This window comes from Sinohyriopsis cumingii, chromosome 2 (genome assembly GCF_028554795.1).
Source record: "Sinohyriopsis cumingii isolate HCF-2022 chromosome 2, ASM2855479v2, whole genome shotgun sequence".
Lineage (NCBI taxonomy): Eukaryota > Metazoa > Mollusca > Bivalvia > Unionida > Unionidae > Sinohyriopsis > Sinohyriopsis cumingii.
The window spans coordinates 155,287,147-155,359,235 of record NC_142962.1 but is presented as its reverse complement, the minus strand read 5'-3'; the positions used below and the strand labels follow the sequence as shown (position 1 = coordinate 155,359,235).

The 72,089-nt window shown below is 35.6% G+C and overlaps 1 protein-coding gene and 1 long non-coding RNA gene across 4 annotated transcripts; one reads left to right on the top strand and one right to left on the bottom strand.

Moving 5' to 3' along the window:
• Positions 1-16,521: 16,521 nt before the first annotated feature.
• Positions 16,522-39,069, bottom strand: LOC149806158 (uncharacterized). 3 transcript variants are annotated; one of them, XR_016419863.1, is made up of 5 exons: positions 37,965-39,069; positions 37,328-37,449; positions 26,567-26,681; positions 17,085-17,191; positions 16,522-16,632 (listed from the first exon to the last, which is right to left on the bottom strand). It is a non-coding gene; the product is annotated as an uncharacterized LOC149806158 (long non-coding RNA). The 3 variants fall into 3 exon arrangements; XR_016419864.1 differs by lacking the exon at positions 17,085-17,191; XR_016419862.1 differs by lacking the exon at positions 16,522-16,632 and having other exon boundaries at positions 16,640-17,191.
• A 24,939-nt stretch (positions 39,070-64,008) lies between these two features.
• On the top strand, positions 64,009-69,920 carry LOC149806157 (plasma kallikrein-like). Its single transcript, XM_089937412.1, has 8 exons — positions 64,009-64,061; positions 65,318-65,411; positions 66,317-66,411; positions 66,852-66,955; positions 67,993-68,276; positions 68,736-68,875; positions 69,499-69,556; positions 69,728-69,920. The coding sequence occupies exons 2-8, from the start codon at positions 65,354-65,356 to the stop codon at positions 69,850-69,852; spliced, it is 864 nt and encodes a 287-aa protein (XP_089793538.1). The 5' UTR covers positions 64,009-64,061; positions 65,318-65,353; the 3' UTR covers positions 69,853-69,920.
• Positions 69,921-72,089: the final 2,169 nt, after the last annotated feature.

The window sequence follows — 72,089 nt, the reverse complement described above, 5'->3', positions numbered from 1 at the left end:
AATTAGTACCTGAGTCCTTCAGTACTACAAAGCGTAACAAATGGTGCATTTTGGTTGTATATGAGATTTAATTCATGCTCTTCGTAAAACCAAACATTAAATATAGAAGAAATAAGCAAGTGATTACAATGTATAACCATGCACAAGTGAAACATATGAAACACCAATACACCCCTTCTCCATAACGTTAGAACAGAAAACTGATACACAATATATAACACATACAAACATTTAGTTTTGTAATATCTGAATAAATACATGCATATATAGACCTTGTATACCTCTGGCATACTTTCTTTGCTTAAGGGAAAAAGTGTTCCAATGAAAACGGCTACACTTAGAAATGATCTCCATAAAGAAATTTAATAACAAGCAAGTTATTTACCTCCATGAATGTAACCCCATTACTTTAAATGAATAGGTTTAATATACGGTAATCATTCATTAGTCATAGTCAGTATTATTAAAAATAGAACGCTAGGGTCAGAATACAACATGAACTAGTAACGTGGGTAGCACACTTTTGTTCTATACTATTTTTGCTCCAGTGGTAGAATGGTTTGATAAATACCAAGAGCTACCACACAAGTTGATAACTATTTTGCCAGTGTTCGGTCATGTGCAATAATTATTCCGAATATTATAGGCCATTTCCATATTTAAAAAAAATACTATTTTCATTAGTACATGTTCAATCAATTTTATATTAACTGCGAAGACGCTTATTAGAACATTGATGTAAAAATTTGCAACTTTATTATTTATCACTATCAGAAGAAGGGTATAGAAAAAGTTCTCTGAGATTAATAAAATTCAAAATTCATGTCACTGAGAGCTCATTCCTTAAAAGTTCTTTGTAGCGAAATGTTTCTACTAGATTCTTCACCAGGTAGACAAATCACACAAATGTTTCTACTAGATTCTTCACCAGGTAGACAAATCACACAAATGTTTCTACTAGATTCTTCACCAGGTAGACAAATCACACAAATGTTTCTACTAGATTCTTCACCAGGTAGACAAATCACACAAATGTTTCTACTAGATCATTCACCAGGTAGACAAAATCACACAAATGTTTCTACTAGATTCTTCACCAGGTAGACAAATCACACAAATGTTTCTACTAGATTCTTCACCAGGTAAACAAATCACACAACAGCTAGCATATTTGTGACTTCCTATTGTGTATTTTGACTGTCGAACTTTCAATTCCACACAATATCACGCAAAAATTTACTATGAGTACTGAAGAATCAAGTCACCAGAAAGATTCTGTGAAATGATCTCAACTGACAGTATCAACAACAAGTATATAAAAAAATCTGAATCATCCATAAATGCTGACAGCCATCCAACAGTACAGTCATTTACAAACTTTTTATTTTATCCCCAAAGTGGGTAATACAAAGGGTATACCTATGGCCGTGTCCGTATGTAATCAATTTTTGTTTCAAGAGCAGATATCTATACACTTTCAAGTTATTCGAAACTTTGTACACGTCAAACAAGCTGAATAGAAGCACTTTCTCATACGTAAGGCATTCAATGTATTGTATGTTACGATGAAAACAAAATGTTGACAAGTAATGTGCAAATTGATTGCACTAGACCATAAAGTATTAGTAAATGTAGTATATAAATCGACAGCACTAGACCATGGGGTATTAGCAAATGTAATATGTAAATCGATATCACTAGACCATAGGGTGTTAGCAAATGTAGTATGCTAATTGATTGCACTAGACCATATGGTATTAGTAAATGTAATATGTAACTCGATATCACTAGACCATGGGGTATTAGCGAATGTAGTACGTAAATTGATAGCACTAGACCACAGGGTATTAGCATATGTAATATGTAAATCGATATCACTAGACCATGGGGTATTAGCGAATGTAGTACGTAAATTGATTGCACTAGACCACAGGGTATTAGCATATGTAATATGTAAATCGATATCACTAGACCATATGGTATTAGTAAATGTATTATGTACATCGATAGCACTAGACCATTGGGTATAAGCAAATGCAGTTATGTAAACTGACTGCACTAGATCATAGGGTATTAGTACATGTAATATGTTAATCGATAGCACTAGACCATAGGTTGTTAGCCAATGTAGTATGTAAATTGACAGCAAAGATCGTAGGGTGTTAGCTTAAGTAGTACGTAAATTTATAGCACTAGGCCAAAAGGTGTTAGTATAAATAGTAAGTAAACTGATAACGCTAGACAGTAGGTTGTTAGCATAAGTGTTATCAATCTGAATGTTCTGTACCATAGGGTGCTTGCAATACAAACCCTTACATAAGTGGAGGACCAGAGTGGATATGTCGCCTTTAGATGACTCTTGTTTCATTCTATTTCTTACACTCTCAACGCCAATGTTGATTCCTCACTAAACCTACCTCTATTTATTTTTTCTTCTCATTCTTCAAGTTCACAGGACGAACAATCATTGGGAACATAACATAACTCAAATACCCGGATATTTCCAATTGAAATGTTTCCATAATATTAAATACTAAATGCAGACTAATGCTAGCCTGCAATGATAGAATTTTCCCACTTACTCATTGGGTGTACATTTAGAATTTATTTTAGCAACTTTATTATATTTAATCATTACCGGGTATAGTGGTCTGTATGCAAACAAGTTTTGTTCCAATAAAAGTCAGCCAAATATGTCAATAGCCCATGGACTAGAATAGGTTCATAATAGACTAGTACCTGGAATCTTTTTTACTCTTCGGAGCGTTTTTACCTTTCAATTTGTGGCAAATTCGTCAGATTTTTTCCCACCAAGGGACTTTAATCTAACCCTCTGTTAAAATAGGAGTGTAGCTAAATATACCAGGATAAATGGCAACAGGTGTGGATATTTATCAGTGTCACTTTTAATTATAGTGCGATTTGAATTACATAACGTCAGGTTTTTGTGTGGGCAGACATTTGGAAATTTAGATCGCCAATCGGATTTCGTGTAATCTAGTTCTGGGACACGTAACCATGTCGTTTGTGCACAAAAGCCAAATGTTTTGATTGCCCAGAACATAATATATTTATATCCTGCGATGTGAGTAAGATCTTATTAATTTCATTTTATCTACAATTTCTTGATACAGCTGGCGAATCAGACTGTATCCATTTCTTTATTTATTAGAGTTTTACTTTGTCTTTATTGTTGCCTTTGCTTTAGTTTTGCTCATTGTTTCATATTCAGAAGGACTAGCTAAAAACCAAATCACACTAGAAGCCCAACCTTTTTTACTCACCACGGGCTACAGGACTGACATAAAGTCAAACCCTGATAACTAAAAGTCACTATTTATAAGAGTGATATTACAGATATAATTTAATAGCGTCTGGAAGACATTTTATTTTTTCATGCACAAAACACCTCACATTTAATTAAAATTCTCAGCTCATACTGAATGATGTAAACTACACTTATATGTAACTAAGTCAATTTTACCAGAGTGTCTACAGTAGTGATTGAAACTATGTTAAGTATAGAGATTAAAATGTCATAAATCTGCATTATCTTCTAATCCATCAACCTTCGCAGTTTTCACGCACACCCTATTTCATTACTTTTGTGTTAAGTGAGCCCTTGGCATCTGTACCTGAAGCTTAGTTTTTATCAAGACTCAAATGACAATATAGAACTAAACATATTAAGCCAAGGAACACAGAAGAAATAACGAATCTTCAACCCTACACCAATCACATTCAAATTCTTTTTAATAGCTTCCCACCCATTTTACTCTTTGTCTGCAGCAGACTTTAAAAATACGAAAAATGTTGTCAAACTACCAACTTTTGTGCGGGCTCATACAAAGCACGAAAGTCATAATCAAGACTTTTCAATCATGAACCAATTGCAGACAGATTCTTTATAATGTCTTCCAACTCCTCTGTTTCAGTCTGAAACGAAATGTAACAAGAATATAAAACGCATTGCCACATTACCAGCTTTACTGTTGGTTCATTCAAAACAAAAGAAAATCGTAAACGATTCTGCAATGTGTTTCTGTTCTGTCATTGAATGTTTGGAATCATAATGTGGGAAAATATGAACCCTTTCAATTGTAATTATCAAAATACCCTATGGAATATAATGTTCATTTAATTTTGAGTGCAGTAAGGAGGATGTAATTACACTTGGAATGTAGTCAAACTTACATTACGATTTCGAAATGTGTAATCAAGCTTTATAACCTATGATATAGCTTATGTAATTCGGATTAACAGAACAAAGAAAGTACATTTTGAGGAAATTCTGGATGTTGAACTGTAAATATAGTTTTGTCATTCTTTTTACCAGGTAAAGAAGACACCTTTATGCCTCGTCACTTGCATGCTCTTTGTAGGGATCCCGGCAATGTTATGACCTGTATGGTGTCTATCGCTAGCCTAAATCCGAAACATTGTATAAAAAAAGTTACTTGCAATATTGCAAAGCAGCTGGTACGTGGCAGTCCACGAAACAGCTGCTTTAGTTCATTCAGAATGAAATTCAATCAACCAAAATGTAAAGCGTATACTACACGAGTATACTTGATTTGTTTACAAAGTAGTTCCTAATACCTTATACTACTATTGGACACACGTGTCGTGTCGTGCTGTGCACGTGCGTGCAATTTGAAGGTGTTCAATATCGTGCAATACTGCACGATTATGACAATGTAAAGTTAACGGAAATGAAAATGAGCATAGAGTAATATATGCATACGAGACCTTGAGCTAAAGAATTAATACATGTGGAATACGAACAAAACCCGAGCATGAAATACTGACCCATTTTTGATACTGAATTTATATGTACATAAAGAGGTATAATACTCTCAGGCAGTGTACATGCCAGAAGAGCTATTGTTGCGATGGGTGCATCACAAAGGGCACAGCTCTCTAAATATTTCCTTGTCAGAGTTTTACAAAGACTAATTTCCCTTTGAAAGTCAAAGTTAAAGGAAAATGGATGTTCAGGGGCCATAACACTTCTAAATGGTGCCGCGGAATGCTGGAAATCCAATACATTTAAAGGTCTCGTCAGTATAAAGACTCATACAAACTGGCAGAATATTTCGCTTAGTAAAGTTATGCTATGACAATTAAGGCTAATAACACTAATAAAAGATAATGTTGATCATTTAAAATTTTACTCATTCAACGTATCATCAGATAAGGCCTTTCCGATTATCTAATTAACTCACTCTAAGTATGCACTCTTAATATTTTTGGATGATCTTCTGGAAACTATCGGTCGATCCATTTGTTTGGATCTCTGTAGGAATGTTAGTATGAAGAATTTATTTTTGATGCTAATTTTTAGGTGAAGATGCAAGTGACACTTTAACAATTTTACATATATATATTTATCGGCTTTAATTTTGTTTGGGACCAGGACTTTGGGTAGGGCATAGATACACCCCTCAGTGGTTCAAGTTCAAAGATACTCATTTTTCATCTGTTGCACTTTAGGGTCTGAATTCTTGTTTTTATTCCTGTCACCTATTCTGTTCCATGTTTCAGTATTAACATTCGCATTCAATCAGCTAATTATCATAAAAGTAAAATGAACAAAGATAAACTACTTTTAGCGTATATATTGTGATTAAGGAATGTCGATATCACACTTTGACACAAAGAAGTATGATTGTATTCAAATTTGGTTGAAATCTTTTGCATAATACAGCATAATAAATTAATTTGGATTCAAGTGTTGATCCTAATCAAGCAACTACACGATATCGACTATTGGACGGGTTTGTTATGTTATGTATATTTTATTTAATTTATATTTGATTTAATTTGTTTGTAAGTTTTTAAAAAAATTATCTTTAATTTCATTACATGTCAAAGTAATGTAATTTTGTTTACTAGAAATTTTATATTTTCCAGAAATTAGTTTGACCTGACTCTTTAGTCGTAAACACCGAACTTTGTATTTTTTGCTGACCTAGTTCCTGGCCTTGATTGAGAATCAAGTAAACAACATTTTTTTTAAAATTCATTTTTAATGTGTGAATGATAATAGTGAAATCGAGGCTGTGCTGGAATACTTGTTCTGGAATGTGATCACATGACCATCATATGGGAATCTCTTTTTCGTCTCAAGTTACTGTTTAACCGTTGTTTGTACAGAATAAGTCAGTCGGGCTTCAAAACACCGGGACGTAAAAGTGTTCCCTTTGTTTTTTACAAGCTTGGAGTGACATTTGAATTTTTGTTCAAATTATTTGGATTCTAAAATATTAATTCTGTTTCCTGAAAATATTTGAGTGCTAATACAGAATTCTTGGACAAAGTTATTCCTTAATTCAAGCACCAGAATATTATTGTCTGTGAAATAACAAAGAACTGTAGACACTACAGCACCATACTGACTACAGTATACGTCATCGCCTTCCATTTTGGATTTATCGTCGGGACAGGAACTCACATTTCATTAGAACATTTCATTACTAGGACTTCTAAAATTTAATTCGTGGATTATTCTTGGATTATATTTGGATTTGATTCTTTAAACCGGAACTTTTTTCTGTCTTTTTACAGTGTTTTCTTCCAGGGAAATAAATTATTTGTTAAATTTTTCAAAGCTTGTTGTTTTCACTCTTTCATTTGTTATCGTTTATTAGAGCCTAAACACGTAATATAAGAGTTAATTTATAACGAAACGAAGCAGTCGGTATTTGTTGCTGACATTTAGTGACGAATCAGATTTCACTGCTTGCTAATACATAACCGTTACTGTTTGAAAGGACGGCTAGTGCAGCCATTGTAAATTTGGCTTGAATATGTGTAACGTTTTCTGGACTAAATTTTCTTTGCAGTTAGATGATTACTAATATGCCCTGGAAACTCGTAAAATACAGGATCATCAGAAGGGTCCGTCCCCTGGTCCCCCCCCCCCGGGGTTTCGGGCCACGTACCTCGCCTACATGTTCAAACCCTCCACCCCCACCCCCGGCACAATTTTTTTGGGATCGGCCCATGCATAGTACTGGATCTGATCGTATTCAGTGCGTACCTGTATAACTATGAAAAATGGCTGCATCGATGTCCCGGATTGAAACAAATTAATGTCCTGCTGGCTACCTCAACAATTCATACATTTATATACGCATTATCATCGGGAGCTCGCTGCTTCCTGAAAAGTAAAAGGAATCTAGCTGGGTATATCGGTATATAGCTTTTGGCTTTGTACACATACACACACACAACTTTTTTATTTTTTATTTCAATATATGTCAAAATAATGTAGTTATATTACTAGGAACCGATACCTTTTCCAGAAAATAATTTGACTTTGACTGTTCATTTTTGTGAACATAATGCTGACCTGGTTCCCGACCTTAATTCAAAATTAGTAACAGCCACGTGAACAAGTTATTTTGAATTTATTTTTATTGTGGAAATAAGAAGGTTAAGATCGAGGCTGTGTTGGATACGTGACCCTCGACTTGTAAATAGTTTTAGTGAAGTAAGCAACTTTTATTCTCGGAGAAAAATGATTGGTTCTTATCAAGGATATACAGGTGCTGCGTGATTTTTTTAAATGTAAACATGATGACGTGATCCTCTATTTTGCAATTAGGCATTTCCAAAATTGCGCATTACTTAGTGGTCGCTCACCAGTTATTATGTACTTTTGAGAGAGTGACATATGTAAGGTGAAGTTGTTTTGCATTTAAAAACATGCACAATGGAGAGAATGTTGGCATACCTCCATGCCACATTAAGGTAATGTGTATAATATTTCTTTGGATATTGTACGTTTGGAAATTGTACATGATCTAAGCACAATGCTAACTAAAATGACTGCTCCCTTGTGCTAAACAATCAGCCTGAATTAGTCTAAAGTACACTATCCATAGCAGCTATTAAAATAGGGAAAATGATTTCGCCAGCTTCTGAAAGTGCAATGAATGATTCACCAAATATATAAAACGTAAAAAATGTTATCGGCTCATTTTTATACAATTTACCTCTGAAGTTCAGGAAGTGAAAATGACAAAGTGGAGCTAGCACTTTTTTGAAAGAGGCACATCTGGAGGAAGGCCAAGCTGTATACTCTATAACCCATATTACACGCATCAGTCATACACCAAAATAACGGGAATTAAAGGTTCTTTGAATTATACCTAAGATATACAAGGTCTTTTTTAAATAGTCAGTATAACCAGTGAGGAAAGCCGGGGAAAAACTTTATCTTAAAAATTAAAAATACGAAACTGTAGAGCGCCACCTTAGTTTTAAGCATCAGCTTAGAGAAAGATCTCATAGTCTTGGCTTAAAAACGCTTGATGTCAAGTCGGTTCGTTCTGTTGTAGCCAGTTTTCGAGTTATATGCTAATTTTTCTTCAGATTATTTGGACTTTAAAAGATCAATTCTTTTCTCTTGAAATATTTTTGTGCTCGTCTTCCATCTTGGATTCTTCGTCGGGACTCGAACTTGATTTCATTAGAACATGTCAATATTTGGACTTCTTAAATTTTATTCGTGGATTATTCATGGATTACGTTTTGATTTGATTCATAAAACCCTAAGTTCTTATTTGTTTCATTTGTATAGCATTTTTCCAAGAAAATAAATAATTTGTTACATTTTTCAAAGCTTGTTATTTTCACTCTTTCTTGCGTTTCTGTTTATTTGAGCCTAAACACGTAAATATATATATATATATATATATATATATATATATATATATATATATATATATATATATATATATATACACGTTTTAGGTGCGTTGTGGGCAGTCATCCCGAAAGTGGGTTTACGGGAAGGACATGATATAGTTTACATTTCAAATCAAAATACATATACATAGGTTGTATTTCTTACATAGTAATTATGTATATGTTGAAAATAAGTATATACACTTATGTTATAGTCCTATTCATGTTTTCGGTTCGTGGGCAGATATATATATTTCATGGGCAGTTTTGACCTTTAGGTTGAAGATGACAAAGTAACTGCCCAAAAATACGTTCACGAAGAACAAACATATAGCATTCTGCCCGTGAATACGGTCACGGGAACAATATATAGCGTACTGCCCACGAATACGTTCACAAGTAACAAATATATAGCATGACTTTCCGGTGTGCGCGCGCAAAATGGTTGTCAAGACACGACGATAAACATTAATCTATTAAAGCATCCTTTGCAATGGCCAGCGTACATATAGCGGACGTGAGGTTCGTTTTTCACAGCTTGTTTGAAATAAATGGATGATTATATATCCAGTGTAACAACTTGTCTTGACAGCTTATGGATGCTAATGTTTGACATTTATTGTGAAGATGATTGTTCACTGCTTGTTGATGAATTCGTAGCTTCTGTTAATCGATGCTATAGCTCAATTTAACTGTCATACACTGATATGTTTAAGTCTGCTTGCACAGTTAACTATGCAGAGTTATGGAAATATAACAAATTGGTTTTAATAACTTTCAGAGTTTGTTTTACTATTACTCAATATTTGTTTCAAGTACTATAAAGGCTGTGATAGGTTGGGTGGCTTAGATTACAAATCAGGCCCTTCTCACTTGGGGGTGGGGGTGGGGGGTGGGTACTGCCCATTATGAATATTACTGGTCCTAGATGTCCAACCTGATATTTATGACATATAGGTTCAACATCTTACTGCCAGCAGAAATGGTGTTCTGTAGTATTTTTCCCAGTCAATAGTTTATGGATATATTATGTCATGTACTATGCTTGTTTAATTCTCTCATCTCAGTTCTGACGTTACCATTGAATGCTATAATGTTCCCAGACATCCGGTATTCTTGGTTATTAAAATTATATATATACACAGATAACTGAAGGTGAGTTCTCATTATTCCCTAACAATTGTAATTAGTGGGGCTGTAGCAATTGATGGTCTGAGAATTCAAGTTAACTGGTTCAAAACTTGGGTAAACAACAAACTGTTTTCTTCCTTTGACAGGCATCATAAAGTTTTGCATCTTTGTCTCTCTGATGACTGTGGTACACAAGTTACAGACTTTGCCTTAGAATGAGCCTGATTTTTGATACTTGTTACTGAATGGGGTGGGGTAGGGAAGTAACAAAATTATTAAAGGTGGAATGTATGCAAACCATGCTGGAAATAGATATGTGCCAGCAACTGCAACATGTAAGCTTCAATCAATTTGGAAACTATAAGCTTTATCCTGTAAATATTAACAGTTCACACCCTGTATAAAAGGTGATTTTGTGTTTGATTAACTGGAACTGTTAATTTATTATGTTAAGGAATTTATTGTTTTAACCCTAGTAAATGTAATATAATTAGGTCAAAAGTTCCAGTTTGTTTATTGTTTCCAGAGTTGATTATTGTAACTGGAAGAACCTGTTTCTAAGTGTTAAATGAAACGAAAGAGATATTGTTTACTCAAGTGATATAAAATAAAAGTTTAAAATGAACTGAAAGAAATATTGTTTATTCAAGTGATACAAAATAAATGCAAAAGTGTATATTCATTAAGAAGTGTATTGTCAATTGCAAATAAATGAAGATTTATCTTATTTTGTTCTTTACTTGTGTAAAAAAATTATACCTGGATTGGGCAATAATTACTTGGACTCCATTTGGAAAAGAAAAATCTATATGTCCTAAATACCTAATGTTCATATCATAATGCTCTTTTAATGGATGATTATGCTTTTCAGCTGACGTTACCATATTGCCAAGTGAACTAATAGTATGGCCTTCGGTGTGGCCCACTAATCACATTTGTAAATGAATTATGCATACAATAGAGAAATAGCTCTTAAAATATCTTATGAGTTGAACAATGTGTGTACAGAAATAAACATGAAGCAAATCTTTGAACTTGTATGCCACACATGCAAGTGAATTGGTGGTTTTCATATGTAACTTGTGTACTCTTATGGCTTTTGTCTATATTACTTTTAGCCATTTCTATTCACACACCAGAACACAACCTTTTTTGTCTGATTCAGGTACTAATGCAAAACTTATTTCAGCTGTAACTGAAGTATACAGAATTTTTCCTGACGTTGAGGCCTACTGTGTAGACAGTATAGCTGTAAGTCATCAAATCAAATGGAAGACAACAGTGTGCAGTTGAAGAAAATGATATATACCCAGTACCATTTAGAGTTATCTTAAAGAAAAGTCACAATGCACACTGATACAAGTAGTTTTAGAAAATGCATTTGTTCCACATACATTTTAACTTAACCCAAAAGTTCAGTCTCTTGCCTAAAATTCAATCAGATGTATGCATTTATTCCATAAAACACAAAGATATAATGAACCAAATCATTTTCATTATTGAGTTAGGTAGTAGGCTATGTTAAAGAGTGCAATCACTTTATCGATTTTTTTTTCCATTACATTTTTATTTATTATAAAATGACATTTCTTAGTGGAGTGCTAGCAACTGTAACTTGAGGAATATTTTGTACATGCTGGCCTAAGTGTCATGAATATACTGTGCTACATTTTGCTTTATTAGGTATAATACTATCATGAGACTTGCTTGATTAAATCCTGAATTTGTCAGTTACACTTACAAGTCCACTGGTAGAATTTAAAATCTGTGACAGTTTGGGAACTTTTTTTGCAGTAACTGCAAATCACTTTGCCTTCACAGTCAATGAATTCAAGCCATTGATAATTGTCAAACCATTGTGACTGAAAATGTGATTGTCTCTTAGTTGTGTCCTATTTGATAATTTTGCTGCCACAGAGTCTGGATTGTGTCTCTGAAGAAATAGTTCATCTAGACTCTGTTGCAGTATTACATTTTATATGTTCAATTTAATGAATTTTCTTTCTTTGAATCATTCTTATGTCATAACTTGCGAAAATAGTTTAGTTAACAATATTTATTCAAACAGAAAAGATAACCTCACTTGACAAATCATCCTACTAAAGTGATCATGGCATACACTTTTATCTTTGAAATTCAAATATTGCCCACTCGTTAATTAACATAACTAATATTGCACATTGAAGGTGATCATATGTATCATCAGTTTTAAAAAAATAAAGACATAATACTATCATTTAATCACTGCATACAGGAAACAGACACTTGTGTCTGTAAAATGCCTTTCATTGGATTACTTTGGTTTATTAAAACCAAACAGCAATCCACTCAGGATTTTCTAGGATAGATACAGAGAATATATTATGGTCATTCAGAACGCTATCAATACATCAGACCAGATTGTTTTTATTATTATTTAGGCAAAATAACTTAGTAAGTCAGATGGCAAACATGAGGATGGTGATAGGTTATGTGGAATTTGCATTGAATCATCTGATCCCAGAAGATTTGATACAATGTCACTGGCTGTGGTAATCATCAAGTGCAGTTGCACGGCACCATAAGACTTATCAAGATACCATAAGCTAGAAAGATGAAGAAAAAGAAAAACGATGACCCAAAGACAAATCCTGCAAACTGTGTGCAAAAATGATTCCACAGATTATAGATGAAAACTTTACTATATTTAGCTTCAAGATATTAATAAATTCGGATTACTTCCTCCAGTCTGCTACAGTAATTCATGCCCATTGCACTCATAAATTGATTATAGTCCTTGCAGTATTTTGTGTGGGCCACAATATTTTAATTGATGCAGCTGATGCTCCATTCTTCAGTTCAGTGTTGATTCAAACATAGCAATGTCCCTTTGGGATGTGTGCATAAATAAAGAATGCCTGTCCCTTCATTACCACACTTGTTGAATTTATCGTGTCTCTCTGAAAACTGTACCATGTGAGAAAGAATTTTATAAACAAACTGGACATAAGTATTGCTAGACATATACTCAGACCTGAGACTTCATAAAAGACTGCTTACTTGTGAGGCATTATTAGTGCTAGGGCTTGAGGTAATAACTTGCTATATGTTTGGTAAGGCAAAATAAGGGGCCTTATGACTTAAATTGAAACTGTGAAAAAACAAAAGGTTCAAATGCAATAAACTTTTGTTTTTCCTCATTTGTTATATTACAGTGCCATGAAAGGTCATTTCTTTTATCTTTTTAATCCCTTGCCAATTTTAAGTCATCATCACTAACCAAGTCTCTAAATCAATTCTTGGCATATTTAGCTAAAATGGTGTCTACTGTTCCATTATATCATTGATTGTTTAGCTTGCTTGTATGGAGCTTAACACCATTTTTCAGGACATCATAGACTTTACATGGCAGCCAACATATTTATTGGAAGAAATCAACACACATAACGCTACTGGCAAGCTTTCTCATATACACACATTGGTTGGACTAGAGAGAGTTGATTAGTGATGTGTATGCCTAGACCATTCTATAATCCAGGGCCCCATGATTGAATACAGCTTAAAGAAATTAACCCTAATTCAATTTCCTTGTTGCATTTAAATCATAACACCCACCATGCAAAGTGACACATGTCTCAAGATTTTCAAATTTGTATATGTTTTGCAACTTTTAATTCTGAGTTGATGCATGTGGATGTGGAAATTCAGTTACTGAATACTTAGCTACTTATATAAGGAGCTCTCACACTGGTAAAAGCATGCAATTGGGATTGTATTTGCAAGAGGGCAATTAATTGTTCAAAATACTGTTTTAGCTAACTACATATGCGAAGGGTTGATGTATAAAAAAGAGGATCAAGAAATCCTAGCTGGTAAAGATAATTGTATCCAACTTGACAGAAAGTGAGAAGGCCTTTTAATTTTGTACAGCAGTTTCATTAAGGAACCAACTATAATACCATTAGAAGTTTATGAGCAGCAAAAACCACATTTAGGACCAACTAGACATCAAAACCATATGCATAGTTCCATTTACGGCCAACCAGACATCAAATAGGTCATCTAGTGAAAGCACAATGTCAAAATGACCAGCCATCTAGGAGAAGTAGCAAGGAAGGGGTTTTCCAGATGCCCATTAAAACAGCCATATTGGAGGTTAGATTGGCACTATTTTCATTTACGTCCAACTAGACATAAGAAGTCTTTCACTGATATGACGATTCATTCAGGAGAAGTAGTTATACCAAGATTTTCAGGATGGCCACATTGGTGGCCTTATAGGATGTCTGTACAGCACCATAATTCTCATTCAGGACCTGCTAGACATCAACATAAGTATTTTGTACACATGTTGACACGCTGACACAATTATCCATTCAGAAGTAGCGATAAAAAGTTTCTTAATATGGCTACTGTGGCAACCACATTGTATGTGTGAGTGGCACCATCTTGTTTTTTCTTCCAGATATTTTCACACAAATATCATATTTAAAGATAACATGAATTCATACAAGATCTTGTCAGTTTATTTCATAACAGATTTTTCCCTCATATTAATATAATCTTTTGAAAACATTTATACATTATAGTTCTAGAAATTTTTCATGCTCTCAGAAACTATTAAAATCACAGCAGAAAGTGTTATGTTATATCTTTATTCAGCACTGAAAAATATTTATGAACTCTTAAAGTTTTTTCCCTATATTAACTTAATTTAATGAAGATTTTCAGACTATAACCTTTCCATTGGATTTATTTTTTCAAACATGGCGTAAAAAGTATGTTATAGTAACCAATTTTTACATTGCCTTCACCATTGCAGAAATCTCTATAATCAATTTCCTAGTAAAGAAAAGCCAAGAAAATAAATGGACAGTTAATATTCACTTCAGGATCACAGACCTGAGGCAAATATGTCATTGTTAAATCAAACATTTTTATTGTGTTTCCTTAGACCTAAATATATATATATACTTGCTGTTACTCTAAACGAAGGCTGGTGATCCAGTTGATAACCTTTTGGGGGTTTTAAGGATGTCTTTAAAATTAAGGCCTTAAAAATGTTGAGATCTTATATTAAAAATGACAATTTGAGCCTTGCAGATTCATGTCCACAGGTGCCCAAATAAAAAAAAAAGGGGGGGGGTGCAAGGGGCAAGCTTGTTGGTGTGTTATAAAATAACTGACTTATCATCGGTGTGCTGACAGGTGATGTGTAATTAAATCACTGTTGTAATATTAATAATGAGTGAGTCTGCACAAAGGAATTTCATACAGCTAAACTAACTCAACAACTAGAGGCAATTAAGAAATATATCCACATTCGTGATTCTGTCAAATGGCAGATACAACAGCATCAGGAAGCTCAAGTGGCATTTACAGAAGGTAAAGAGCCGCTATACTTGTTATCTTTTTAGGGATGTGCTTGGATTTTGCCCTCAAGCTGGAGCAGTCATAGGATATATAATAAATCGCCACGGTCGGAATTTATCCCCAAGCTGGGGTAATCGATGGGTAAAGTCTTATCCACAGTCGGGGTTTTATTCAAGCTTCAGGTGCAAGTTTTTGTGCATCTCCATGCCCTTGCATAAAACACAGTTACACGTTTTTTTATATAGATATTTTTCAGTTGTAGACAGGAATAATAAGTATTTGCGAGTGTTTGAAATGAATGGGTTCATTATGAATTGAGTGGCACTACATTTCAAAAGCAAAATTGGATTGAAATGCAAGAACTGTAGTACGGAATTAGTGTTGGTTCTGGATCGTAGAATGGAATTGTGTGTGTGTGATTGGATTTTTAACGTAGCTTGAATAATTTTTCAGTCATATTGCTACGATGTCTGCAGTGTGGCAGTTTATAGTGATGTATAGCACTGGGGCATCATGCTGCAAACATGTAGTATGATGTTGCACCCAGTCACATTATCCTGACACCAGGCCGATCAGTCCTAACACTAACCTCTTAATGCTGAGCGTCTAGCGAGGTAGCTGTTAATACCATTTTTGTAAGTCTTTGGTATGACTTGGCTGGGGTTTGAACCCATGACCTCCCGCTTCTGAGGCGGACGCTCTAACCACTAGGACACCGGAGTGGTCAGAATGGAATTGTAACAATTACAATGGAAGCAATTTGTATTATGCTTGTTGGGGCATTCCTCACTGATGGCTGTCAGTGACATCATCATGGGAATGTGTAACAGCCACATTTTGTAAGAACAAGGTGTAGTTGGTGAACAATACAGACACTTTTCTGCCATTTCCACTGGCATCATCTCATATGATGTTATTTAAAAAAACTTCCTACAACATACTCACAACATATAAAACCTATATGCAAATCTGATGAAAGCTGCTTGTGTTTCTGAAACACATATTCCATACTGGTGGCAAGAATGTCCAAATCTACATTACAAAAATGAAAACATTACCATCCATCTAGGAGTTTCAAATGTATGAAATCCTCTTGTTGGGTAGTTTTACTAACAGGCTTTACAGCAGGGCCTTCCATTAGATTTAAATGTGGCAGGTAAGTTGACAAAGTAGGGTGGGGGGTTGGGGGGACCTACCCCAATGGGGATAATTCATTTTTTTTTTAAAGTAGCATGGTGTAAAGTAAAAGTAGATGGGCTGATAAGGAATCCACTGAATTTACAGACTAAAGGTTCAGACATTTGTTTTTAAGAGAAAAATGAAAGAAGGAAACAATACAACAGATATTTTAATATGACTTTAATGTTTATTTTCTAGATTTAATTAAGATTATGAATCAGAATCAGTCTCCAACTCCACTGTAAAGTTTATCTATTACTTCTTCTGCTCAGGCACCTGCAAATTAAAACAAAATTGTAATGCTTAAATAAAGTCATATCATCTCAGCACTAGTTACATATGCAGAAGTCATGTTAATCAGCATTATAAAAATGTATGAAATTTTCTTCACTGCACTTGTGCTTCCCTTACTATCGTTAGGCCATGATACAAGATAACTTTGCACTTACTTGTCATTTCTGGCAAGTGGATGGTGCAATCAATTTGCACAAAGATGAATTTATTTCATCCAAATATTTCATGTGAATAAAAATTCCAAATGGAGGCACTTGTCCGATCAGACAAGATATATGCATATTGTAGTTAGCTGGACTCTAGCTCTGATAGTCCTGGGCAATAGGATAAGCTGATTTTGTTATCAGTTTAGAAATGCATCCGCTTTGCAAATACTATGCTTTAAAAGACGAAACTGAATCCAATATTGATGAAATAAGAGTCATTTGGACTACCTTGTTTTTTATCATTCTGCGTTGGTTGGGTGCATATTTGAGGGTCTCTGATATGGTCTCTTCCATTCCATTTGCCTTTGCTTTGCCATTAGTTTTCAAGCAGGCTTCTGCATGAGTAATACAATGTTTTAAAATAAGTTTCACAACAAAGGATGCATTGCATTTTTCTAAATGCCAGCAATAATCAATGGAATATTTTTAAAACATGTACTTTGAAATGTGTCTCAAGTTACTTTATCAATTCATTTAAAAATCTCTGGCAAGTCACATGAAAAACACAATTTAAATCAAGCCATACTTACTTATCAAAGACTTTCTCATTCACATCCTTTACCTCACACAATAAATATCAGCAACACCAACATTAAATTCACACAATCAGTACAAAACCTAGGTGTTACTCTGGACAGTACTCTCACATTGCACCAACATGTCATGAACATATGCAAGGCTGCGTATCTTGAGCTGAGACGCATCAGCTCCATTCTCAGATATCTTTCAGTTGATGCCACTAAAACACTTGTGTGTTCATTACTGCTTTCAAGACTGGACTATGGTAACTCAATTCTGTCTGGTTCATCTTAATATCTACTGCAGAGACTTCAAAAAGTTCAAAACATAGCTGCTTGGATCATACTTAGAGTACCACAATCAGAGCACACCTCCCTGCTGCTCTGTACCCAACACTGGCTATCCATTCGATCCAGAATCAAACACAACATTAGTTCTCTGTGCTACATTTCACTGACAGACTCTAGTCCAACATACCTATCCGACCTCACCTATGTGTACACACAAGCAAGATACTTACACTCCTCTTCCGACAATCATATACTCATTATTCTCACTATGAAAACAAAGTCACATGGACAGCATTCTTTTGCATACCAGGGCCCAGCAACATGGAATGAATTGCCCACTGAACTTAGACACAAAGACGCAGTGATCCCATTCAAGAGTGCTCTCAAAACTACTTATTCTGACTACAAAAACAAACTTAATGACTTAATAATGTTAACTACCTTAAATATTCTCAGCATGTTTTTTATGTTTTCTAATTTCATGGTGTTTGTTTTTGTAATCATATCATTGTGTATGTTTTTATGTTGTCTAATGTTGCAAAGCGCTTAGAGCTTCTAAAGATTAGGCGCTATACAAAGTCCTCATTATTATTATTATTATATTTAGCTTGGATGAATATTTTTTAAATCAGTGGCCATAACTAAAAAATGGGATTTTGTTTTATGATCATAAAAGTATGTTGGACACCATCCATGATGTACAATGCTGTCTGACATTTCTATGCACCTAAGGTTTCCATCTCAAATATTAAAGCAAAATGCATACCGAATTTGACAGATTGATGAAAATAAAAAAAAGCAGTGCTTACCATTTGAAAAGAGGCAATTGTCACTAGAATATTCTATTCAAAATGATATTAATTTTGGACACAGGGGATACCACCCCCATGTTTTCCTGACTCGTGATATGTCGGCCTATTCTGTGCACAGCTTTAAAAGATGTAATGTTTATCCATCGAGCTATAGAAATGAAATACATTTACTGTAGACTGTTTCTGTCAGCAGTTAAGTTGAGTAATTAGGTCAGGTTTATAGCTAGTTTACAAAATTCAATGTAGAATGCCAATAAATGACAAGATGTATTTTTGCAAACTAAAGTGATCTTGAAAAAAGATTAGTAAAGTTTAACATTTTATAAAAAATAAGCTATTATGTGGAAAAGAAACAACAATGAAATAGGATGCAATGTGTTTACGTCTAGTTTTGGAAGGTACCGTCTCTAAGGTACCGTCATAATTGTACCGTAGTTTAATGGGTGGAAAGGCCATTGAAAGGTAAGGGCAGTGCGGAGACCATCGAGTATGTTCCAGAATAGCTGAATCTTTGTAGATACACAGATCCATTCGTAACTTCAGTCCGCAAGCGAAACACTGTACTTCGTATCCCAATCCTGACTCGGGTCCGAAGTAGACAAATCCTGTTCTAGCTAAAACATACGAAGAAGGTAATCCTTCCCTATCCGTAGGCCATTTTTGAAACATGTCCAATCGACGGGCACAATCACAATAGTCAGGTAAGAAGACTGGAAAATGGTAGGGTTTGAACTTGGAGTTCTCACTGGATTTCTCACTCGATTCTTGCTGCGGCGAAGTCATCCTTCTGGTGGGTGGCTATCCTCTTACAACCAATGTTTTATACCGACGTGTCCATACGGCAAAGTAAAGTGGGTGGGAAGCCGCACTCGCTTCTGCTACACGATTTGATAGACTTTTTCCAAGGGTCGACTGACGATGTGGTGTGTGGGTAAACGTACAATCTTGTTGGGTTGATAGGTGGTCACTATCTCTAGACTGCAAGGCTTCTTTCAATATGCCAAAGTTGACCACTCGACTGGTACGATAATTCAGAGTAAGTCCTTTCACTTTACACTTCGTGTGCACTTCTCCTTGTTTGGCCCAGTATTCGTAGCCGTAATTTTTGGGACCACCACTAACGAAACTTAGAATCTTGTCATCGGGGTGCTTGTCTGTCCAGGCTCCTAAACGGTCTCCTTCGATGTCAGGGTGCTGTTGACTCGGGTGATCGATATAAATGCAACTGTCCATGTCAAAGTACAAGACACGTTCCCCTAACAGTTCTAAAGCTTCGTACAATTTTAAGCGAGCATGAGCTGTCATGTAAGCTGCAATGATGACATTTCCAAAGGGGTCATCTTCTACAAAGTTCAGATCTTCTTCGTAATTCACCAAGATCAAATCCTCACGAACGACGTCCACGTGTTTCATGAATTTGGCTTTGTCGTGAATCATCTGAAAGTAGCGGGAAGGTTCGGTCAAATACTCCGTCTTGGGTAAACACGGTCATTGTGCCATTTTACCCCACAAGCAATTTAACATCACTTTGGCAAACGATCGCCTGCCTTCGTTTTTCTCAATGTGATCTGAAGTAATGCCTTCTTGTGCCCAGAATTTCTCTCTGAATGTCTTTTGGTCTTCGGGAGTGTGACACCAGGACAGATAGCCACTGGCTTCTTGCTCAGTTTCAAAAAGGCATCCACGTAGTCTGCGAAAATGCCTTTCTGCGTGGGGTCACCCTTGTGGAATTATTGTGTCTTGGGAAAGTGGCAAATTTCGTACACTTCTAACAGTTGGTATCCCATGTTCAGAGCTTTGAACAATTCTACGCTGACCCATGTCCCCGTCAAGGCCCGTTCTTCCTGGGTGTGATGACAAGGTTGATCTTGGTTGCACGTTTCAGCACAAGTACGGCACAAAGGAAACATAAGTTTGCCTTGGCAATGGCGAGGTAAGACGGGATGGTATAGGTTCGTGGGAGGCAAAACTTTGCACTTGATCAAGCCTTCGTATTGTCGAATGTTTTTTAGGTCGATGTGTTCGGTGAACAATTGTGGGTGCCCTGCAGGAAAGCAACAATATTTGCACACGTAGGGATACAGTGAACACACGTCCAAGTATATGATTTCTTCTCCTTTCTCTTCGTCAGCTTGGTACAGCAAACAGGTGGCATTGGTCCTTCCTCCGTACAAACTATTACTTGGGTTCAGGGGGTCCATGAACTGGTAACTTTCCATGAGGTGTTTAAACTCGGGATCGGTGTTCAAACGGTGATTGTATTTGTGTTCCCACATTTCCACCACTTGGTATCCTTCCTGTTCTAACTTTAGGCGTGGCTGACAAATGGCCTGGTACAAGTCTTCCATGGTTCGTTGTAAGAACTGATTTTTAGTGCCGCGGTCAGGGTAACAGACGGGACATCCGTGAAATAAGCAACCGTTAAACTCGTACATGATCTTGGGGTTTTCTAAGTCCCAGCCATTGACCGAATGCATTCCGATGATCTTTCGCCCTGTCCGTTGCGGGCATGCTGAATCCATTTGTCTTCCTTGTCGCACAAGTAATGCAACCAGCATGGGGCTTTGACCGAGTATTGACGTTTGACATAGTTGGTCGTTCGAGGACTGATGACAGCCACAGTGTTTTCAAGCATGAATCGTTGTCGGTAGACTAAGGAACACGCTTTGGCAATGGTGCAAGCCTCTTTTAAATGATCAACCCCTCCGTGTTCCATGAACAGTTCTCGAAATTTTCCACAGCATCGCCGTAAAATGTCCATGTCGGAACGACGATACTTTAGCATTTCTTCCTGAAAGTCGAAAGGGTTGGAGGCATGAGCCTGGTACCAAGCGTAGAAAGTTTCTCGTTCGGTACGCATGTTGTCAGGGTCGTAATAGTGAGCCTGAGGCAAATGGGGTAGAACGGCGTGTTGATTGGCTTCTGTATTGAAAAAGTGTGGAAAGTACCCTTTAGCCATTTCTGTCATTCCAAACATTTTAGGCATTCGACTCAAAGGCATGGCTAAGTAGCTCATCGAATCTTTAAACTGCACTTGTCCCACTTGCATGAAAATGATTTTGGCTCCGTTCAAAGTGATTTTAGGACGCTCGATGCCACGTTCCGTATAACATCTCAAAAGAAACTGTCCATCATATCCGGAGAAATTGTGAGCCATCACCGTGGCATGACAATGACAATCTCCATAATAATGTTCGATGTCCTCTTGGCTCCACGTCTTGTCGATGGGGTCTAAGACCCATTGTGTGAAATCGGCTAGTGTGTTCGGTCCTTGAAAGATTTTTTCACGCCCTCCAGGAATCTTACTGCAGTGAGGGCAATAACTCAAGATAGGTTCTTGAATCACTTCTCGCACGCTCGATGAGCCACGCAGAAATTTGGAATGTGAATACTGATCTCTTGCATGCATTCGAAATCGAAAAAGATGAAATTGCCTTTCTTCTTCTTGTGACCATCCTCTTTCTCTGGTTGGGATTGGTATTTTTGTATGTAGCATTGGTGTTCCAAGTCCACAATGCAGTGACAAATGTGACATTTTTTCTTTCCTGAACATACGTGTGCCTTGGTACTGTTGATACATAGACCTTTTCCACACATTGGGCACAATCTCAGGAGTTGACAAGCACATTTCTTCTGTGAACCTTGCATCTTCAGATGTTGTTGGTAACAGGCAGGGCTGACAAATGTGCGCAGACAAGCAGGACAATGCACTGGTTCTTGCCCTTCGCTCAGACAGGGTTGAGAGGCCAAACATCCTGAGCATTTCGATCCACAATGTTTGTGTTGCTCTCGATTATTATAACCATCATAAGTCACATTTCTCACAGTAATATTTGTATCCCAGGAATCCAGTGATAGTGGTAATGGTATCGAAATGGTCATCGTGATGATAGAGGTGAATGTATTTTCCATCCTTAAAGTCTTTCCCTCGAAACAACAGAGACCCGCGCACTTCTTGAGGGTGCACTTTCAAGGTGTATCGTGGAGCTAGGGCATCTTGCAATTTTTGCATCTCAGGAATGCCACAGGATGTGTCTTTGGACAGGCATGCTTGTTGTAACAGAAGTTCTGCTTCATTTCGTTGTTTGGCTCGGTTCGATTTTCGAATGTTCTCCCAGGCTCTTTTCCATTCTACCGTGTCGTTCTTGTCGGCATAGGTTCATCCCACCACGATGGCTCGGGCTAAACACATGTGGTCTTGAAAATTGTTAATTTGGACAAGACTTGTTTTGGTAATGCGAAGGTTGTTGACCAATAAGGTCTTTCTGCATTGTCCGGTCCCTTGAGGAGGAGAGACGTGGGTCATGTCCAGTGTGGCTTTTCCATCGGTGATGTCAAACTGGTCATTAGATTGTTGCACGTGTTGAATCTTGTCCATGACTTTGGAAGTGGTCAATTCTGCAGGGCTGCTAAACTCGATCCAAACAGGGGATTTCAAGCCGTCATGTTGTATGGAAAGTCTCAAGCGATCATCTTCTTTGGGTTGACATTGTCGCTTGAGTGTGGTGAGCAAAGAATCCCACATGTCGGTGATGAACCCTTTTGCTTTCTCTAACAGTACTTCAGACTTGAAATCTTTAAACTTCACTGTGTATTTGTAAGCCGTAGTTCTAAATTTTCTAGAGGGACGCTTTTCCGTCTCTCGAATGTCATAGTACTTTTCAGGGTTGACTAAGGGTGGTAAACTTTGTTTAGAGGGTTTGGATTCTGGTTCACTCATGTCCTCTTCAAAATCACTGGCATGAATTTGTGCCAAGACTTCAGCCCTAGTACGAGGCGATAGATCACGTTTCTGCCTCTTACTTTCTTCTTCTTTCTTCTCAAATGAATTGGATCATTTCATCTCGATAGCAAAAAGTCAAATGACTAAAGTTTAAACACCATGGATTAATTTATAGTCATAGCAGACCAGCGTATATAAAGGGTATGTGTCTTGTCCTTTCACTATTCATTTCACTCTCAAACTGAGCACAACAATGGAAGAGACTACCAAGATTGAACGTTTCATCAGAGCTTTCCGAGGGGTCATTAGAAAATTCTCTTCAGACCAGCCGAGGGACTACTCTCCTTCCTTTCAAGATAAAAGTCAAGATACTTGCTATATCTGTCAGAAGAAAGGGCATTGGTCTTCAGAGTGTCCAGACCGTCAAAAAAGAAAAAAAAGGGGTTAGAAGAGACAAAAGTCAAGATACCTGTTATTATTGTCAAGAAAAAGGACATTGGTCACCAGACTGCCCAAAAAAGAAACAAGAGGAGTCAGAAGAAGAGAGGGATTCTTCAGAGGAAGAGGAAGAAGAAGAGGAAGAAAACAGACAGGTGAAGAAAAAGAAACAGGAGAAGAAAAGAAGGGAAGAAAGTGAGGAGGAAGAGGAGGAAAAGACTATGACGGTGAAGAAATTAAAAAAACAGAGAGTGAACAATGAGACAGAATAAGTCTATGAACTTTTTAAAGTGCTCTGTTGTGAATTGTGAATTGTAAATATTTATAAAAGAATAAATTAATTATAAAAGGTAAGTGTCTTTGGGTTTTGATTTTAAAATAAGAACCTACACTCACGCACACTCATACACAGACAGGTACTATTGGGTAAAATGTTTTTTTTTAGTTATTGGCAATTGAAAGCCTATCTCTTTTCGAGAGACGTGGATGGCCCTGAAAAGGGCCTTTTTTGGTGTAAGGGGTGAGTTTAAACAATCAACTTTAACTGTCTTAAGCCTTTGCCATGGCCAAGGCCTACTTCTGGACTGCGTACTGTTGATGATGATTTCGTTGAAATCACTAAGGATGGTGCAGTAGGCGTAGTCACAGGGTTGGAGTGTTTAGCTTGGGAAGGTCGTATTCTCTTCGGCCGTAATAAAGAAGTCTGATACATCTGTTTCAGACTTCTTAACTAAAATGTCTAACAGTACCGTGACCGTTTGATTTTGACACCCTTGTTTCTTTGCTGCTGCGTCTTCTTCTTCTTGTTTTTTTCTTACCTCTTCTTCTTGCTGCTGTTGCTGTAGGAGAAAAGCTTGTTCCGCTTCCTTTTGCTGTTGTATAAATTTCTCCAATTCTTCTTTCTGTCTCTGTCTAAAATTTTCCATGTGCGGTAATGAAGGAGAAGGTGACGAAGGTTCAGGAACAAATTCTTGCAAGGTAAAAAAATCCACAAAATCCCAATTCACCTCTTCTGAAAGTAAGCCTGGGTTCCCTTGGGTAGTCTCCACCATCAGTGCACCCAAACTGATCGTTTTCTGAGTTTCCGTCATGTTGAAAAACTGTCGCTTAGATTGACTACGCACAGGCGCTAGCGAATCTATATAGACTATGTGACGTCACAGACTGCTCTCTTCGGATTGGACGTGGGCTGACTGAATTTTGTAACGCGTGTTTGGATTGGTCAACAAACTCAATCCGTTTCAATCCTTCCTCCCCCTATAAATAAGTACAGTTCACTGCATTCCTTCACCCGTTACTCAGCACCCCAACATGTGGACCGATGTACAATCTTCAACGCTTGTGTCTTCGATGATGTTCCGGACGGACATATCAATGTATGTCCGATCCAACTGGACAGTTATCCACAGGACAGACACCAGCCTGTGGATGCGAAGAATCTTATGTGGAGCATCAAGGATGCCTCAAAAGAGTCTTAATCTATGGTCCTGCAGTCAGGCACAGCCTAAGGTCAAGAAGAAGATGTCACAGATGCCCTTTATGTTAAGGGTATATTAACATAAAACCAAAGGCCCTTTTCAGGGCCATTCCTATCTCTCGAAAAGATCTTGACTTTCAATTGCCTACCCCTTTTTTTATTTTTTTGTTTAAAAAAATAATAAAAAAATAGAGACCCCTCCCTGTTTCAATTTTCGCCTGTTCCATTTTCATAGACCCATCAGGTCGGGACCTTATTAAAATAGGGTCCCGACCCTGTTCCATTTCCCCTAGTCCCAAGACAGTCCCACGATTTATTCCCCATGTTCAATTTCCCTTGTCCCTAGAGTGAATAGTTTTTTTTCTTTCTCCCATGTTAAATTCCCCTTGTCCCTAGAATGGATATTTTTTTTTTTCTCCCATGTTAAATTACATAGTCCCCAGAGTGGATATACCCTTTTTAACATGGAAGTTCCCTAGTCCCTAGACCGTCCCTATTCACTACTACCATTGTCATTACCAGCCTGAAACCAAATTTAATGCCATTTGTATAAATTCATTTCAAATAAATATTATGATATAGTTGAAGTGTAAAGTCAAGCAAGTATTCTGTTTGCAGATTTTACATTTTAGATATTATAGTAAAGTCATATTTTCTCTTGTTTAGTAAACTTTATTGCAACTGGTTCCAAAATAGTAAATCTTATTTAATGTTCATTCACCAGAATAGGTATTAATACAATCCCGAATTAACTGTATGGTACTAAAATATACCCTGATCTTGTGTGAGATTGTAATATACAGAACTATACCTCAAGACAACAATAATATATTGAATTTATATTGTATCAAGACTGTCATGGTTATGAACTCCAACTTTATTCAGGTTTTTTCATAATAAATGATCATCTTGTGCTATGGTTGAAAAGAAATCAAAGTTCAGTTTAACTCCATTCTCTCCACATTTGTAAGTTGTTAAGAGGCATACTCATCCTCAGTGTTATAGTAAAATGTAATCTTATTTGGATCAATCTTGGTGGTGTAATATATGAATGGAGAAAGAATATTATCATCCAGATTAAAATATGTTTTATTCAGACTCTACTAAAATTTTTAGTTGGATATGGGTTACGGAGCCTGATGTGTACGAACAAAGCAATGTGTACCATGACCTTTTTAATTTAACATTTTAAACTCCTGCAGAAGAAAGAGATTTTTTAGATCCATTAATCTGTATTAACAAAAACATTTCTTCAGTATGATTTTCAATTACTTAGTATTGACAAAACTCATATTTTAAAGTTGTTTTTTTTTTGTGTTTGGTTTGGCCTTTTATGGTAAACCAACACAAGTAAGTTATTTAGTGCCAAGGCACTTTAAGTATAGTGCCTTGCCCAAGGACACACCATGGTAGCTAACCCAGGTTGGTCTGATGGTAGAATTTGAACCTACCTTATTTCACAGGTCCAGAAAGCTAACCACTGAGCCACTACAGCTCCCCATCTTATAGTGGAATGCTGGTATACTTTATGATCAAGAAGGATGGGTTGGGGTATGCATGTTGCATCTGAAAAAAGTGATGGAATTTTTGTTTACATAATATTTTAGTCATATATTCTGTTTCCTGGGAATGTACTAAAATTCACTGTTATTGTTTGATTTTTTGGTAGTAAGCTTACTTGGTATTTTTTTCTTTTTAACTTGAATACCTAATTTGTTAACATCCTATTCTAAATCTTCAGAGTTCTGTCTATTAAGTGACAACTGTTGATACATGTAGGGAAGTTTTTGTTTATATCTTTTGATTTTTGTGATTCTGGAAGTTGCAGTATTTGTTGTTGTATTATAACCATTTCAGTAATTTAATGAATGCAGAGTATACTGCTCTATAAATGAAATTTAAGTGAAAATAATGTAAAAGTATGTTTCACTGCAAATATAAATTGTTTAAAATAATATATCATTTATCATATGACTATTCAATTGTGGTAACTAGTATTCCATCCAATATCTATATATTAAAATATGTCTTTTCATACAGCTGGTGATCATTTAGATACAAGTCCAATTGAACATAATCAAATTATCAATGCAGGTGTTTTTATTAGTAGTAGTATTGCAAGTATAAGTGTTAGTATTAAGATTTCATATACAGGTATGATAAGTGTATCATAATGTTTAAATGATGCTCCTTGTTACAACATAAAATATGTTCATTGTTCACTGGTAAATTGGCAGCAAAGGTCTTCACTGAATTATGTTGCATAAACTATTTTACAATAAAACATATATGATGCATCTCAATTATGATGAATGTGAGGAGGAGGATTAATAATAATGCAATTTAAGTTATCTTCATAAGTTCTAGCAGATGTGTAATTTTTATGTGGTTCATCATCAGTTTGAAACTGGTCTGTGATTTCTGGATCTGGACATACCTGGTCCCCTGCTGTTGTGCTGCTATGGTCTTTACAGTTCATTAGGATATCAGTTACACTTGGTTTACATTTAGAACCCCATGGGATGGAATGCCCAGTTTGAAACTGAGAGAATGGTTAATTATCCATAATATAACTCCTGCAGTTATTATTAGGTTTGATATCAAGGTCTTTCTTTAAAAGCTTTTCAACTCAGGTTCTGTTCTACCATACAGATAAATAAAGTCAAATTCAAGGCTTTCAGATTTGTCCAGTTTGTTTCATGTGTTGCGGCAGACAGACTGTATATTGCCACTGTACCATATAAATATCAGTGCTTAGTCTGCTCTCAGTTGCTGTGGTTTGATTAGTTACAAGTGTCATCACATGTGACTAATTATTGACCAATGTAATGAAACTTGTATAATTAGAAGGCTGTATTTAAAAACTCTAAAGATCTTAAAAAGAAAATTGGATCGGGGTAAGTAAAACCTTTTACTTTGACCATTTGGCTAGAAAATAATTTTCAATAAGTTTAAATTGGATAATAGTAATATAATAATTAATTACACAAATCAGAATAAAAGCTATTTGCATATCCCCTTACAGCTGTTGCTTTTTCATAGTACTAAGTAGAATAAAGTATAGTTAAGACAGATAGCTTTAAGCTAGAATTAAACTCAAATAAATTGCAAGAAATCAAAACAAACCCAGGATTAAAACTAAAGAAATATCCCGTCATATATACCTTACATCAAATAAAGAAACTCAAGATGGATAACAACAAAATTAATGTCACATCATCAAATAGTTATCTCAGCTGCCTGGTCAACCTAAAGGCAGATAAACTAAGGCAAACTTACTCCGAAGCAGTCTCATCCCCCCTAAGAGAAAAACGACAGATACAGTTCTTAACGCCAATTTTCAACTCGACCCCAACTGACTCGATGAGTAGACTCTACCTGTCACCAAGCGTAAACGAGAATGTGGACAATCTACCGAGTAACCGCAAAACTACATCCGACATGAGTACCCAAACTGAGGAACAATACTCAACAAGCACAAAAACAACCCAGACCACGCTGGTTAAAAACACTAGCAGCCAGGGGACTCAAACTGAGAACCTACTAGATGAAACAGAACGCCCTCACCCTACCACAAATAAAGCAGTCACACACGACTCAACAAAAGGTAAGAATAATAGGAAAACCAAATCCCAAATACCAGTTAGAAAGAATAAGGAACACACTAACTGTCAGAATACAAGACCCAGCAAGCCGGTTATGGACAACAAAACAAAGTCAGCTAAAGAGACAAACACCAGGGGAAAAAAGACCAGTCTGCAAAATATCCAAAACAAGAAACACCCCGCTGAACTGACTCTCTTCGTCAAGGGAGTAAATTCCAAAATAACGAAGTTAGCCTTTAAAACCATAGCATGGCAATTGAACAAACATCACCAAGGAGAATTCACGCTTAAAAGCACTAGAGACGACTTGCTGATAATCAAATGCACCACTGAACAACAGATTGCCAAATATATGGAAATTGAAAGAATAGACCAAATAAATGTTCAGGTCACTAGACACAACAGAACAAAACAACACATAGACCCAAACCCCCCAAAAACACACAACAAAGGAGTCATATACGTATCAACTCAAAATAAAACCAATGAAATAGTAGACTACATAAGGAGTAAAGGACAGGAAGTAGAGAAAGCAATCCGCCTAAAAACAAGAAGGGGAAAGGATAGCACTGCAGTGGTACTCTTTTTTAAGGGCGCCACCCCAGAAACTATCAAAATAGCCGAAAAACTCGAGGCTAAAAAAATTTTTGCTTTCAAAAACAAACCACGGTTCTGTGGCAACTGCAAAAATTGGGGGCATTACTCTAAGAGTTGCGGAAACCTATTCCGGTGCAATCAATGTGGTCTTCACCACCCAGACCGGAAAACATGTAGCGCCACCAATCAGCACTGCGCTAACTGTAGTGGTAACCACAAACCAAACCACGCAGAATGCCCCAGGGCTCTTAGAGAAGCCCTAATAGTCGAATATATGATCTCCCATGGGGTAAACTATAAGCAGGCCAAAACAAAAATCAGGATACCAAAAACAAAATAAATAGGTAGCACCCTCACTGGTAGGAAACACGCATAAAACGAAAACAACAGTAAATTAAACAAACTATTAAGACTTTTTGCACTAGAGATGGATTCCAGAGCAGAAATCAAAATATGGCAATGGAATGCACGCGGCCTTAGGGCCCACGCTGACCAACTAAATAACAAAATACTTGAACAGGAAAGAAAACCAGATGTTATATGCATACAGGAAACCCACCTAAATGATACCTCACGTATCCCAAACATCATAGGCTACAACACCAAATACCTAAAGCATCGATCCCCCACAGCAAGAGGAGGGGGGTTAGCAACCTTTGTTAGAGATGGAATTACATCAGAAATGCATAAATTAACAGATAGTAGACCGCCCAATGACTTCGAAATACAGATAGTCAAAATAACCGCTCAAACTAAGCAGGTACTAATCGTTAACCTCTATGAAACAAATGAGCAGCGCAATTTAAGTGCAGACGAAACAATCAAAATGATTAAAGACTGTGGAGAATTGGTGGTAATATGCGGGGACTTCAATGCGCACAATGAACTATGGGGGGAGTCAAAAGACGGACATTAAAGGAAAAATTGTAGAAAAATGGGCACAAAAATGCAACTTAGTTTTTCTAAACAACGGAATGCACACCCGGATAGATGACAGAACAGGCCACACATCAGCAATAGACCTATCTCTATGCACACCAAGATTAACAGGCATTTCTGATTGGCAAGTTGATGAAAGCGACCCTATGGGAAGTGACCATTACCTTATAAATATAGAAATACAAATTAGAATACCTCAAAATAAAGCGTCCTTCACACCAAGATGGAAATACGAACAGGCCAACTGGATTAGGTTCAAACAGATAGGTGACTCAATCGACCCAGAAACCATATATCACCGGGACATTGACACCTTTAATGACAAATTAATAGAAACCATTAACACAATGGCCCAAGAAACAATTCCTAAAACTAAAGGAGTAGCACCCAAACCCACGGTGCCCTGGTGGAATAATGAATGTAAAATAGCAATTAAAGAGAAAAAAAGAGCTCTAAACAAATTCAAAAGAACTAAAAATAATAGGGACTTTAACTACTACAAGGAAAAGGAAAAAACTGCCAAACAAACTATTATGATAGCTAAACAAAACTCATGGAGAGAATTCTGCTCAAAACTAGATATTAACACAAAATCGAAGGAGGTGTGGCAAAGAATTAAAAAAATGAGAGGCAAAACTAAATCAATAACCCCCAACATACCTGGACAAAACAACAAACATAAGGCAGAATTATTCGCAAACTATTTCGCCAACATGTGTAGCAATACCAACTTAGAGGATAAGTTTAAAAATCATAAAAGGCAATTTGAGGAAAGCAACTCTGACAACATAAAGGAAGCAGGAAATAATGACGGCCCACTAAACCTTCCGTTTACAGAAGCCGAATGGAGAAAGGCCCTCGCCGGCAAAAAGACCACATCCCCCGGGGAGGATACTTTGGGGTATGAAATGTACAAGAACCTACCCAAAAAACTTGTCACAATTGCACTTAACCTCATTAATAAAATATGGGAAACCAGTACCATACCTATAAGATGGAAAAAGGCAGTAGTGGTCCCGATTCTTAAGCCTGGAAAACCCTCAAGCGATATAAAATCATACAGAGCCATATCACTAACAGACAATATATGTAAAATAATGGAAACTATGGTAAACAACAGGCTGAAATACCATTTAGAAAGCAAAGGACTACTAGCTAATACACAGAGCGGGTTTCGCAACTACCGAAGCACAATAGACCAACTCATGAGACTAGAAACCGCTGTCAAATTAGCATCTAGAGAAAAATTTTAAAAATCCAGATATGTTACAGCCATCTTCTTAGACATGGAAAAAGCATATGATCTAATGTGGACTAAGGGACTGATAAGTAAACTTAAACCATACGGAATAACTGGCAATATATACAAATTTATTGCTAACTTCCTAACCGATAGAAAGATACAAGTCAGACTAGGACAAGACTACTCCGAACGATACAAACTGGAAAATGGCACGCCACAATGAAGCGTAATCAGCCCAACTTTATTTAATATAATGATAAACGACCTGGAAACAGCGGTAAAACCCAACCACCTTGACTTATCCCAATTCGCCGATGACAGCGCCGTATGGAAAACTGGCAACCCAGCCAGCAGAGAAACGACCAAGCACTTACAAAAAGGACTAAATGATATAGGAAATTGGACAGATAAATGGGGATTTAAACTGTCACCTCTAAAAACAGTAGGCATAGTTTTCAATCCGGGAGGTGGCCACCCCCCACCCACTCCAAACTTAACCCTAAAGGGGGTACCCATCAAATTCGAAAAACAAGCGACACTCCTAGGTATGGTATTCGACCACGAACTCACGTGGGCAGCTCATATCCAAGAACTCGTAACGAAGTGCAAACGAGACATCAACCTCCACAGAAACCTCAGAGGGGTGAATTGGGGGGTTGATCAAAAAACACTCGTTACCCTATATAGAGCACTTATAAGAGCAAAATTGGACTACGGTTGCCAGGTATATGGAGCGGCGAACGCCACGTTACTAAAGAAACTAGACACAGTCCAATCAAAAGCGCTAAGGGTATGCACCGGCGTCCTAAATGGTACCCCCACACAAGATATCTTAATAATAGTAGGAGAACCCCTGCTAGACCTAAGGCGGAAGGAATTGATGCTGCGATACTCGACTCGAATATCAATACACCAACCCAACCACCTCACGCTACAAGCCCTCTTAGCATGCGACAAACCATTCGATACAAAAGGAAAAAATAAAAAAATACCTAGTGGGAAAATAATTATAGAATTAAAAAGGAAATTTCAAATCGCAAATATCAACCCAGAAAAAATAAGGTACTACCCAGACCCCCCGTGGACCTGTCCCACACCACAAATAGATCTTAGCTTACGTAAACTAGGACAAAAACAAAATGACCCGATAGGACTAAGAGCATCAATACTAACGTACATTGACAACAAATACGAGACATACACGCAAATCTTCGCAGATGGATCAAAAACCAAAAATCCAAATAAAACTGCAGCAGGGATAGTGATCCCAAAATTAGATGTCGCCGTTGGAAAAAGACTCCCAGACCAATGCGCTATATACACGGTAGAATTCATGGCAATACTAATGGCATTAACATACGTCAAAACATACCCCACAACTAAGGCAGTCATTCTAAGCGACTCTTACAGTGTACTACAATCGTTAACAACAGACCAATCCAAGAGCAGACCTAATATGATTAATCATGCAAGATCGCTACTTAAAGAGATTGAAAAAAACAACAAACACGTTGAATTCGTATGGATACCCTCTCACATCCATAATCCCAGGCAATGACAAAGCAGATGCAGAAGCAAAAAACGCCACAAACGAACCAAAAGCCCAAAATATAGCATACAGCGTCACTGAAATCAATAACATGGGACAAGATCAATGACATGTGGCAAGAGCTATGGGAAAAATCGGATGCAAACAGTCTAATACACACGATGATGAAAAAAGTAAGTAGAAAAGTCGAAAGTCCGACCTTCAAAAATCCATACGATATAACAATAATAAATAGAATAAATACAGGTAAAACACTATTGGCAGGATGCGCAGAGAAACACATAAAAAGGGGACCAACCGAAAACTGCCCCTACTGCCCAACTCCAGAAACAATCGCACACTTAATAAATATATGCCCCAAATACAACCAGGAAAGGGCCGAACTAAAATCTCAACAGGAACAAATAGGAGAACGGTGGACATACCCGGAGTTACTTGTGGCAAAAAACAATAACATAGGAATGACCTATAATAACATCATGACATTCATTAACAAAATAGGCAAAAGGGGACAAATCTAAACCGAATGAAGGGTTGGGTATAAAGAGAGACCATGTAAAGAAATTAAAACCAATAAACCTAAAAGATCGAACCAAAAAAGAAAAAAACCAATCAAAATATTACAAATCACTGTTTGGGAATTGTGACGGCCGGCTCGGGCTAGTGGGTTCACAGACTGACACCGCCGCTCATAACCCGAACAATAAAAACCAGATAAGGACGAATATTACAAAATCACTGTTTTGGAATTATAATGGCATGCTAGGCCCCGTAGGTTTAAAAAAAAAAAAAAAGAAAAGAAAAAAAGGAAAAAAAAAAAAAAAAAAAAAAAAAAAAAAAATTAAAAAGTAAATCAAAGACCAGTCAAAATATTACAAATCACTGTTTGGGAATTGTGACGGCCGGCTCGGTATCGTGGGTTCACAGACTGGCACAGCCGATCATAACCCGAACAATAAAAACCAAATAAGGACAAAATATTACAAAATCACTGTTTCGGAATTATAACGGCATGCTAGGTCCCGTAGGATCAAAAAAAAATTAAACAAATATAAAAAAATAAAAATAAAAAAAATATACATTAAAATAAATCACAAATAGCTAAGCTAAACAAAAATAACAGGTAAATAGCCAAGTGGTCAAAGCGAAGGGAAACAAAGGCAATCAAACCACCTCCCTCGAAGAAAACATCTCACGGCGAACATGGCAGTATCAAAAGGACGAGAAGACCAAAATAGAAACGGACACGGGATAAGGCAGAAAGAGCTGAAATAAAGAAGAGCAGGAAAAGGCACAGGATGAAGTTAAACGTCCTAAGGCAGTAAAAGAAGAAAGAACAGGACACTTGCAGACCTTGGGGAATGAAGGCAGAAACAATGAAAAGAGTATGCCTCAAATAATCAAACCACCCCCACCCCCCAGTATGAAAAGAATTGCCTTCCCGAAATCAAACAAAAGAAATAAGGCCACCCCCCCCACATCTACTTATAAGTGTGAATGAGAAAGTGAGCGTGAATGTGTGTTGTCAGGATATGTGGGAAAAGCAGAAAAACGAACAAAAATGTCTATAGCCATCACACAAATATAGCATACACACTCCCTACCCACCTTTTATTTCTTTTCTTTTCTTTTTTTTTTTCTTTTTTACAAACAAATTTTACCACATAGGGCTTTCATTCTGACCCACGAAAGCCCTCTTTTGACCAACAACTTACTGGCCCTGAAACACACTGATTGGTTTAAAGCCACACGTACGAAATACTTAACCAAATTGAGATCTCCAAAACAAAATAAAGGGCTACTAAAAGCCTACTAGATGTGAAAAAATTTTCGGAAAATTCAAGTACGCAAAGTACACAAAATTTAATAGACCTTACAAAAGATAGGAAAATTCACAACTCTGGAATATCTGAAGCGTATGTGACAATCACATGTTTGGCAAGATAGTACAGGAATAGCCCAATAAATATAGGGAACTGGGCATTGATTGCAACGAAAATTTCATAATACTGCTGCTGGTGTGCTTCGGTTACTGCCTGAAATGAGAGAGGAAGGAGATGCAGGATGCAGAAACAGACCACCAACGGAGTACAACGATGGAGAAGGTTGCAGCGATGAGAGCCTGGGCGGGACCTTTTGGGGCACCTGGGCTTCGGCTTGCTTGCTTGGGGGCATTGTATAAGTTAATCGCTAAATTCAAAAAGTACACAAACGTGTACAAACTAAACAGTCGCACATACCGAAAGGTGCACGTGACTTTAATCCAATGAATGAATGAAATGTGTGCTAGAGGGTAGGGTTAGCAGTTATACTCCCAATTATGTTTGTGATGAGCAAAAGCAGCTGCACAAATTTGAGCTTTTAGTTTGGTTCTGGTAGGGTCAAAGGATGCAGGTACATTTTACATTCATTTTTTACTAGAAATAGCTATTTTCAATATTTTTCTGTGACAAGGCAACTAAAAGAATCAGTATGTGCCTTATGCATGAATAAAGTTCACTAGTACTATAACAAATTAGCATACTTTTCATCACCCCTCTACCATCAAGATTTTTTTATATTTACCTCTGTAGCAGACACAAATAAAAGTCGGCAGCTCATTTGCAGACTAAGTTACGCATATGATCTCCAATGCTCATCTAACTGTGACAGGCAGTCACCAACAAGCCAACCTATTTCCATGCCTAACTCAAAGTAAATCTGAACCACATTATAGATTTAGCTTATGTGTAAATTTATAAATGCTAGGCTTGTGATAATTAGGTTCATGCCTTCTACCTTAAAAATTAGAGGGATGTCAAAATACGAAACTATCCAGTGAGACCTATGATGTTAATTTTAATCCCTATGGGATTTGTGACATAAAAAACCCAAATGCTTTATGTATTAAAAGGTAACTAATGGGGGCAGGATCTGCAGTGAATCAATGGTTAGTATGCTAGACTCCTGATAAAAATGTTTGTGTTAAAATCCTGTTATCAAGTCAACCAGGTTACCTACTGCAATGTACCCTTGCCTTACTCCAATTCCCTCAGTACTCAGTAAACAACTAGTGTTGCTGTACATAACAAAACCAGTCCATATTGATTTTACATATTTTACTAAATCCTGACAAAAATAATTCTCTAAATAAAGAATGATTAATATGTGATGGTCTCACATGTAATCAAACTCTTCCAAGCTTTTAATGATATGAACCGATTTATCAATGTTTATCAAATTTGCATGAAAAACTATTTCTTATTTGTCATCAAATATGTTCAATGTTTTGATCATATAAGCATTTCTGCTACATTAGATCAAAATAATCTTTTTGTCAGAAATAGAGCCCTTATAGTATTTGCAAGGTCAACCAATCAGATGCAGAATTTGAGTTTAATATGAATGAATATTTTTTTTACAAAATTGCTCTTTTGCTATATCTTGATGAGATAAATCTATTCACCAAGTCTGATGAAATTAATGAGAAATAGTTTTAAGAGCAGTAGCAAGAATGGCTAGTGAGATGTAGAACCACCACATTATATGCATAGATTTTGCTTATAGCCTCAGACATACAAGCAAATAATTAAACAAGTCAGATCTAAATTGGATCATAAACACTGTTGTGCAAATCATAAGAAACTCTGCCAATCAGATGCAAGGTCACTTCACTACCATACCTTTATCACACTCATAATAAGCATCATTGTGAAACTTGACTCTATAAGCCCAATGGCCAAGCATGATCAAACTTGAATCAGCAGTAGTGGTTATAACCTCATGTATTTGTATGCATCTTCACTTCTTCAATCTAGATCTCATTTATATAAGCATGTATTCTACGTTTAGTAAAAACTGCACTACATGTATAAATATTGCATGCGGTGGTAACATACTCAGATGAAAGATCACCTTATTATTATTAATGGTTAACACTCATCAAACTTCAAGGACAACTTAATGATTTTAGCCTATATTGTGGAAGTATGGCTTTTAGGCTGGTTAAAAAACTCAACTAATCTTATACATGATCACATGTATATACTTGGATTTTGCTCATTATTAGATTTATCCAAGATGTTGATTTAAGCCCAAAACCAAGTTTTATATAAACAAATTGATCAGAACTATGGACTCCAAAGTAGCTAATTTCTTACTGTTGAAAGACAGAAGGGGATGTGAAATAAATAACACACTCTGGACCATTACATAAACCCACTTAGCCTTTTGACCAGTTGAGATAAAATATCAACAATAATGTTAAATAAGATTGATAAATTATGTTTTCTCACATTACCTCTAGCCCTTTTCAACATGGATGGTATTTTTCTTCCACATATGTCAGCTCTTAATTAGTGGCCCTTTCCCATCATGAATGTTGTAGGTGAAACTCTCAGAATTAGGCTTTTTAATTTATATCTGTAGAAGAAAAAAACTATTGGTCTGCATATATCAATGTCACCATTTCTGTATTAGATTAAAATACCATATGTGTGTGTGTGTGTGTGTGTGTGTGTGTGTGTGTTAATTTTAGAATTTAAGCAAACTTGTCTCCATGTGTTTATTTTAAAACTGATGATGATAACACATAACAGGTTCAATGGATAAAATGTTATTTCTTACTTCTTACAACTGCTCATTATATCTGAATTTACATTCAATGTTTGTTTTAATTAACATATTTGGGATATTGGGCAAATTATTTATTTTGTAGTTTATCATTATATCATTTACCAGTCTTTTATCATTCAAATATGTAATATAGTACCATTATACTGACTTCATATTCTATATGATATCCCAGCAATACATATTAAGCAGATACGTGCAAATAAAAATGTTCAGAATGTAAAATTTACTCCAAGCTCAAAGAAGATCAGCAAAAGATAATATCCAACAAATTACCAAACAAAAAGCGAAGTTAACGCAGTTACCTTTATTATGACGTCTCCAACACCAACGGTACTGTACAGCTACGTCTTCTGAGTTTTACCGTCATCTTGTCTTTCAAACCAGAATTAATTTCTTGAGCTCTTACAAAATGAAGAAACTTTTAAATACTATAATTTAAGTAGCTTCTTTACATGCCATCAGATAAATTATGGCACAGTGTTATGTCTGTCAGCAAAACGCAACTTCACATTTGGACGGCGCGCTGTGTGGGCATCGCCGACACAGCAACTGACATGAATTCTCTATTAACAGACAATGATTCGGAATAAATCCTTCGCAAATCTAACATTCTCGATTTTTCATAGTTCCACTTTTCATTGTTGCATCTGTTTGATTGTACAATTGCTAATGATGTTCAATGAATCAACTTCAATTCATCTGCTGTCTGAAATCCCGGTTCAGTTGGTATTTTCTTCCGCGCATGATGCCGTGTAAATAAAAGATACGGTCGACATTCAAAGTGGTTTAGGTTAATTTATTATTTTTCTTTATTAAGGTCATTTGCAGAAAGTGTTTCGCTAGGGTGAGAAAAAAAAATATAACAAAAAGAAAACTTTCTTTTCCAACGCTAATACTGTATATATTTCAATTTGTGATTGATGCTATAAATAAAAAAAAATGATAATAAAGCATTTTAGCCCGTGGCTTCGGCACGGCACTCGTTTTTGTGGGTTTTTTAAAATGTTGTTAGTGTTGTTTTGGGGTTGTTTTTTGTGTGTGTACCACACTAAAAAACATACCAGGTATTAGGCCTAACGTAGGAAAAGAAATTATCCTCTATTTATTACTATTCTTACTGTCAAATGACGCAAAAGTGATCAAATTGCTATTAAGATTTTGTTTTGTATAACACTTACCTCTCGTTTTCCTCGAGATAAAGCAGCCACTTCAAAATGATTATAAAATCTGTGACAGATGAAAAACGTGGTTTAAATAATTCGTAATCGCCTGCCTTAAAATACTGTAGGAATTTGCTAATGTATTTCATGGCCCTCGTTTGAATAGATACCAACGATCATGTATATCGACCAAATTTTGTATATTCCTGCCCACAATCATGTATTTTGTATTAAACCGTATATTACACGAGCGCTCTGTGGCAAACTCGGGGGGGGGGGGGGGGGGTCTCTATTATACCCAGAGGCGTAGCTATGATACTTTGCGCCCGGGGACGAACTATAAAATTGGCGCCCCAGCCCCCTCCCCGTTTAATCACATTTTTGAATATTACCCTTGTTTACTTATTATAATGTAACGTTGTAAGCCTCATTTTGGCGCCCCTGTACCTTGGCACCCGGGGACATATGTACTCCCCTTCCCCCCCCCCCCCCCCCCCGCTACGCCTCTGATTATACCTGCTGTATCAGTTGAGAAATATATTGAACAGATCAGGCCCCAATACTCTCGCTCTGAAAAACATTAAAATAATTATATGCAGAATATCGGTAGGTCTCCCTCTTGCCGAAAATGTCAGCACCATATATATTTTGCAAGTAATGTAATGGGTATAATAACACACACACACACACACACACACACACACACTTTTTTGGGAGTGGGGGGGGGGCAACGGACAGATGCCCCCATTTCCCCAAAAAAATAAAAAGTATTTTATATTTGTGTATTTCCCCCTCAGATGTGTTCTACGTTTTATTAAAACAAAATTTTATATAAAAAATTTAGTTTTTAGAATTTTTGATGGGGTATTTATGTTTCCATAGTGTTATCTAAAGGGTTGTTCGTCCGAGTCTGGTTTCCCTCACCTTGCTCGAAGTTCATTCCCTTGAAATGTTTTGTAACCTTTGCTATATGTCGCCTAGGTCTCAGTGTTTGCTATATGTAATGGTGTTATATTGTGTGTATGCTATATTTTCTTTATGTTTGAGACAGCAAGTATAGATCAAATATCTTTCCCAGTTGTATTTCTTCCTTTATGATGTTATATTGTATCTTTTAATTTGTTTTATGGTTTTCTAATTTTGACGATGGAATGGTGTACTATTTAGACTTTGTTTAAAAAAAATAATTTCCTATTTTATTATTCGAGTGATAATATGTGTCGTTCCTCATAATAGTCTTTAAAGATGTTGATAGGTAGGTTACGCTCGATCCAAGGTTCACGCTTCTTTATTCTCTATGTGTTTTTCCTGGGTCGCGTTAGGCCTCCTTTATTTAGTTTATCTGATTATGCTTTATTGAAAGATCCAAACGTATTTATGAGACCACATTATTCTATAGTGGTCAACCATGCAGTGCGGGAGAAGTTAGTAGGGTTTTAAACTAAGTGTTATACAGTATGTATTTGTGTCTTTATTTTGTCTGTTTATGTTCTACATTGGGTGTTTTCAAAGACTCATGATGGGCCTATGCACTTCACTGAGCCCTGTGACTTAGCCCCATGATGTCATCGCCATTTACTTCCCCCTTATATTTTCCCTGTATCCCTTCCTATATATGTCTTTAGAATTTTCTTTCAGAGAAAGAAGAAAAAAAATTAAATTACAAAATTCTTTTATTTTTTTCTTTCTTCCTTTCTTCCCTTTTCTCTTTTAAAAAAAAAAGTTATATGGGTTTCTTTGAAATATTTGAAATAGAATTTGAAATTTTCTTTGAAATATGGCTGTTGTGGGGTGCGAGGAGGGGGTATGGGTATGGCATCAGCTCGCAATTGCGCTACGCGACCCTTCGGTCTGTAATACCTATTCCTCCCTCCCCCTCTCTCCCCCAATTCCAACATCAATTGCGTTATATCAACCTGACGGTAAGTATCTATTCGTCGTAAGACGTACTGAGTTCTTGTTGTGGTTAATATTCTTATTTTTACCACGTATCTTATTTAAAAATCTTTATCACCTGTCCACAGGATATCATCGTAGTTACTATATAGTCTATACATTTTAGAACGATTTTGTTTTCGTAGTCTAAATCTATGAATAAAATGTTATTTTTGTTATACTTATATTTTTTGCAAATTTTCATTATTAACTTTATCCTATTATGTTTAGATTTATCACATTGGACAATCGTATGTAGTTTGGTGAAGTTCGCTGTTTTACATAAAGGGCATTTCGGCATTATCCTCAGCATACGATGTTTGATTGTTTCTTCGCCTGTTAGCCAGGTGTTGTGCAGGTATTTAAAAATTATACTTTGTGTTTTGACAGATCTTATTTTCCCCAATTTTTCCAATTTTTTGTCCAATTTACCCCCTCAGTTGTCCTGCTCTACTCTACATTTTATATTTTTGGTTACCTCCTCCCTAATCCAAGCGTGACTTTTACTTATTAAATTTTGCATAAATCTGTTTTGTCTCTATATTTTAAAATTAGTTCTCATATGTTTGCGTGGCACTTCGATTTTTTTATATTAATTTGTTATTTTTGTATATCTCTGGACGGTTTCTCAAGGTGAAGCCGAACCAGTAGATGTACGGTGCTTCTCACGCTGTAGCCGGGTCTGAGTGCATTTTTTTTTTAATCTATTGATTATGTTAGTTAATTATAGTAGTAGAGGGCTCGGCAACCCCAAGCCCCCTCTACTTTTGGCCCTATATAATGTCTCTTTTTTTACATGATGCATTTTATGATTCCATATATAATCTATTATTTCGTTGTCTGTTTTGTTTAAAATTGTATTATCCATATCTATGGATTTAATTATGTAGTTAATATTTGAGTATAAATAAGTCTTGGCCACTTGGGCCCGCTCCATGATAGGTAATGGCGCCATGGCCAGATTTTCACATTTTCTCTTATTTTATTGATAATATGTTCATAATTTTCTACAGCTTCTTTTTTTTATTACCAAAGTAAACCCCTAGAGCCTTTACAGTGTCTCTCAGTAAGTGTGTGTGTGTGTGTGGGGGGGGGGGGGCGATAATCCAGGGTGGTTGCCCCTCCAGTTAACTATTTTTAAGATTTCGTGCTTGTTGTGGTTTATTTTGGAACCCGACGCTTATAGCATTTCCCCTCTCTTATAAAGATGTTGCAATCATATGCATGTTAGAGCATTTTTTAATTCTTTTTTAGGTTTGGTATTTGTATGCCTTGTATAATCAGGGGCGGATTAAGGCTCACTGGTGCCCTAAGCACTGACAAATCTTGGCGCGCCCCTCTTTTCCACGTACACCTGAGAAGATAACCCTAGGGTGTACCATGATCAAGAAACAGAACATCATGATCAATTTGCACTAGTTGTATCAGTTTTTTTTACAAATCTTCATTCTTTTTTCTTTCTTTCTTTTCACCCTTTTCTCAACTTTGTGGTGCCCCCTTTGGCCCTGGTGTCCTATGCACGTGCTTAGTCTGCTTAATGGTTAATACGCCCCTGCTTGCACATCTGGGTTGTTTCTTATCGTGTGACGTAGGATTTATATTGCCATTACGTATTCTAGCATTGATAGTGGACATCCTTGTATCACTGATCGTTGTATTTCAAATTCTTTCGTGCATTTCCCGTTTAATTATCCCAGTGTGTAGGATTTTGGTCCATTTTGGAAATTGGGTCCGAAACCAAATTTTTTAAAAACATTCTTTATACAGTTTTGTTCAAATCAGTCGAAAGCTTTCTCCTGGTCGAAGAGTACCATAGCACTCATCATACCAGTTTCATTTATGTAGTTAATTATAGTTTTAATGTTTAAAATATTGTTTTGTATATCCCTCCCCCACAAGTTTGATTTACATTAATTATCTTGTTTATCCTACCCTTTACTGTATTTGTTAAAATCCTACTTAAAATCTTATAGTCCGTGTTTAAAAGTGATATAGGCCTCCAGTTTTTAATCTCGTCTCTATTCCCTTTCCCTTTGTATATAATTGTGATAACTCCCTCCCTCATAGATTTAGTCATTTTATTTTTACTTAAAACTATATTATTATACAAAGCGTTTAAGATCGGCGTCAGTTCACCGTGGAACTTTTGGTAGAATTCCACGATGAGTCCATCTTTCCCTGGTGACTTTTGTGAGTGTTGATATACTTTTTGTGATTTCTTCATCTGAGATGACATCATCACATTGGTCTCTATGTACTGCTGATGTCATCTCACAGTCGACATTTTTTAAGTAGCTGTCGATTGTGCTGAAGTATATGTTCTGTGTGGTGTGTGGTGTATAGTTCTTTATAATATTTGGAAATATTATTTAGGATATCTTCTTTTACAGTATGGGTTACATTGTTTATTTTGATATTGTTTAAAATTGTATCACCCCCTTTTCTAAATTCTTCTCGCTTATATACGTTTTTTGCCTCGTTGTAGATCTCTGTAAATTTTCCCGCCCTTATTATTCTCCCCTGATTTTCGTCTTCTTCAACGATTTTAATTTTGTCTGTCAATCGTTTTTTTTTTCTTTCTCCATCGTCGTTTGTTGTTTTGCTTAGTTCTAATTTGAGTTCGTGTTTGTCTTTTTTTTTCTGGGGTTTTTCCGCCCTCTATTTGAGTACTGAATATTTATTCCTTTTATTTTGTTTTTTAAAACATCCCAATCAATTATTATATTAATATTTTCTTCATTTTTGACGGTTTCAATTTCTTTTTTTAATTATTATTTCGACATATTCTTTGTCATTTAAAATCTTATTATTTAGTTTCCATAGTCCTGACCCACATTTTTCTATTTTTTTCATTTTTAGGTCAATAGTGAGCATGAAATGGTCTGATAGCTTTTGGTTGGTTATTGCAGTATTAATATATATTAATGGATCATAAAAATTTCCGTAAAATTTATCAATCCTGCTAGACTGGTTTAATTTATAGTTACCCAGTTGAAATCTCCCCCATGATTAGATTTTCCATCGAATATTGTTGTAGGTAGGTGTATAGGTTTTCTTTAAAATTAGTTTCTTATTTCTATTAGCTGGCATGTACACATTTATAATATGCCAATTAAACATTTTAACACGTAGCAACCGTCCCTTAAAAAATTCCCCCCTCCTCAAACCCTTCCCAGCTTTTTAAAAATATTATTGTTGCAACCAACTCTAATATCATTATTTGCAAAATTGTTGCATATCTTTATTGCGTTAAGTTTGTCTTCTACTAAAATTTCGAACTCTGGCTTAATTCTATAGTGTGTTTCTTGTATCATTATTACACCAAAGTTTGTTTCTTTGGCTACTTTGTCTGCTTTCGCTTTGTCTATCCCATTGCTGTTGATAGTAGCGATCCGGAAATTTGTTTCTTCCATTTTTGCTTTACTCCCAGATGCCGCATCACTTTTATATAGAATTTAATTGTATATATTTCAGTTAAAGTTATTATATTCCATTTGTTTTTGTACACACACACCAGCACGCTCGACAAAGAGCGCTTGAGTAATATACAGTTTGATACATCCTACATGGTAGTGGGCAGGAATACATATATAGGTCGTTATCCTTCTCGACCGAAGTAGTAACATTGTTCCAATGCTAACACTCGACGTCCTCGATTTGTGCTTCATCGTATTTGCAGTCTATACACTTAAAGTTACAATGGAAAAGTGTACATGAACATATTTATACCATAGACAGAGCCTTGAAGTACTACTTTTTTCGGTCTAAAACTGTCCCAAAAAAAAAAGAAAAAAAAACCAGCATGTAATAGTTCATTTCGATACAGTTGCACAGAGCATTTGACGTTCATTTTGATGTCAATATATATTGATATCGATTAAGTGCGATTTGTTTTCAAAGCTGCTTTATTGCTGGTAGTGCTTCTGTTTTCAAGTTCGATATATAATATACCCATGGAGCAGTAGTAATACAGAAATCAGAACAACAACCATCATCATCATCATCGGGAGTATTATTATCGTATATGTTGGTCACATCGATGATCATTAATAAAAAGCGGTTGAAATATGAACAATATTCCATCTCTTCAAATAGCAAATAACTAAGCAAAGTGTGTGTGTGTGTGTGTGTGTGTGTGTGTGTAATTTTTAACGTAGCTTTAAAAAAAAATGCAATCATATCGCTACCATGTCTGCATTGTGACAGTTTATAATGATGTCTAGCAATGTGGCATCATGCCACAAACATACAGCATTTTGTCCCACCCAGTCACATTATCCTCACACCAATATCTTAATGATGGGCGCCAAAAGAGGCAGCTGCTAGTACCATTTTTATGTCTTTAGTGTGATTCGGCAGGGGTTTGAATCCGCGACCTCTCGCATCCAAGGCGGACGCTCTGTACAGACACTGCACCACCTGAGCGATCGCTTAGCAAAGAATGTACGATACTGTTTCCTGTTGTTGATAACAACTCGACCTGGAGACCCACCTGACGGAAAATGAAAGCGCATTATAACGTTATAATATACGAATCCGGAATTTTTTTTGATTATTATAATTTTCAAGAAAGTTAGTGCCTTTTAGCATTTGACAAAGTGTGCTTGCAGTTGCATACTAAGGGGAGGGGGAGTTTACAACATACTTCGATGCTGACTACTGATTTGAAGCATAAAATTAAAACTAAACAACAGCATAACATGTTTATATATCTTATTAAATACGTCTTCATTTGTCTTTCCGTGCGCCAAAATGCCTTCCTACACGAACATGTTCCATATAGGTAAATAAGTTGTACCAATCGTAAACAACCACCGATTTCGACATATATGATATCAATTTATAGGTTTCTCATCAGTTTAAATCGATCTGTGCAAAAAAAAAAAAAAAAAAAAAAAAAATAATTAAAAAAAATGTGTGAAAATGAATAATAAAAAAGTTGCTATTTGCGACTCATTGTCGCTTGCGACTTTACCGATCTTCGTATCCTTGATGCTTCCATCCTTCCCGTTTAGGGATGGTAGCACCTACTTGGATGCTAATACTATAGATTTGAAGCATATAATTAAAGCTGTACAACAGTAAATAATATGTTTATGTATCTTCTTATTAAGTACGTCTTCATAATGTATGTTCGTGCGCCCAATGCCTTCCTCTACGAACGGTTTCGATATACACGAATAAGTCATACCAATAGTAAATAAACACCGATTTTGACAAATTTCATATTAATATATAGGTTTCTCATCTGTCTAACTCGATCTGTGCCAACAGACATGTGTGAACATGCAGAATACAAAAAAGTGTACTTTTTACTGAATATTGGGTTCGACTTTACTAATCTTCATATCCTTGCTACGTTCATATACCGTTCCCGTTCTGCGATGGTAGCACATACGTCCATGCTAATACTATAGATCTGAAGCATAGAATTAAAGCTGTACATAATTATAAAATATGTGTATGTATCTTATTAAGCACGTCTTTATCTGTCTTTCCGTGTGCCTACATCTGACCTATACGAAAGTTTTCCATATGGGCGAATAAGTCATACCAATCGCAAAGAACGATTTTGACACGTTTGATATCAGTTGATAAATTTTTATCAGTCTAAATAGATCTGTGCCAATATAAATGGGTGAAAATGCAAAATAGAAAAGTTGGTATTTTTCACTCAGTATCGCTTGCAACGTTACCGATCATCGTATCCTTGCTACGTCCATCTGCCATTCCCGTTTTGCGATCGTATCACATTTTTTCGATGCTAATTCTATAAACCTGACACATATAATAAAAGCTGTTCAACGGTAAATAATGTGTATGCGTCTTATGAAGTACGTCTTCATTTGTACGTCCTTGCGTTTAGTGCCTTCCTAACCGAATATTTTCCATATAGGCGAATAAGTCATACCAATCGCAAACAACCAACGATGTTGACAAGTTTGATATCAATTGATACGTTTCTCATGATTCTAAGTCGATCTCTGCCAATAGACATGTGTGAAAATGCAAAATAAGAAAGATTGTTCTTTTTACTGAATATCGGGTGCGACATTACCGATCTTCATATCCTTGGTACGTGAAACTACCATTGCCGTTTTGCGATTGTACCACATATTTCGATACTAATACTACAGATTTGAAGAATATAATTAAAGCTGTACAACAGTAAATAATATGTGTGTGTATCTTATTAAGTACGTCTTCATTTGTCTGTCTTTTCTCCTAATGTCTTCTATACGATCGTTTAACAAACAGGTGAATAAGTCATTACAATAGTAATAAACACCGATTTAGCAAAATTTGGTATCAATTGTTAGGTTTCTCGTCAGTCTAAATCGATATGTGCCAACAGAAATGTGTGAAAATGAAAATAAAATAGTTTGTATTTTTGACTCGATATCGGTTGCGACTTATACGTGCCTCTACCATTGCAGTTTGCCACGGTACCACATATTTCATTTTAATATTATAGATCTCAAACATATAAGGAAAGCTATACAACAATATATAATATGTGTATGCATCTTATAAAGTACATCTTTGTGTGTCTGTATGTCCGCTCAATGTCTTCCTCAATGAGCGTTTTCCATATAGGCAAATAAGTTATAACATTAGTAATTTTTTAAAAACGCGATTTAGACGAATTTGATATCAATTGATAGGTTTCTCATCAGTCTAAATTGATCTGTGAAATATATAAATGTGTGAAAATGCAAGTAAAAAAGTTGATATTTTTTACTTGGTGTCGCTTGCGATATTACGGATCATCAACGGATCATCATATTCTATATTCTACCTACGTGCCTCTACCCTTGCCGCTTTGAGATGGTACCATATAATTCGATGATAATCATTTGAATGTTAGTGCTCCTAGATCTTTACAACACGAACGTTTATCTTAGAGTCGAATAAGTCATACCAATCGTAAGCACACACAGATTTTGACAAATCTGGTATTATTTGGTAGGTTTCTCATCAGTCTAAATTGATCTATGCCTACAGAAATGTGTGAAAATGCAACCTAGAAAAGTTTATATATTTTACCCAGTATCCTTTGCGACTTTACCATTACCAATCTTCATATCCTTGTTACGTGCCTCTAGTATTGCTGTTTTGCGATGGTATCACATACCTCGATGCTGATACTAGTGATATGAAGCATATACTTAAGCAATAAAACAGTAAAAATTATGTGTATGTATCTTATTAAGTACATCTTCATTTCTCTGTCCGTGCGCCTATATCCTTGCAACATGATCGTTTTCTATAAGGCTAAATATGTCATGTTAATCGTAAAAAAAGCTACAAAGATTTGGACCTATTTGATATCCAGTCATTGGTTTCTCATTAGTCTAAAACGACCCGTGTCAATATAAATGTGTGAAAATGCTACCTTGAAAGTTGCCTTTTTTGTCTCGGTATTGCTTGCGACTTACCGATCTTCATATCTTTGCTACCCGCTTCTACCCTTGCCGTTTTTTGATGGTTTGTATATAACCAAATAAGTCATGCCAATTGTAAAGAACCACCGATGTTAACACATTTGATATTAGTTTATAGGTTTCTCATCCTCCAAATCTTTCTGTTTTTAAGAAACGTTTTTCTAATTCAACTAACGGGTCATCACGCTAAAATTACGCTACTGACAAATGTCACCTTAATATCCTACATACTAAACTTAGACAAGCAGGTAGTCTCCTGAAATCCGACCTTTACATGGTGAATTTAGTTAACTCTTTCACGTGTGCATGTGCTTATGATAATGAAGAAGTTGAACACTTTGTCTATTGCCCCTTACCTAATGCCAAAGATCCCAGCTCTTTCGCTCTACCTTTCAATACACTTCTTGGTTAAGTCTAGATTTATCATTGAAAAGTGAAGTGACTACTCACCTACAATAAGATGTCTTTCTGCTTGTGTGATGACCCGTTAGTTAAATTAGAGAAACGTTTCTTAAAAATAGAAAGATTTGGAGGATTTCGGATATCATCAGGCAGAGAGTTCTAAAGACGAATCGTATATGGTAAAAGGTCGTGTGAAAATATAAAGTTTGGTTGAGATTGGTGTGATACTTTGAGAGTAACGTAGACGATAATTAGATGCCTCATATCTCCTTTGTGGAAGAAGTTCGTTTAAATAGTTAGGTACTTGAGTATTTATAATCGAATACATAATGCATAATCTCTTCCTTTTCCTTCGTTGTGCAAACCAAGCAGTTTCCGCATAAAGAGACTATCTAGAAGAATTAATGGGTATAGATCTGGAACGATCCGTGCATCTTCCATCTGATTTTCCCCCCTTTATTCTGATCTTTCCGAATCTTCAATAGAACAATTATCCCAGACTCCAGAAGTATATTCTAAGGTTGGACTTATGAATAGTGTATATAATTTAGCTGAAGTCAACAATTAGTCTGCATTTAGACGGTAGTGTTTTATCTCCTTTCTTATACATCGGTATGTCATACGCTAGCTTGCACTGTGTTAGGAACACGCTGGCTGGGAGTGATTTATTTAAATGTATTTGCAATGGAACATACATTTCTTCAACTATACTTGTACAAGTTTATTACTTATTGGATTGGTTCCAGCGGTTTTGTTTAGGTCAAGACTAGTTACTACATCTATAATTTCTTGTTTATATATAATGATGGCAGAAATAAAAGTTTCATTTCTAACTTCAAAATGCGGTAACTGTTTATCATAATTTTTTAAACGTGTAACATATCAAACTTCCGAGTTCAACAGGTCGCACTTCTCCTGATCACTTGTTGCAAATTTAGATGATCATTTCGTACGTTTCAGTGGAGGTAATAGGTTCCATGTCTTTGTAGAATGTACTTGTTATCTCATTATTTTCCAATAAGGTCGAGGATTTGATCCGATGGCAGGGGTTGAACCTGCATCCTTTCGGTCGCAGGTCTGAGACGCTAACCACTGAGCCAATGTTGCTCCTCTTAAGATTAATATACCCATATGATATTTTCCAGTATCATACGTAACTATATGATACGTTTAATAACACCCAGTAACTCAGCAAATGCCGGCATGACGACATATGAATTGAAGGTGTAATGACGAATGCAATTTAAAGTCAATTATGTAACCTATTTTTATGCTTTTTATTGAATATCATTTCTGTCATGTGATACACATAACATAATCTTACATTTAAGTTTATTTAAAATGAAATTTATGAAATTCGTTAAATAGTTTCAATCTTTTACGACTCTCGTGAAAAGATCCTTCATTGCTGTTCATGTAATTTTACATGTCATTATATTTCTTTATTGATTTGCACTTTGGTTACAAAAGAGACAACTTTTGCAATTTAAAACTTATTTCATCTATACTACACTAGTATAGCTCATGAAATGAAGGCAGTTTACTTGGCCTCTAATTCATCTATAGGGAATGATACCTGCGGGAGACTGCTCTATCTGACCAGTGTGTAACTATGGAAACGGTAATTTAGTGACCTCTTCTCCAGCCTCGAGCTTTAGGTTAAGACTGAAATTCGCTGTCTTATGTAATGTTCTGTATCTGTAGTTTAAAGCTGGGAGAATTATACAAAGAGAATAGCAAGTAAACCCTTCTGTAAATGGAGCAAACTCGCACTTTTACACTGTAAAACTAATTTATCTTACAATCATTTATGAATAATTAAAAATTACTGAGTAGTAACTAAGAATATATAAATTCTTTAGATGGAGACCCAAATTTCATTTTTTAAATTATCGTATTTTTTATGTTTACTTTCCAGATACATTTTTAAAAAAATTCTCAAGAAAATATGAAATCTGACAAAAGATAACGAAAGTCTTATTATTTTGATTTTTTGTAAAGAGCAAAGAAAGAAAACTATTAATGACATAAGCTTTCATCATGACATATACACACTAGCCTCCACAGAAGTACCTTTATGACAGTACGGTTAAAATAGAAATAAATATGCATATACAGTTGTAAACTTTCCCGATTTATGACTAAACATTTATACTGTGATAGGGTATTCTTAGTAAGTAAAATGTGTATTATACAATGAATGAATAGGAGGTATTCGATGAATGGACTGCACGCATTTCAGGTGCAGTGGCTACTCAAGATTATTTACTGATGCACAAACTAGTTATAGTTGTCATACTGGTTGTCATTCCAGGGATACTGACAGTCAGTGATTTCCACCTTGTAAAATCTTTCCTCTAGGGCGGACAATAATAATAGTTTCTGAAGCTGATTTTATTAGCAATGGTTTGCAAAATAACAACAAATATCCTTGTGTTTTATCAACTCATTATGGTTCCGCTGCTTTGGTAGAACAAAAAGGAATGTTCTTTATTGTTTTATGAATTTTATGCCCTGTGACAATGGCCAACATTTTGTAGGTCACGATCACTTTGGCATAAACTTATTTTATGCATGGCAGTTGGAAACTACGAAAATCTTCTTAGAGGCGAGCTGTATAATCGGCAGTTACATTGTTATTCTGAAAGAGTTCTGATAACTAAATAAATAAGTAAATAAATAAAAACACCATCTTTTATCATTAAAAGTTGCCAAGTGTTGTTTATACATTGTACGTGGCGTAATTCGTAAGTTTACTCGGCATATTTTCAACTCGGTAACGCCTGGTAACGGTCATACTTTTACCTAAATATGTGGGTCCTTTGAGAGCATCGTAAATGTATGGAGGAAAAGAAATAATTGTATTTTATGCTCATCTCAAAAGATTTGTTTGTATTTCTGCGAAATAGTCATGCCTAACCAGATAATAGCACAGACCCCCCCCCCCATTGTAACTACAAAGCCTTGAGCAAGTGCGAAGTTACCAGTTAATTTTATTGTTTGTTTCTATTTTTCAAGTTGTCTTCGTGTGTGCGCGCGTAAATTGAAAGCTTGTTATTACTAGTCAATATCGTCAATCATATTTGCTCCATTATTCCATGCAGATAAGAAAGGAACTAATTTTGTGTTGAATTTGTGCCCCCCCCCCCCCCATCCCACCCCGCCCCGGCACGGTACAATAAACAAACACTTGATTGAAAATAAAATAAAAGAAATTAACCTTGCATTGTTATAATGTATTCCTTCTTTTTTCATCATGCGAAATTTACAGAACAAAATATATCAACGAACTCCGTAAATGTAGCGGATGCCGGCATGCGTATGCATCCTTACTGTGTGTGTATCGCTAATGTCAGATAAAAAAAATATCGCAAAAGAGACGAAAATATCACCAGATTGCTTGAAGGCGCCTGCCATTCACGCATGATAAGTTTCAAGGTGCAAACGGACCAAGATTATATTGTATCCAGGTTAACTATACGACGATATCTCGCAAATAAAAAAAAAAAAATCATTATTTTAAAGAACATACAATGTGAGTGCAAATGATAATCTTTCGCAGGTATGAGTTACGAAAGTATCATGGGGGGGGGGGCACCAGACAGATGACCCCCACCACATAAAAAATAAAGTGTTTTCATGTACTCTTGTATACCCCAAGATGCGTGTGCTTGTTTAAAGTTTAAAAAAGGAATTTTGATCAAACTTTTAGTTTATAATTAGTCCTAGTGTTTTCTAAAGGGTAGTAGTCTGAAACATGGGTCTTATTCCCATTTTCAGATTTCATATCCTTGATTTTTAGTGATCTTTGTCAAGAATTTTCTATGTTCCGTGTATGCTATGTGTATCAATGCTATGGTGTGTGTATGCTATATAGTCTGTGTGTAGGGACAGCAATACTATGTCAAATTTGTCTCTGTTGTCTTAATATATATTTTTCTATGGACTTTTCAAATTTATTTGTTTGTCCTGGTATAAATTTAGTTGCTTTTGAATTAATTTGCAATTTAGAATTCCGGCGAGATGAACGGTATACTACCATTTGAAATTAAAATAAAACCTTTTGTTTTATGTGATTGACTATGGTGTGGTGTTTCTCACATTAAAGTCTATTTTCAAAATGAGGTAGGCTGTATTCGAGTCAGGGTCCGCACTTTCTTTCTTTATTTATTTGTGTTTCTCCCGATTCGAGTTAGGCCTCCTCTCTAGTATTTAATTTATAATGTAAAAGAAGTAAATATCCAACCCAAAACCCCTTAGGAAGCTTTATACATTTACTGGTTTGGTTTTAGCATGAAAAACATAAGTGACATCTACAAAAATAATAAACTGGTAAAAAGACTAGAAACAACAAGGACCTTTAGAAGTATAAAGGAACTTTTATGTAAATATAGGGAAAATGAGGAACTTTGGGGAATTGAAACTAAGGAAACATATAATTGGATAAGGGAAAATTTAACCTCTAAAATTAAAAATAAAGTAGAGGAGGAAATATCTCGGTTAATTGGGACAGACCTTAGAGGTACTGGACCAACATCGGCTCTCCAAAAATACAAAGCTTGATATTCAAATATCTACACGACATATGCATACATGTAAATTATCTCATGTGCAAATGTGCGAACTTCACAAAATATCATGCGATGGCACAGTGCGAGTTTAGGAAACAAGACAGGATACAATTAATTATGGAGATATCCAAGAAATAAAAATACAGAAGAAACCAAGTTTTATATCAAGACGGCAACTTTAACAAAACTTTAATAGGAAAAATAACAGATAACATAACTAAAACCATGATGGCGTGTGACCAAGTCATAAACATAAAAAAAATGAATAGGCAAATTTTTTTGTAATCCTTTCAAATTAATTAGAAAAAAGAACTTCTAGGAAGATTTGTGAATGGGAGGGACGGGGCTGCAAAGGGTGAAAAGAAGGGGAGGGAGATGGGGCAATGGATAATCTTCCCTTAAAGGGGACCATCACAAAGTGAACCCTTGCCCTCATACCCCCACCCCGGATTGGAATCTGCTGTAGCCGCCACCCTTTTAGATTCTTATAAATTTTCCTAAACAGCTTCAGTTTCTTTTTATTATCCATTACAATTAAAATTAAATAATTAAATAGACTTTAATTATATTACGTAAACTATCACAAATCCTAATTATCGGGACAGAGAAACTATATGGGAAAAGAACGAGATAATGACGTCATGGGGCTATGAAAGAGTCGGGAAAAACACCTCATATAGGAAACTTTACATACATACACGAAAACAAAGGATCTAATAAGTCTCTCTTCTAATTCTATTTGCTCAAAATGTGCAGCTCTCGCACTGCACGGTAAATCCCCACTGTGTGTGTGTATGTGTGTGTGTGTGTGTGTGTGTGTGGGAAGAACAACCATTTTTAGAGATTTTGGCAGAAATCCAATAAATAATTTGAGACGGCCTAACTCTAGGTGGGAGAAATACAAGCAAATAAAAAAGTGTATGGACTCCAACTCGAGTACAGCGGATTTCAATTTACAAATCCAATATGTGAATAATGACACAATATATTTGCACACAGAACACATTAAGTTTTTTTTTTCTTAATTAAATTATAATACACCGTTACTTAGCCAAAATTCAAAAATATATTAAATAAATAAAAATAAACCTTTTCTTGATCCGATTATAAGGTCCTAAGATTACTGGGGAGATTTGGGAAAAAATAAAGGCTATCCCAACATGGAAGCAAAATATAGCATACACAAACTATAGCATATATATATATATAGCACACACGGGATATAGGCGACCTCTAGCCAAGGTCAACCAAGAGTATAGGGAAGGGATTTCAAGTCAGGTGATGGAAAGATGGAAACCTATTCGGAAAAACAACCCTATAGATAAAACTAGGTTTTAAAAGAAATACCCCGTTAAAAAGGAGAATTAAATTTTTTTGACCTAAATTCTTTTGCATAATATAAAACATACAACACATGGGGGGGGGATAAATACACATAAAACACTATAATTTTTTGGAAAAGTGGGGTGGGGGGTCTGTCTGGTGCCGGCCCCCCCCCCCCCAGTACTTCGTCTTGTGGGGATAAATGTACGTCATTTCCTGCTGGCGTCCTCTATAGGTGGAAAATCGTATCTAAGTAACAGTGATGTATACTTTTATTTCGAGAAATTAAATTATTTTTTCTGTACACTTTATAGGTTTTTTTTGGTTCTTTTTGTTCAAGTATAACTACTTTTAATCATGTTATGCAAATCTGATGTATAAAGAAAAATGTTGGTGCATGGCCGGTAACTTTTATACGTCATGGCAACGGAAAATAAATTCCGCGCATGCGTATTTTGTGTGGGAGCACCAAAAAAAACCCCACACAAAAACAAGCAATTTACTAAAACAAGCCATTACGTGAGAACTTGGCCTGAAAAGAGCAAATATAGGTACTATAAAATATTGCTAGTCTCGGATTTGACAAGCCTTAGTTTTTTATGCTGATGAAACATTTTTCAGTAGAATTTTTTTTCCTACAGTTTAAATGCCTAATTTTACTGTTTATAATCATACATGTTCAAATGTACTGGTCATATATAACAATATCGTCGAAATATTAACTGATACCATGCTGGATTTATATAGAATGTCTAAATAATCATAAAACTAAAGGTGTAATTGATTATAACCAATATATATTTTTTGCAATAACAAGATAATGAGATCCGAACATTGACCAAACAGTACTTAGAGAAATTCAATATCGATTAGTTCATCCTCAACCTCCAACTGATATACTTTATTGCAAGGGGTAAATGGTACCGTATTGAAAGACGTGTTAGGATAAAAGATACCGTTGTTAAAGAATATCCTGACCGACTGAGATCTTAACATCGTACATCATAGCTGCAAACAGTGCAAGCCAATATACACATTTGCATTATGCTCACGCAAGAAATATTGTATCAACCAAATGGGTTTCTTGACCGAGCGATGTCAAGCCCTTGCGCGAATCCCGCTACGAGTCATAGGTTTCCCCGATTCAAAGGAATCCTGTACAACTACTTCTGCAAACTGGAAAGTCCAACGCGTCCAATCTATCACTAATGTTACTCTAATTAATACATGACCACAAATCCCAACTTCCCAATTGTATGTCAATGTCACAACTGCAAAGCTTCTCTTCGTTAACTTTCCGTAACTTACCGCCAGTATTTCACGCCGTGAAACTATACAACTCAACAACCTAATACAGGGAACCGTTTTTACTACGCCACCTTAGGCCTTTTAAATCATGATTTTTAGCTTCATTTCGCCTGTAACTTTGTAACATATTTACCACCACAGCAACAATAAATGGCGCCCGCAGACGGCGGAACAGTCCTTTTCTGTTGATTCCATTGTATAATTTACCAATCTCCAGTCATAAATACTGCACCTGGAGTCACACGATCAATTCACGCAATTAGATTTGAATAGGGACTACTGAGTGACAGGGATACTCATGCGGCTCTTACCTGAATTCACCAAAAGTAAACCATGTCATCTTGAAACTCACTTACACTTCACTCCGTAACGTTTGCCCCTAGTAATTGGCTAATTATTTTGGTCTAAAGACTATAATCCCAGCACCGACTTCCCATATTCAAGCAAGTATATAAGGAATCCTTAAAATGGAGAGCGGTAAACAAATGCGCATACTCCAAAATATATTACAATATTATACATACCTTGGAATTTTATTAACTATTTTTGTTTACATATTTTCATTGTACTCGTGGATGGGTAATGTGATTTTGCGTTCTGCCTTGCTTATAAAATGTATTGTCTTTGGTCAACAAAAGTTGATTTAGAGAGGATAAGAAAAGAAGTTTTGTTAAACGATGATGGAATTAAATAAACACTGGGGACAATATCGTACGTTGCACATAAATCGCAGAGATTAATTGAGATTTTGCTTAACGGTCAATCAGTCCGCACTCGAAGTAGGGAAATAAGCGAATAGTGCAAAAGCCGACCATTGTCTGATAATCGACGTACATCTGCCACAGCCATATATTGTAAAAATCCCATTACTACAGGTAAAAAAGAATTAACTACAACTGCTTCTTTGGGGCGTCATGTGTGACCAGTGTATATTAGTACTGTGTTAGAAAAATATTGCGACAAACCAAAGTAAAGAAAACAGTCACTTTTATCAATCAGTCCATATCGTTTTACAAATTATACTGAATAACTGACTTCAGTAGAACTCAGAAGAATGTATTCCTGTAAGCACATCACGATTGCGGTGTTTGTACATTTATATAAAGTGGGATCATTTTACAAGCAAAGTATACATTTAAAAATTAACACTACAAATGAGACAACGCTTAAGTACATACGGATTATAATCGTGAGATGGCAAAGAATGGTTCATATGTTGAGAGGTAACCAATACACCAACAAAATAAGAGTTTGTAAGAACATCTTATTTCCTTCTTAGATATACTTAGCCATAATGCAAATTGTTTCCTAATATGAAACATGTAAACATATTCCGACCATGCTGGAAACAAAAATAGTAAATTTAATTTAGTTCAGCGTAAACTGTAAGTTAGTTCTTTCCTTTTGGCATGGTGTCTGAATAAAAAAGTATATTTCTCAAATTTGCTAACCACTACACTGTCATTATGCAATTAGATACCTAATTGATGTACCATGGTTGTATACATATATCTATAAATATATATAGTTTTGTGGACATGTACGGTTGAATAATACCATCCCGTGTTTGTGTAGGGAAATGCGTACATCACAATCGCACTCGTAAATTTGAATCAATACCATCTCATGAATGGTTAGGGGCCGTCCATTTAGTATGTACGCATAGAGGGGTGGGGGTGGGGGGTAACCCAAATGCATAGGCTTGAGCATGGAGGTATACTGATAATATATGTACGCATTTAAGGGGGGGGGGGCGCTGAAACCTCGAAAATAAGTTGTATAATACGTAACCTGTTCGACTTGGTTCAGTAGGCTTTTGCATTTTAGCGGACATAAGACAAACTTGTCCCACCCAGTCACACTATCCTGACACCAGGCCGACTAATCCGAACACTAACCTCTTAATGATCGGCACCAAAAGAGGCAGCTGCTAGTACCATTTTTATGTCTTTAGTATGATTCGGCCGGGGTTTGAATACGCGACCCCTCGCATCCGAGGCGGACGCTCTATAGACACATTGCACCATCGGAGAAGTCGCTTAGTAAAGAATGTACGATACTGGTTCCTGTTTTTCATGACAACTCGACCTGGAGACCTACCTGATGGAAAATGAAGGCGCATTATAAGGTTATAATATACGAGTCCATAAATACATAAATATTTTTAAATTATAATTTTCGAGCAATTAGTGTCTCTTAGCATTTAACAAAGTCTGCTTGCAGTAGCGTACTAAGGGGAGGGGGGTTACAACATACTTCGATGCTAATACTACTGATTTCAAGCATAAAATTAAAGCTAAACAACAGCATATAACATGTTTACATATATTATTAAGTACGTCTTCATTTGTCTTTCCGTGCGCCAAATACCTTCCAACACAAAGATTTTCCATATAGGTAAATTAGTTGTACCAATCTTAAACAACCATATATTTCGACATATATAATATCAATGTATAGGTTCCTCATCAGTTTAAATCGATCTGTGCCAAAAAAAGTCGAGAAAATTAATAATAAAAAAGTTGGTATTTATGACTCATTATTGCTTGCGACTTTACCGATCTTCATATCCTTGATATGTGCATCTACCCTTCCCGTTTTGCGATAGTAGCACATACTTGGATGCTAATACTATAGATTTGAAGCATATAATTTAAGATGTACAACATTAAATAATATGTGTATGTATCTTATTAAGTACGGTTTCATATGTCTGTTTGTGCACCCGATGCCTTCCTATCCGAACGGTTTCCATATAGGTGAATAATTTATACCAATAGTAAACAAACACAGCTTTTGACAAATTTCATATTAATATATAGGTTCTCATCTGCCTAAATCGATTTGTGCCAATAGACGTGTGTGAAAATACAAAATAAAAAAGTTCCACTTTTTACGGAATATCGGGTGCGACTTTACCGATCTTCATATGCTTGCTACTTTAATACACCCTTCCCGTTTTGTGATTGTAGCACATACTTCGATGCTAATATTAGAGATCTGAAGTATAGAATTAAAACTATACAATATTATAAAATGTGTGTATATATCTTAATAAGCACGTCTTTATTTGTCTGTCCGTGCGCCTAGATCCGACCTATACGAAAGTTTTTCATATGGGCGAATAAGTCATAACAATCGCAAAAACAACGGTTTTGACACATTTGATATCAGATGACAAATTTGATTTTAATTGATATGTTTCTAATCATACTAAATCGATCTGTGCCAATAGACATGTGTGAAAATGCAAAATAGAAGGTTTTGTTCTTTTTACTGAATATCGGGTGCGACTTTACCGATCTGCATATCCTTGCTACGTGAATCTACCATTGCCGTTTTGCGATCGTACTACATATTTCGATGCTATTGCTATATATCTAAAGCATATAATTAAAGCCGTACAACTGTAAATAGTATGTGTATGTATCTTATTAAGTATATCTTCCTTTGTCTGTCATTTCGCCTAATGTCTTCCTATACGATCGTTTTCCATACAGGTGAATAACTCATAACAATAGTAAATAAACCCCGATTTTGACAAATTTGATATAAATTGATAGGTTTCGCATCAGTCTAAATCGATCTGTGATAGTAGAAATGTAAGAAAATGCAATATGAAAGTTTTGGTATATTTGACTCTGTATCGCTTGTGAATTTAACAATCTTCATAACCTTGATACGTGCATCTTCCATTGCCGTTTGTCTCGGTATCACACACTTCAATGTTTATAGTATAAATCTGAAGCATACAAGGAGAGCTATACAACAGTATATAATATGTGTATGAATCTTATTAAATACATCTTGATGTGTCTGTATGTCCGCCCAATGTCTTCCACAGCGAGCGTTTTCCATATTGTGTATTGTTCCACTTCCTATTTTTACACTACTTAATTTTGACCTAGTTTAATAAACACCCATTTCTACAGAGAACACATCTGTCGCAGCCTCGACATTTTTTTACACTTATCAGCATTGAGTCACTCGGACAAAAAGATTTGTCAAAAGTCATATCATTATTATTAATGAAGTGAAACAAGGACACATACGATGAAAAAAATAATACATTTCTCCAATTCACTTTTTTCCAACCAGGAAGTCCTCTTAAAATCTTTACCAACTATTCGGACAAGGCAAATACAATTCGTTCCATACCAATCATCCAGTCTGCTACTCAACATGTGTTAGCTATGTGACTCACAGCTGATAACTGCATCTCCATCACCTTTTTAGAATTGTGTTTTGTGTTTTACGTGAATATGTCATTACTGATTTTCTGAGGTGGTTCTTGGGTATTTTACTTTGGAGTAATGAACATGAAACACACGTTTATGGTATATTTCATAAATAAATCAGCATCCTCTACATTACTGCTAATTTAAATAAAATTACGTGTATTACTATTAGGATGTTTCTCTCAAAATTAGGCAATTTTACTTTAATAGTAAATTTTCAAACGTCCATTAAACTAATCTTGATATTTAACTTATTTTGACAAATTAATTCTTTCTAAATGTCTTCTGTCTCCTATTATTTGCACTATTAGAGAAATAAGTTATGAAGTATGCAAAACAGTTTTGTACCTTAAACAGTACATGTACATTAAAGAATTGGGGTTCTGCATATTCACAATGCCATTTAATTATTGCAAGGATGTTGTACACTAAATCCAGTATTCTTTTATTATAAGTAAACAATTGTATTATTATACCATCATGATTTTCCCCCAATTTTATTCTTTCAGCTTTTCCAACAAAATATCTGTTCCAAAACAAATTTTTTGATAAATATAGGAACAAATTCTGAGTAAACACCATTTTTCTTTTGTTGTCGTTGTTAATGGTAGACTGAGAGAAGAAAATGCAGCAGCATATAATATGAACTTAAGTGAAGTTATGAACTTACTAAGCCTGGATTTAAATAAATGGTATCACTTGTATTTCTAATGACAGCCACAATCCTCTTAGTTTGGGCTCAAGACCAGCAATAGTGAATAGAGGTATTTCGAAAGACATATAACAGCTCACTCATTATAATGTTACTAATTAGCATTATTGAAAACTTCTTAGATATCAAAATAAATAGTATATATGTATGGTGCTTGTTGGCGACATTGGCAGATTATTCACTCCACATCCTGGTTCCCGGGCAGTTTTGATCTCTCACAATAATAATCACGGGCATAGTGGCTCGTTACAAAGAAAATCAACAGATTTGGGTTCTAACCTGTAACACTATTAACATATTATATTGTTACAGGTTAGAACCCCATCCCTTGATTTTCTTTGTAACGACCCCCTGTCATCATGGGCAGTAAATTTGAAACATACTACTTCCGGGTCAATCTATTTTTAAGGTGCAATATATACTAGTACATAATGGGAGGTAACTCAAGTTGTGCTATTCAATTCAATTCATTAATGAAAAAATGGAAATAAATAGGTAAAAAGGCAATTATTTATTTTGCAGATGAATATTTATCGAATATTTAACATTCAGCAGCATAAATATGCATTTATTTTATTGATATTTGTGGCAAGAGTGCAGAAAAGGACGACGTGCTTCGTGGGCAGATGGAAATCTGCCCACGAACTTTTATCTGCCCACGAAACCGTCTGAGGACGACAAAACTGCCCACGACCCACCTTAAATAATAGTATATATATATATATATATATATATATATATATATATATATATATATCCCATGTGTATAAATTGGGTACCTTTTAGGGATCATGGGCATTACATCCCTATCTGTCATATATTATTCCCCTCTCCCTTTTCATACCATGTTGAAACTATAATCAGTATTGTAGCATGGTAGTGCAAATAATACTATATTTAGAGCGTTGTACAGCGACAAAAAAATCTCATAAACCTACGCACAAATGAATTTACACAGTAGGTTCATGCACTTAACACAGATGTTGCAATTCCTTTGTGATTCAATAATTCATACCAATCCCCAACCATTTCATTAGGTGCTTGTTTCTACCGACATCCGTGTCGAGGAGGTCAAGCTAACCATATGCAAGGCATGCATGAACTTGTGCACGGTTCTTGCTGTTTGAGAAGAGCTGTTTAAAATCTTTACTTCTCAACACCGATCAAGGGTAAAAAATTTAATTTGAAACTAGTGGGGAGTACGATGTTTTTTTTGGTTTCTTTAAAATTGTTTCATCTTCGTTTTATGCATATTTCAATAAACCTAATGGTATATGTCATTGTTTATTTGCCTTGTTTATTTGCCTAACTGAAAGCTTAAAAAGAAAGAAAAAGAAGAAAAAAAAACACGCTAGTAAGTAAATAAAATAAGCTATCCACACACCGAAGGCAAACAATAATGAATAATTGGGCTCGCGTTAGAATAACTGAGGCATAAGCTACAAATATTTTGTGAATTCTACATTAATTGTATCATATCAAACTAGAAACCTGTCATGCAGGTGTTATCTCTCTCACGCATATCCTTTTACACCTGATTATTTTCTTCCATCCATCCATCTATCCATCCATGTATCCTCAATACGTCTGTCTTCCTTCTTTTCCTTATTTTTTCTTTTTTCTTTCTTCTGTCTTTAATTGTTTCTTCTTCCGACGTTTTTAATTGATAGCTTCAACAAAATGTTCCGTCAAGAAACGTGTTAGTATAGGCATAATACATTATGTCATGAGAAAATGTCATATGACGTACTGCCCCGTTTCCCATATTTCTGACATGTAATTGCGTACACAAGCAGTTTTTTGGTGCATATTCTGTGAAGATCTCGGCTTATCTCACATATAGTGCATGCATAATACGCAGAAAGGTCATTTAGGTTTTAATTTGCCAAAGTGGATACATATTAGCCGATGTATGTATATATGTTTGATCATCTGAAATTTATTTCGACTTCACGGGCTCAGTTCTCTAAATATACAATCCTATGTTCAGTGAAATGTTTCCCACAATTCATCTGAAGTCCTCCCCCCGCCAAAAGAAAAAGAACAAAAAAAAAAAAAAAAAAAGATGTGGATTTAACGTCATTTTTCAGCACACGATAGGCTATACATGGCGGCCAGTATAACTGGTTGGGGATGAACCAGGGAAAACCCCGTTAAGAACCAGTCCCACTGACGTTACTGGCAAGCTTTTTCATATATCAATGTTGGACGAGATCGAGACTTGAACACATGCAAACAGAGCAGAGATGGCAGTGATCTGTAAAGGCGAGCGCTTTAGATCACTCAGTCACCCGTGCAGACTATATCAAATAATAAAATAAATAACATTAACAACATTTGCATTCCTTTCAAACAAATTTCCATGTTTCTTTGCTCCCCGAAAACGACACGGAGGGCATAATTAGTTCACCGCTGCATTTGACAACACTACTCGCTTGGCATTTTCTTTGGTGTTTTGATCATCAACGATGGGTAATTGTTAGAAGCACAAGACCAACGTACACCAATCAGATTATATATATATATATATATATATATATATATATATATATATATATATATATATATATATATATATATATATATATATATATATATATATATATATATATATATATATATAATAGAGCACAAGACCAACGTGTACCAATCAGTTCGTGTATTGAATAAAGTAACACTTATAAAGTATCTATAAAACAACAACGAAAAAGGCACATACATCCGAAAAACGTTCCAAAACGTTTACCTTTCTTCAGCTTATTTAATTTGGTCTGAAATAATTTAAATAATTTACTTCATTTTAATGAAATTAACCTAACATTTCAATTATACTCGAAAAAGTTCTTATTTCTCGAGTACGGTCAGTTATCTCTGGCGCGTGCTTATTGAAGACAGGGTTTCCTCGAAAAATATCTAAACAAGGAGCGATGACTCACGTGTTTAGTACGAATTGCATGTGATTTGATGCACATAGCCAGGGAATCGTAAACAGGACAAAGCATACGCAAAACTACGCATCTTAATAACTTTTCATGAAAATCTATTAAATGTCAAACCATTTCATAGTCACTCCACCTCGATTCACCAACTTTCTTTATAGAAATTATTAAATAATTAAAGAATTGTATTTAGACTATAAGACGTTTATATGCCTACTTCTTTTAACCAATTGCGCATAATGTGCCTCACTGATAACATTGACCTAGAAATTGATGCCCTTGACATTTTATCGTTATTTCAAAATATATAAAAGGCAACGGATTTTCTGAAAGGATGTACAGCTTGATCGCTAGAAAGAACAAAAGGTAAGTGAGCACTGACTATGTAACGAAAATGAACGGGACATGAGCAAGTTGCAATTCATTTCTGAAGTGAGCCGCGGGGAAGTGATTAGCGTGCAGTACTCTTCACCAGACTTGTGTATGTTCAAAACTCATCATTCGGATCAGGCCTGGTGTCCTGATGTTTCCTTTGCAAAGGCACGTTACAACCTTCATGTGTTGATGTGTCGTAATAACACCGAGCAAACAAGTCTGAAATGTCATGGGGTTGGCTTTATATTGAAACCGAAACATGTTGTAACAAACCTTGGGTATGTTCCTTTTTATTTACGTCTCCGTTTATAGATTTGTTAGATTTTCGTTATTATTTGCTTGGAGAATCAGTAATGGATGGTTATTTCTCAGTCCAAGGTAATAAAAAATGACTAGGTACATGCGTCATTCGTTATGAACTGTATTCAGCAGACTTTATGGTAGCAATTAGTTTCGTAAAATGGCACCTTTCAAATTTTTTAATTCATACAAGATAGTTTCGTTTTATAAGTTAATACACAGTGGGGTATACAAAATACTGACATGTTTACGAGTCGCAAATGTTTTTGGTAACAAAAGATGAAAACAGATTCGGTATTTACGGAGGAAAATATTTTTTTAGTATCAACCAAACTTGCTCAAGAATAGAAGCAATAGAAGCATAAAATCAATGTTCAGCACAACACCCCCAGCGCTCTTTTCGTTCTTTCGTGGGCTGATAATGAAAATATCAGTTACTTAAGTGAACGGTAGGAATGGGATGACCTAATATGTCCAACTAAATTTACATTTTTGACCCTTTTTTAAACTATTTGATCATATGATTCATATCTGGCCACAAGGCAAGCCCTATTCAGCAACGCACCACAGCTGGTTTATTATTGTTGTCAAGGAAATAAGGGGAAATAACTTCACAGAGACACGATCGGCGTCGAGTCAATTTCTTCATAAAACAAGGAATTTCCATGCCTGAAACGAAATGCGGTGTTATAAAAATAGAATTGCAATAATAATAATAATGATAATAATAATAATAATAATAATAATAATAATAATAATAATGTTAATAATAATATAACTAATAATAATAATGAGCTGAAGGAAAACAAAAATGCCTGTTCTCCTTAAAGCATCATAAATGCAAGATAGTAAATAATAGATTTGCTATGACACTTTACTCTCTACGCCGTGAGGCTTTAGTGTTCGTCAAAGGTTGTATTGGATATAAGCAGTTGCCATTATTTCAGATTTACAGACACGTATTTAAACTGAGTTCGTTGAAGATGAGGATTCTTCTTCTTCTCGCTCTTCCCGTCGTCGTCCTTTGTCAGTTGTCGCCACGTACGTACTAAGACGTATTTTCTAACCTAACATAAACCCTATTTAAAGTTTACTTATGTAATGTTTGAAAATTAAATATGGTCACATGGATATTTCATGTTATATGGAGAGCCTAGAAAGAAAAGATATTTGTTTTCCAAAATTATATTTCCATATTTCATTTATTAGGGCTCTGCGAATAAGGAAATGTTTGTGTAATAGAAATAAAAGATGTATCTTTTTTGTAAAAATGTTGAAGAAAAATGAAATGGACTTGGTGTGATGTCTTGAAATTGACCCTGTGCATTGGAAAGTGATGTAGTAAACACGTACTGTAAAATTTGCTAGATAGCTGTACGAATTGCAGACTGGTACGAAGAGACAAATTATCTATCTTATCAATATAATATCTAGTTACGCAAGGTGTCAAGTTTAATATACCGGACCGTCTCGATTACACAACTTTTTAACTAGTTTTTTTTTCTCTCCCCGAACCATCTCAGTTTTATGCCAAATATATATGATATTTTAGACTCGATCATTCAAAGTATAGATTACCGGAACCACTCTTCATTCAGCTATTCAGTTTATAATAATTTATTTTCTGTCACATTACAATAAATTTCGAAATTTTTGTCGCTTATGTCCATAATTTTTCACCTAACCTGCCTGAGTTACTCGTGCACTAACGACAGAAGATCAATGATGTGCGACAAACTATATTATAAGGCACATCAACATTATTATCAACAATTTTATTCAACTATTTAGAATTCTGTGACTAAGAATGCTGTCAGAGATAAAGATGGCCGTATATATTCTCTCCGTTTTAGAACACTATATCTCTGTTTATAAACTAATACGGATAACATAATGTTACACTGATTAAGAATTTATTGTAATGCCATATTTGGATTGTTGTACAGAGACTACTGTTCCATGTGGTACTCCAGTAGTTCAACCGATCATCAAGAGAATCGTTGGTGGAAAAGAGGCAGCGCAAGGATCTTGGCCTTGGATGGTACGTCATATCTGAATCAATCTGCCATGGTGAACAGGTTTTACAACACTTCAGTTGAAGATGGCTACTTTCCCCAGGATTGTTTGACATTATAATATACTTAACTACTGCGAGAATCCATTTTTAAAATCTCATTTCGGTTGATGCATAATTGCAACAAAATATCATTTTGGATGAAGTCTCTAGTCATGGAGAAACATTTAATACAAAGTTTTAGGGTAGATTTGCGTGCTGTCATGGCAGCTTCATGTCTGAAGGATTTAGACGATACCAAGAGACAGATTAATAAAACGACCAAAATAATAACATCTAAGAAAATGGAATTTGAAGTTCTGGTTAAAATCTGGATATTTCATTATTTAGACACCGACGTCGTAGTATAAATATGTTTATAAAACGAATAGAAAAGGAAAAAAAGGACTTCCGTCTTTCTTTTTCAGGTGATGATTGTCGCGCTTACTAATGACCTTCGCCTCATTGTTGAAGGTAGCGGTTCCATCCTGGGCACCCATGTTATCTTGACGACTGCTCAACATTTTGAGGGGTCAGTATCTTCCTTATTCGATGAAAATTTAAAATGTCAACTTTCACGCTTCCCTGTCTTCCTAATGATTAACTCAGTTTTAGCACGAATAAATTGTGGAATCATTAACATTAGTGTTCATATATAATTTGAAAGGAATTAAAGAGCGCTCATTGATGTTTTGGACCAAAACACTACTTTTGTATTTTTGAGAACGTATTTAAAGACATTCTGAATTGTATCATTGTCGTACATCAGGGCATTCAAATCAATTTGACTTAATTTCGGAACTTTCTATATTTAGGACTTGTGATAGGATATTAAGGATTTTTTTAGACTTAATTCACAGTGTACCCATAATTTTCACTTAATAATTTAAATAAATAAATTATTTGATTCGACTAAATGTGTTGATTTCGCATCTCTCTGTTACATACTTTAAACCTAAAAGGGTAACAGCAGACCATCAACTTAGACATGGGTTCAAACTGATAACCTACATTGTTCTCAGATGCTCACTGAAGTATTAATAAATGTACTTCGATTGAGTACGCCCATATTTCCTCTGAAAAATAATCTATTGATTACTTTAAGAAGTTTGGATGTAAAACTGAACACATTCTTCTCGTATAATTTATTAAATATTACCATAATTATAATAGCAGACAAAACGTTCTCTTTTGGTTCAAAGCTAACGTTTAAGTCATTTTATCATTGTTACAGCATATCAGTCATTTCCCATTTTTTATTTGAACGGTTCTTGTTCTAATTTATAATCTTTTCTTCTCATAAAGGTTAATATTACTGAAGTAAATACGGGAGCTGCATAAAACGTGCTCGTTCGATGATTCTGCATACATGTTAAAAAATGGATATAAATTCCAGAGTAAACGTTTGACAGGCAGATTATAATAATTTTCCAATTTATAAAATTGTTCCTTTTTTTTTTTTTTTAAAAAAAAAGTAGATCTGTCTTGTCCGAGTAGTATAACAATAAATGCAGCATCAATCTTTTCCGAGATTCAGATTAGTTTTCTTTCATATTCCTGTTTTAACAGTCCAGGATTCAGCGTATTTGACCTTGACCTCAGACATTGGCAGCTTCACCTCGGAAATCACCACATGAATACGAGAGATCCGAATCAGAGACTATATCACATCCGTAAAGTCATTCTCCACCCCGGGTATAACGTCACCAGTCTCAAGGACGACATAGCCCTTATAATTACACAGGAGCCAATCGAATACAACGATCACACGCGACCAGCTTGTCTCCCGGATGCCTCTCATCACTACCGTGTTGGAGACGTTTGCTACCTCCCTGGTTGGGGAAGTACGCTTAGTGAGTATTGAATCCAGATACGGATGGGCATGTAACGGGCGGCGGGAGTGAGGGTGGTATTGGGCAGGGTGGGATTGAGGGGGTTAGGGTTTGGGTATTGCTAATTATGAACAGAAAAGTATATATTATTTTTGTGCTTTCTTAGTTAGTTGAGGTGGGGCATAATGTTTCAATGCATTTGTGTTCTCGTGTCGAAATTACGAAATATTATATCTTGTGATGAGCGTTACATAGAAGGCATTTGTTCGTGTTTTAACATACAAATTTTGTAGTCGATGTATATGTTTTTCCCACTTTTTATTACCATCATTCAATATTAAGTTATACGACTTTTAAATATTCGCGTCATTTAAAATCGAGCACTGTCTGCATTCTGTTTTATCAATGCATCTTTATCACTTGTATTTAACATTCGAATTATCGGGGACATTGTACTGAACATGTTCATTACATTTCTAGCAACCGGTGATGACGAAGTTCTGAATCAGGTAGACATGCCCATATTGGATGATAGTGTGTGTAGCCGACAATTCAGAGACTTCCTGTCGGACACGGAAATCTGCGCCGGATACGAAACCGGAATAAAGGAATTTTGCCCTGTATGTGATGTAACATAGTACTTGCAAATTTTAAGTGTATACTCTTATTATCATAACATTGAAAAATTGTCTTCTGAGAACATCAACTGGATATATTAAGATATTGCATAGTGTTACTCTTGTTGCGTGTGAGTCCGTAGGATTCGGAGTCAGTCTGACTGTATTATCAGGGTGTTAGCTGAACACTGCATGTATTCAAACATTGGTAACATTTCATTCTCTGAGTATAAAGCGTTCATCATTATTCTGATATCTGGAGGAAACTTCTACTTTGGTTACAAATCAGCAAATTTTTTTTTTTGGTTGTGAAAAATCGATATTCTTGTCTGGTTGTCTATTTTATTTTAAAACAATATGATGCTCGTGAACATAGCGTTTTCTTTTAACTGACTTGGAAAAACATAATGACCAGTCATGTGCTGTCATTGATTATACTGTATAATGTATAAAAATAGTACAAAGATTTTTTCAAATGCATGTTCTATCAGATTAGTCCATTGTCGTCTTCGGCTTGATAATGCAAATATGCAGTGATTGGACGTATTAACGAGGGGCATAAAATGAAAATCATCATATTAAAAATATAAAGATATAAAACACATTCTATATATAATTTTTTTTAGAGCGATCTTGGCAGTCCCCTGATGTGTAAAGACAGCAATGGGATATGGTATATACAAGGTAAGGTTATTTAACGGTTAAAATATAAAACATGGATTTTCAAGTTCGAACTTTTCTTAGGAACACGGAGAATGCTTTGAATCTGCTGAATTATCTTGACTGATACAGTATTATATACAACAAAAGCTTACATACTTGTGTTGATTGAACTTGATTTTTTTCTCTCGGTAGGTCTGGCATCCTCAGGTGTAGACTGTCATATCACTAGGTACCCAGGAGTATATGAGGACCTGAGCATGTACTCTGACTGGATTAAGCAGACGATGGCGACTTCCGGATATCCGTATGAATACTGAACATTCGCGTTAAATTTAATGTATACAAGTGTAAGAACGTCTACAGTAAATGATACAATAAAACTGGAGCAGACTGTAATGAATGTGCACGGAGACATTCTGTCGAACATAGACAATGATATTGTATATAAAAAAAAGATTTTTACAAGATGACAAGTTACTCCTCTCTCAAATAAAAATAATAGTGCAATTTATGAAGTGGACACACACACACATACACACACACACACACACGCATATATATATATATATATATATATATATATATATATATATATATATATATATATATATATATATATATATATATATTGTAACAATCCAGGGTTTTTACATGACCGACGAGCCGTGTCAAAACTTGGCGCGATTCCGCTTTAAGTCATAAGTTTCCCATAATTCCAAAGACTTCCATACAATTAGTGTTGTAAACTAGAAGGTCCAACGTGTATATTCTATAATAATTTCACTCTAATTAATACAAGGCCACATATTTCAAAACTTCCCAATTGTCTATCAACCACACATCTGCATGATTTCTCTTCATTAACTTTCCGTAACGTACCGTCATCATTTCACACTGAAACTATACAACTCCCCTTAATACTGGGAACTATTTTTACTACGCCACCTTGGGCAAGTCTAATCATGGGTTTAAGCCACATTTCGTCTGTAAAATTCCATCGCATTAGCTACTACGGCAACACAAAGGGTACCTGCCGACGACTAAACAGTCCCTTCTCGTTCATTCCATTGTTTAATATACCAGTCTCCAATCTTACATACTGCACCTGGTGTCACACTAGCAATGTACACAACTAGATTTTAATAGGGGCTGTGGAACTCAAGGATACTCATGCTACTCTGACCTGAATTCACCAAAAGTAAACCATGGCATCTTGGAAACTCATTAACACCTCTCTCCGTTACGTTTGCTCCTAGTAATTGGCTAGTTATTTTGGACTGAGGGATAAATTCCCAGCACCGACGTCCCATAATCAAACAAGTAATCACAAAAATCTAAGAATTCCTTACGACGAAGTACTGTAAACCAATGCGCATACTCTAAATTTATTACAATATATAGAGCATACATGAGCGTACACATACATACATACATACATACATACATACATACAAAAAGGAAACGATAAGAATATTTAAATTTTTTACTCTTCACTATTGCCTCTATCTTTTTTTGTTTCTTTGTTTTGTTTGTTTCCTTCTTTGTTTTCATTACTAGTTTCATAATGGACAGAAAACCATTATGATAAGTCAAAAACTATTTTGTGTTACATTCATATATTGTAGTTTAGAAACAAGCATGAGATTGTTCAAACCCAAACATTAAAACATAGTAAACAGAACTGTCACGAATAAAATGTATTTAAGAAAGATGAAATATACAAGTAAACACGCGAGACAAAACATAACAAAGCAAACCTGTATCTATCGACTTAAAGAAAACATTATATAATTTTAAAGAAAACGGTACAAATGTCCGGAGGCAAATCATATCTCTATGTAAATATCATTAAAATCAGATGATTGTATATCATATACAGTAGTCTAACTTTGCCATTATAGAAATATGACATTACTGTATGACATATGATATACATCGTATGGAATCAAGGAGCTTCACAATGAAGAACAATTTGCAAAAGAATAAAGAGGTTATATTATTACAAATAACAACGTGGCAATTATCCATATTTCATAATACAAGATTTACCTGTATAATACACGTTTGAAAGTTTTGGAAATATACTATACCTATAGTAGCCAATGCCAATCTGAGTTTGAGATGCAACACAGTAGAGACCATTTCTCTCTGGTCTCACAACCAATATCAAGAAGATAGGTGATGCACCAATCTGTACCAGGAAAGCCTTGCATACAACCTACCATGATACTGAGTAGACAATACTATCTAAGTACACTTTGAATATACTCGACTATATGAGTCACACTTACTCCGGTAAAGAAAGTGGACCTTTCTTGTACATAGTTTACTACAAAATAATATTAGGTATGAATGTACTCCGTATGGTGGTGTGTATATCTGACTGTTTTCGAAAATAAATATTTATACAAAGACTTCGGGAACCAGACTGATGCTAATACATAATTAGACAATTTGTCTTTTTTTTTCGTGGGTTACGAAAAACAAAGGAGTTAAAACAAGTATTAATATGGACTAATCCCATTTTAAGGATATCAATCAATTAAAAACCATT

Excerpts from the sequence above, each read along its gene's own strand:
- LOC149806157 (XM_089937412.1), top strand. The coding sequence starts at position 65,354 with ATGAGGATTCTTCTTCTTCTCGCTCTTCCCGTCGTCGTCCTTTGTCAG. Across the intron at positions 66,956-67,992 it reads ACTGCTCAACATTTTGAGGG|TCCAGGATTCAGCGTATTTG; the intron begins GTCAGTATCTTC and ends CTGTTTTAACAG. Across the intron at positions 69,557-69,727 it reads TGGGATATGGTATATACAAG|GTCTGGCATCCTCAGGTGTA; the intron begins GTAAGGTTATTT and ends TTCTCTCGGTAG.